Genomic DNA, 72,089 nt, shown 5'->3' on the forward strand with positions numbered 1-72,089 from the left:
TGTAGATGATCCAGTTGTATTTATTGAGAGAGTTGGGGAGTATGTTAACCCTCTGAGGTCTGAGCTGTTTCTGGGCCCTGGAGGTGTTCTGACATGCTCTGACATTTCTGGTTATTTCTGTTACTTGTGACATTTTCATGGCTAAAGTCTAATTACACTGTATTCAGCACAAACTCTGCTACAATAATATATCAGCAGCATGTACTTTATGTAAAAGTTTGTAGTTTTGAGATAATGACATTTATGCGTGGTTTGTGAAAAAAAAAAAAATTCTCACTGAAATAAGGTCATGAAAACCATACTGATTATTTTTTCACAAGACTTTTGACAATTGTATGAAGTAGCCTAGAATATTTGCTGCAAAACTATGTGAAAATCACCCTGACTGCTCATTCAGATAAGACAATATATTGATTTAAAAATTTTACGATGTGTTTTGTGTTAGAAAGCTTTATGCAGGAGCTCATTAATATGTAAGCTCTTCACACCTGAGAAAGACAAAGAACCTCCCCTAACGGCCCTATTAGGAGCTATCAGGCCCTATCATTCTGAGCTACCTTGCACAATACTGTAAATGAGGAGATTTAAAAAAGAATGGCTTTTAAATTGTTTGGATTTATTTACAACACAACATAATCCAAAGATACACAACAAATGCCAAAAAAGCACTTCAAAGACAGAGACCTTTGTGCCATTCCTAAAAACATTGTACATACCTTTCATTTCCAAGATTTTCACTTTACCGTGTTCACGTACAGAGACTCATGTGAATGTTGAAGTCCTCAGTGGCATCTGGGCCCTGAAAAAAAAAAGTGAACATACTGATATCAAGAGAAAGGCCTGCACGATTTTGGAAATAAAAATTAGATTTTTCTGCCGGATAAAATAATAATAACAATAAATAACCTATATAGCAGTATAAATCTTCCAAAAGATTTCAGAAACAACTAAGCTAGAGAAAAATATATTGATTATCATGTTACTTCAAATGTTTCCATCCGTTATGATGATATGAAATGAGATAATAATAAAAACATGAAGCCGTTTGGTGCGTTTTGCTTTCATCCAAAATATAATACAGTACATTCAAACGCGATCACTATCAAAATACATTCAAACGCGATCGCGCTCAAATATAAAACATTATGGTTACCATATACTAGGGGTGTAACGGTACGTGTATTCGTACCGAACCGTTTCGGTACAGGGCTTTCGGTTCGGTGCACGTGTGTACCGAATGACTGAATGCAATATTTTGTGTGGGAACATAGGTACATTTTCGTGTTTCCACACGAACATATTAAGTGGCGGAAGTCTCCGCGTTCAGCGCAAATCCCGCCCTGCAGCTGATTCTAATGTTTTTTCCTATTAGACATTCTCTGGTTCTCTTACGAGAGGTTCTCTCGTATTGCGTAGTTGCTTACGCTACGGGAAAGCCTTTCTTTCTCGAGATACTGAAGCCAAAAATTATCCTTAATTTTTATAATCTTGTCAACGCAGTGCGGCAGCCTGCAGACCTAGGGCAGGCTTACTAGCGTGCCCATTGGCTGCCCTGCGGCAACTGCAGCAGCCTACCGCTGAGCCCTTGGCGTGACGTCACGACCAATGAGCGCGCTTGGTGCGCTTAATGCGTCACAGCCCGCGAAAAAAGGGGTGTGGCCTAGCGTATATAAACAGGGCTCGGAGGCTGCTTCTCTGATTTCTGTCTTTTCAGCGAAGCTCTACGCATCGCTGCTCTCTGAGGAAGCCGCCGTCGAATCAAGCGACCAGCACGCCGAGGATCTCAGCCTGAGGACGCCGGCCGCCTTCGCCGCCTTCAGCTTTCCCTGCCTGCTTCGCTATCCGGCGAATATATCCTTTTACTGCTCTGTGTTGTATGTGTTGTGTGTTCGCCCCGCGACACACTTTGCATCTAAAAGAGCGCGAGGCGTTGTTGCAAATGCCTCGCTCATCCTGTGGCTCGTGCAGAGCCGCGCTCAGCGACGGAGACCGCCACGTGATCTGCGCTCTCTGCCTGGGTTTCGACCACGCAGCCCGCGCCCTTCACGGGCGGCTGCGAACAGTGTGAGGACTTGCCGATGTCGACCCTGCGGGCTCGACTCGCCATGTTTCACGATCCTCCACCTTCTCCGGCTGCCTCTTCCGGGCCGCTTAAGAAAAAACGCCGCTCTCAAAGGCCTCCCGAGCCGGTGGTTATGACTGAGCGCTCGCCGGAGCCCCTCCCGCGAGCCTCGCTCTCTCCTTCTCCCCCGCCCTTCACCGACGCGCAGCGGCCGGCCTCTGCCCGCACTGCCGTCGCCTCAGGGGATGAAGCAGACCAGCTGGTTACTCCCCCTCTGTCAAGCCGCGCAAACGGCGCCGCTCACAAGGGATGTCAGAACGGACGGTCACGGGCTATAGCTTCCTTTACGTTACAAGGAAGCTACCCCCCCCCCCCCGGATGACGCACGCCCTCTCCCCCTCTGTTCGAGCCGCGCAAGGCGCCGCTCACAAGGGATGTCAGAAGTAGACGGTCACGGGCTGGCTTCCTTTACGTTATAAGAAAGCTACCCCGCGTCTCGGTCGCGCGCGTCACTCTCCGGCCACCTCCGTTTCTCACACATTTCTCAGTCCCCTCCTAGCTCAGGCGACTAGAAATATCTATATTGCAGTAAACGAGCCTGTTGTTATACACGCACGCCTGCAAACAAACGATGTCACAGCACATAATGACATCTTCCCGCTCTCTCTCCCTTTGTTCGAGCCGCGCAACTGCGCCGTTCTCAAGGGATATCAGAGCGGACGTCACGAGCACCGGCGAAAGGAGGAAGAGAGAGTGTTTTCGTCCCGCTTAGGCCGGACTTCATCCAATCCTCGCATATTTCTCAGTCCCCTCTAAATTCAGGCGGCTGGAAATACTAATACTGCAGTAAACGAGCCTGTTTTAATACACGCGCGCCTGCAAACAAACGCTCGGTCATATGCTCGCACTGACTGGAAGCTCATGTGTGCCCCTGTGGCTCAGTGGCAGAACATTAGGCTTCCGCACCAGAGACCCGTGTTCGAATCCGGCTCTGGCAGCAGAAAAACTTTTTTCTGCTTGCTTCTCCGAGCTCGCGGCCAGCTTTCTTACATACAGAAAGCAAACCCGCATCTCACGGGATATATATTTCTCAGTCCCCTCTAAGCTCAGGCGGCTGGAAATACTAATACTGCAGTAAACGGGCCTGTTTTAATACACGCGCGCCTGCAAACAAACGCCGAAACGAAACACGACGCTCTGTATGCTCGCACTGACCGGAAGCTCATGTGTGCCCCTGTGGCTCAGTGGCAGAACATTAGGCTTCCGCACCAGAGACCCGTGTTCGAATCCGGCTCTGGCAGCAGAGAAACTTTTTTCTGCTTGCTTCTCCGAGCTCGCGGCCAGCTTTCTTACATACAGAAAGCAAACCCGCATCTCACGGGATACATATTTCTCAGTCCCCTCTAAGTTCAGGCGACTGGAAATACTAATGCTGCAGTAAACGGGCCTGTTTTAATACACGCGCGCCTGCAAACAAACGCCGAAACACGACGCTCGGTCATATGCTCGCACCAACTGGAAGCTCATGTGTGCCCCTGTGGCTCAGTGGCAGAATAGTACGCTTCTGCACTGGAGACCCGTGTTCGAATCCGGCTCTGGCGGCAGAAAAATATTTTTTCTGCTGGCTTCCCCGAGCTCGCGGCCAGCTTTCTTACATACAGAAAGCGAACCCGCATCTCACAGGATGGTGCTTGAGTATTTATGAGCGTCTAAACATATGAGCCATCAAAGCATTTGCTCTATAACGCCGATGGTGTTACAAGTGTAGAAAATGTGCCCACTCCCATGTGCTCACTGCTACACACAAAACACGGTCTCCCCGGTAACGCTCACAGAGCGCACTCTCATAAAGCGGACACATGCCCCTTGAGTACTAAGTGTAGTAAATGTGCCCACAACTCTGTGCTCACACCTAGCTGCTGCCCGCTCTATCACACAGTTACCCCGGGTTGCAGATCCTCTAAAGCTCACATACATTCCGGCTCTGGCCGAAGGTGTCATAAGTGTAGAAAATGTGCCCACTCCTATGTGCTCACTGCTTCACACAAACATGGTCCCCATGGTAACGCGCATAGAGCGCTCTCTCATAAAGCGGACACAAGCCGCTCGAGTACTAAGTGTAGTAAATGTGCCCACAACTTTGTGCTCACACCTACCCGCTGCTCGCTCTGCCATTCAGTTACCTCGGGTCGCACACCCTCTAAGCTCCCAAACACTGGCCGTGTCATAAGTGTAAACTCTGCGCCCGCTCACGTGCACGCGCTCTCACTTTTAGACATTACAATCCCCACGCCGCTTTCGCGCCAGGGGTGTTTGTCAGCAAATCGCGCTCCATCCTCTGGGACCGAGCTACCGAACGCTGTACAGCCGGCCAATACTGTTTACCAGCCCCCGTGTTCGAGCACCAGCGGCGCGCACGCCGCCCCATCCTCTCTGATACAGGTTCCCCAATCCCGCGCAGCGCGGCGATCTGAACCCAGAGACCATTCGACCCCTAGCTATGCATGCGGAAGCATGGGAAGCTATTCAGGGCGCGTCAGAATGGGTGCTGAGTACTATAAAACACGGCTATTCGCTTCAATTCGCTCGTCGCCCTCCGCGCTTTCTAGCACAGACGGAGACGAAAGTGAGTTCAGAAGCTGCGCACCTGCTTCATGCCGAAATAGCGAAGCTGCTGCGCAAAAGGGCTATAGAACAGGTTCATCCTTCTCTGAGCGAGTCGAGTTTCTACGCTACTTCCTCGTACCCAAGAAGGACGGAGCGTTAAGACCTATTTTAGATCTGAGACATCTGAACAAAGCCCTCATGAGACGGCCGTTCAAAATGATCACAACCAGAAAAATCCTCGCGCAGATTCGCCCAGGAGACTGGTTTATCTCTCTCAATCTAAAAGACGCATATTTTCAGATCCAGATAACTCCCCGTCACAGGCCATTCTTGAGATTCGCCTTCAACGGTCGAGTATATCAGTACACAATCCTGCCCTTCGGCCTGTCTTTGGCACCCCGTACATTACGAAATGCATGGACACGGCTCTCGCTCCCCTGAGAAAACAGGGAATGCGAATACTGAATTATCTGGACGATTGGCTTATTCTAGCGCTGTCAGAGACGGAACTTGTGTCTCACAGAACAGCGCTTCTCAGCCATCTGGAGGATCTGGGTCTCTCGGTCACTGGACCAAGAGCTCGCTATCGCCCCGTCAGTCAATTTCCTTCTTGGAATAGAACTGGACTCGGTGGCTATGACGGCCAGACTGTCGGAGCAGCGCGCGCGCCGCATCCGCCTCCTCGCCGCATCCCTCCAAATAGGCAGCCGGGTTCCGCTGAGGACATTCCAGCGTATCCTGGGGCATATTGCCTCAGCTGCAGCAGCGCTCCAGCTGGGCTTACTGCGCATGCGCCCGCTTCAACGCTGGCTGAAAGCGCGCGTGCCCCACCGAGCCTGGGCGGCCGGCGGCTTGCGAGTCAGAGTGAATCAGAGCTGCATTTCAGCCCTGCAGCCCTGGCTGGCAGCCGAATGGTATCACACAGGAGTGACGATGGGAGTGATTTCACACCGGAAAGTTGTCTCGACAGACGCTTCCAACCTAGGTTGGGGAGCGCTCTTCGAAGGCAGACCGGTCTATGGCCGCTGGTCAGACCAGGAGAATCTCCTACACATAAACTGTCTAGAGATGCTCGCGGTCGAGAAAGCGCTCAAACACTTCCTCCAATTCCTCCATGGTCACCATGTTCTAGTCCGCACGGACAATACATCGGTAGTGGCCTATGTGAATCGCCAGGGCGGTGTCAGATCAAAGACGCTCTGCACCCTGGCGGAACGCCTCCTAGTGTGGGCTCAGCACTCTCTGCGCTCGCTGAGAGCCGCGCATGTGCCTGGCCACCTGAACGAGGGCCCCGACAGACTGTCCAGGGACAACGTTCCCCCTGGGGAGTGGTCTCTACACCCCCAAACAGTCCAGTCACTGTGGCGCCGTTTCGGCAAAGCGAAAGTCGACCTTTTTGCGTCAAAGACAACGCTCATTGCCCAGAGTTCTTCTCGAAGAACGAGGACGCGCTGGCCCAGACCTGGCCCAGCGGCCCGCTGTATGCTTTTCCCCCAGTCTCTCTGCTGCCTCAGGTCATCAAGAGAATCAGGGAAGCGCGCCACACAGTGCTCCTCTTAGCCCCATACTGGGAGAACCAAGCTTGGTTCCCGGATCTAATACAGCTGGCAGACTCAGCCCCCTGGCCGATACCGGTGAAGAGAGACCTTCTCTCTCAAGCCCGCGGCTCGATATGGCATCCCCATCCAGAGCGCTGTCTCTGCATGCGTGGAGCCTCAACGATTACACGCTGATCTGCCAGACGGGGTCATGAACACGATCATACAATCTAGAGCCCCCTCTACGAGGCGGCTCTACATGTCGAAATGGTCAGTGTTTAACAGATGGTGCACTGCTAAGGGGCTCGATCCACAGACATGTGGGGTATCGCGAGTACTGTGTTTCCTTCAAGAGTTACTGGACGCGGGCAGGTCCCCCTCCACGCTCAAAGTCTATGTCACGGCCATTTCAGCGCTCTCTGTTTCAGAGCTGGGCCGCGCATTAGGAAGGAACGAGTTCATCATCCGCTTCCTTAGAGGAGCCAGGAGGATGAACCCCCCGCGACCCCCCTCGGTTCCTATGTGGGATCTTTCACTGGTCTTGGAGGCCCTGAAAGCGCATCCCTTCGAACCCTTGGAAACTGTGGATATGAAATACTTCACGCTAAAAACCGTTTTTCTGATAGCACTGTCTTCAGTCAAACGAGTGGTGGAACAGCTCTTTGTTTCGTTTGGCGGGCGCACCAAGGGTCTCGCCGCCTCGAAACACAGCCTGTCCAGATGGATAGTGGACGCTATTGCTGCTGCTTATGCGTCTAAAGACCTGCAGTGCCCATTGGGCATTCGAGCTCACTCCACCAGAGGCATGGCCTCGTCGTGGGCGTGGTCCAGCGGGATTCCCATTCATGACATTTGTGCAGCGGCAGGCTGGGCCTCCCCCTCCACATTTGTTAGGTTTTACAACCTGGATGTTCCCGCCTTGCAGGCGAAAGTGTTATCAGTCTAAGTCTCGCGTATGCCAGCCCACTATCTGTGCGCGGGCTACGTTGTGTGATTTAGCTCTACTGGTTGAGCTGCACTATGCAGGGAATTGTCAGTTCGGACCGGCCGTGCCGCTCCTAACCCCCTAGTGTGTGCTTATGTACGGCGCTAGCCCTCTTCGGGCCGCCCGGCTCTCTGCTATCACGTTCCCCGGGCTCTCCCTGGGACTCATTCAGTGGATGCTGGGCGCGCACGGCGTTGACAAGGGCGTTCCCGTAGCGTAAGCAACTACGCAATACGAGAGAACCTCTCGTAAGAGAACGTTTCGGTTACTCACGTAACCTCTGTTCTCTCTAGAAGAGGGAACGAGTATTGCGTAGCCCGCCGTGCTCGCACCACGAGCTCATTTCGCTTCATGCGACAGAAACCAGAGAAGCAGCCTCCGAGCCCTGTTTATATACGCTAGGCCACACCCCTTTTTTCGCGGGCTGTGACGCATTAAGCGCGCCAAGCGCGCTCATTGGTCGTGACGTCACGCCAAGGGCTCAGCGGTAGGCTGCTGCAGTTGCCGCAGGGCAGCCAATGGGCACGCTAGTAAGCCTGCCCTAGGTCTGCAGGCTGCCGCACTGCGTTGACAAGATTATAAAAATTAAGGATAATTTTTGGCTTCAGTATCTCGAGAAAGAAAGGCTTTCCCGTAGCGTAAGCAACTACGCAATACTCGTTCCCTCTTCTAGAGAGAACAGAGGTTACGTGAGTAACCGAAACGTTTTACCCGTCGTCACTGTAACAATGAAATAGACTGCATGGCGAAAAAAAGCTTTTCCGCTTCGTGTGCGCCGCCGCACTCTCCGTTCCGTGGGGCGTGTGTGTGTGTGTGTGTGTGTGTGTGTGTGTGTGTGTGTGTGTGTGTGTGTGTGTGTGTGTGTGTGTGTGTGTGTCGACGACCCGCTGCGCTCTCTGCTCAATGTTCGAGTCCGTTTGCGCTGCGCGTTCTGCTCTGTCGTTAACGGCCCAAACACTCCAATCATGTACCGATCACGCACTGGAAAAGCAAAGTCCGCTCAAATAAGGAGAAATTTCTCAGTAGTAACTTAGATTTGTGTTTGCTGAGCTGGTATAGTAATGGTGGCAACAATGGTAAAATGACCTGCTCTGATCACATGCTCTGGTAATAATAGCTTTGTACTATAGCTTTGGACTATAGCTTTGGACTATATTTTATTTTGATAATTATTAAAAAAGTGGAAAAAAAATCTTAAATTGATTATGTTGATTGATTATTGAAAAATAATAATACATTAATATATTTGTTTAATATTTTAATATAGGGCTATTTTCTGTTCCTGCACTGTAATCATAGTTATTTATTTATATTTTTCATTATATTTTATTTTGTGATATTGGTTTGAGACTGAGAGTATTTTATTTAGTGGAGAACTTTGCAGCAGTATTTTATTTCTTATTCTTTTTTTATTTTATATCTATTTTATTATATTTTATTAAAAAGTGTTTAAAAAAGTGTAAACAACTTGTTAAAAAAAGTTTATAGTAATAAACAACCTGCAGTTTAATGTTTGCATTTCTTTCCCTTACTGTACCGAAAATAAACCGAACCGTGACTTTAAAACCGAGGTACGTACCGAACCGTGATTTTTGTGTACCGTTACACCCCTACCATATACATATCTACGTTTGAGCAGATATCCACAAACACAGTAACAGTAAACACGGGTCTAAATATTATATTAATATTAAATATTATTATTAATATTCCCCATATATCTAGCAACAGTTCAACTGCAACGTGACATTTATGCAACAATAACAAACTAATATGTAAGAATTTCTTACCTTACATCTTTCTTGTCTTCAAATCGCGTTCTTCTTCTTCTGAGGTAGCCTAAATCCAATGTAAGCTCAGGCACGTCTTTCAAACTCGACGAAAAGTGAAGTGAAGTGTTTTGTTGTTGAGGTAATGAGCGAGACACGGTCCATGTGGAGATTTGCATGTGAATATCTTTTGCGCGAGTGGGCGTGGCCAAATTAACTGTAATGAGGAAGCGTTTGAGAAGCTGGAAATCTTGTTGGTTTTATACAAATTACTTAAACAGAGAATATTTGTTTTCGTTTTGAATCCGATCATTTAAAAGTACACACTTAAATGTTTATAAAGGTATATGGCTCATAAATGTGTGACAAGTATTCGCTGAGTTTTGTGTCAGTTTATATAGACGTGCTCAAGAAAAAAAAGTTCATCGCGACGGAGAGGCAGAACGCACACCCTGTTTATTTTCTTTATTTTACAAAAGCACAATGTTTTGGTTTGATTGTAAGTGGACACATACAAAAGGAGAAATATCACAGATTCTTTTTTTATATTTCTTTTTTCTGTATGACTATAAATGACTGAGTAATTTAAGTTTATAGTGCTACAATGTGGAGAAAATCCAGCAAAACGCGCCCGCGCGTTTGTCGACCTCAGAGGGTTAATCTTCGACCGTTACCTGATAAAGAACTGCTGGCATCACTGGCTGTGGTACTAAAAGGGACAGCAAAAGACTGGTGGAGGGCTGAAAAAAGAACATAGGTACATGTGTGGCAAGGTGGGTGACGTAGTTCAGTTTCATTGGCTCATTGGTACATGATTGTCACCCACCATAGCCTATTGGAGGTGGCACTGATGGTATTTTAAGGCTGGAGTTAGATCGCCTGGTGTGCGTCACGACTGGGACCGCCCATACTGAGCGCGCTGGTGTAGACGGTACGTGGTTTCTCTTGGTTTGTAGCTGTTTGGCTAATAGATGTGAGCATGTGGATTTTAAATGTAGACTTTCTCTTTTCTCAGTGCGTTTTATGCCTGGTTGGGTCATAGGCTGTCCACTGCATGTTAGGTATTTGCGCGATTCTTTTTACCTACTGTTATTTTGGCGTCGGGTGATTAATTATCTGTTTAACTCTTAGCCGTGAAATCAGTGAAAAGTCTTCCTCCATGTTAATTCATTATGAGCTGTGAGTGACCATACACCCCGTGTGGCACAAGGAATTGCGTGGGGTAAGTGTGATTTAATCTGCTTCCTCTTTTTCACAAGACCAGTATCTAATTAAGCATTCTTCCTTCTTAGTGCGCTAAGCTGTCTCTTCCATCGCGTTTCTTGAAGGCGGAAGTTTATATCCGTTGTTAAAGGAGGATGCGCTGCTATTTTTCCTTTCCTGCTGTTTTTGGGGCTGGTTTACATCTAGGGCATTATTAATGTCATCGTTCGTGCCCTGTTAAGTGTTTACGCTCAGGGAACTCTGATTCTGGGACCTGCTTCAGTGATCATTCGAACTGTTGCATTCATTTCATTTTGTGCGTTTATGTCGTTGTTTACTAGTATTTTGTTTTGTATATTTGCAATAGTTCAAGCTTGTTATTGTAATAGTGTTTCTTTATAAATGTTTTTGTTTACTTTGATGGAAATATTTCCACTGTATTATTGAACTTAATTTGTTTTGTTTGCTTTGGTGTATTCTAGGCACTGCTGGCTCGAGGCTGGGAGGCTAGCTAGCTAGTTTGGAGTACTACGGGTGGTGGTGCAGTTGTGTGGAGTGCAGTGCTGCTTGGATTCACCTCTCACTGTGTGTGCATGTGTGTGTGTGCGTGTTACACAAATCCACAGATAGGGTCTTCACTCCATCTAGCCTGCCCCAGCCACTGGAAAGCCTGTGTCTTTTATGTCTTTTGTTTATTTTTTTGTTGTGACTATTTTCCAATTGACATCTTTATTTTTGTCCAGTACACAGAGTATCTGATTGCGACAGTGCTTGGTGGTGACCAGACATTGATTATCATGGAACATTTTAACTATTTATGATGATTTGAATAAAGTCTTTTTGTACATTGTTCACACGCCTCTCTCGGATTATTTCAGCCTACGAACCTGTGTCCCTTATTTTGGTCATTTCCCCGTTTCTTTACGGGGTGGTGTAGTCGGATTGTATTTGTTCAAACGTACTTATAACGTTGATTCCCCCCCCCCCCTTCCTTCAGCATTGCCACACATGGAAAAGCTTTAAGGATAAGTTTTTGTTTGCATTTTTAAATGAGGATTTTAAAGAAGTGGCTGCACAGAGACTCATAAATGGGAGACAACAAAACAAAGAGAGTATTTGGGATTTTGCTTATCACTATAGAGCCCTTTGTATGAGAAACAAGCCAAAAATGACTGAAACAGAAGATTGTGAATGCAATTCTCAGAAACTGCAACCCAAGATTAGCCAGTTTGCTGAGAAGCTCTGCAACCACAGTCGATGAATTAGTTCGTTTAGGGACACAGACTGAGAAGTATTGGATGGGAGCTAAAAACCACTGGAGTTTAGTTAACAGTGAGGAGCAAAACAGGAAATTACCAGCAGCAATGTCAAAAAGACAAAACCAACTGATGCTGGTAGATCAACATAGTGCTAGCAAAGGGTACAGAGCTCTTCAACTACCTGTGACCATCAATCACACAAACATTGATGCTATAATTGATACCGGTAGCACTTTTTTGATTGTCCAGAAAAAAGATCTGGGAGGAACTGAGCAAGAAAGGAAGTGATCAGTTTTCTACAAGCAATCAGAACTTTATTTTAGCAAATGGACAATGTCAAAAAGCTATCGGAAAGGTGAGATGGATGTGTGAGATCAAAGAAGAAAAGTTTGAAGTGGATTTTTTTGTAATGGAAGATAAGGATTTAGCAGTATCAGTAATCCTGGGTCTTGACTTTTTGAAAAAATCTAAAATGGTTTTGGATTTTAACACTTTGCACTTTCATTTTCCTGAGGTAACACAAAAGAAATGTGTTACATTCCATTTTTCTTTCCATGATGAACCATCCACCAACCATTTTTACATGGCTATCCTGGATACAGAGGAAGATCCTGCCATAAGTGAAGAGGACCATCATCTCATTGTTGAAGCAGCAAAGCATGCTGAAACAACCCCTGAGATACAAGCACAGCTTAAAGACCTGATGTTAAAGTGGCCAACGGTATGTACACAAAGTCTAGGCCGAACCAGCATTATTCGACATCAGATCATCACAACTGACCAGCAACCAGTAAGAAAAAAAACATACAAAGTCTCTAGTTATAAGAATGATTTTATAGAAGGGCAAGTGAAAGAATTGCTTGAAAAGAAAATCATCAGCCTTCTACCTCTCCGTGGGCATCTCCAGTGGTAGTGGTGGACAAGAAGGATGGGAACAAGAGACTATGTGTAGATTACAGAGGGCTGAATGCGAAGACTCACCTGGATGCCTATGCTATGCCACAAATTGTTAATCACTGAATGGAGCCAAAGTTTTCAGTACTTTGGACCTTAAAATTGGGTATTGGCAAATGGAGATGGAACAGTCTAGTGTTCAGAAAACAGCGTTTTGCACATCTTCAGGATTATATGAATTTTTTATGTCTACCCTTCGGCCTTAAAAACTCCGCCGCATCTTTTCAAACAAATTCTGCCTGGTCTACATTGATGATATTGTGGTTTACTCTCCTTCTATTTCAACCCACATTCAACATCTCCAGAAAGTGTTTACTTGTCTTCAAAAGGCTGGTTTGTCTCTTAACTTGAAGAAATGCAATTTCATCAAGCCATCACTGATATTTCTACGGTCTCTGCAGATGGAGTTAAGACAGATCTGGAGAAAATATCGGCTGTCCAATCATTCCTGGTACCGGCATCAGTCAAAGAGTTCCAAAGATTTCTGGGTCTGTCAGGTTGGTACAATAGGTTTATTGAGAATTTTACTGAGAAAGCTGCTCCAGTTCATGCTCTAAATAAAAAAGGGGCAAAATGGATATGGTCTGAAGATTGCCAACGAGACTTTAAGACGATCAAACAAGATCTCATCAGTGCTCCGGTTCTATTCTCACCTGAAGTTAACCGTGCTTTTAAAGTTCAGATAGATGCCAGTGAGAATGGGTTGGGGGCCGTTTTAACTCAAGAAGAAGAAGGAAAAGAAAGAGTGGTGGCATATGCATCTCGGCTTTTGAGGGGAGCGGAGAGAGCATACTCTACATCAGAAAAAGAGTGTCTAGCAGTCATGTGGGCTGTAGAAAAATGGAGACATTACCTGGAGGGCAAACCTTTTGAGCTGGTAACCGATCATGCTGCATTGGTCTGGGCATTCCAACATCCAAAGCCATCCTCCAGGTTAATAAGGTGGACAATACGACTCCAGGGGTTTCATTTCATTGTAAGTTACCGTAAGGGACAGTGCAATGTGGTTCCTGATGCCCTGTCGAGACAGTACCACACGGAAACCAAGGCTCTTTTTTAAAAAACAGCGCAATAAAAGAATTCCCCTGACTACACTCTACCTGTTGATCTTGAGCAAATCAGCAAAGCTCAGAAAGATGACAAGGAGATCCAGAATTTGATATCCCAAAATCTGCAGAGAAAAAGTGACGATGCAATGCGAGTTCTCTTTGTTTGCAAAAATGGAGTCATTTTTAGGAGTGTCCCTGAAGGAAAGAAAGGACAAAAACTGCAAATAGTGATTCCAGCTGTTTTCAGAAAGACGTTTTTATCGTATGCTCATGACAATCCAATGAGTGGCCATTTAGGAAGTTTCAAGACACTAACGCTCAAAGAGTTTTCTTTGTAAAATACATCCTCAATAAAATATTCTAAACTTCTTGTGCTTAAAACATAATCAATTCTTATTAGAAAAAGTCCAAGGCACTCGAATTGGTGAAAAAATTTTTAAAAAGCCTTTATTTCTTCATGGCTATAACTTTTAAAATTGTTACGGTGAGAAAAAGTAGGCCTACACCTACGCGTTGCGGCTGCTAGCCTTCATCAGGGTGTGTAAAACAAACTTCATCTCAGTTCATTTAACAAGAGTTAATTAGTCGAATTAGAAACACCTGATCTTGACCTGATCAGCTTAAAGATAGGGCTACCTTTCAAAGAGTATGTTTTTCACAATACAATTGAATCAAATACACAAGTCAAATTACATACATGTCAGAATTTGTAATATAACTTCTCAACAAACGAGAAGAAAAAAAAAAAAAAAAAAAAAAAAAAACATCAAATTAACAAGATACAGAGTTAATACATTACAAAAATGGTACAAAATCTAGTTCTCCATTTAAACCCGGAAATGTAGTTGCTTTCAATGTATAAATCCAGAAAGATTCTCTCTGTAACAACCTTTTAGTTCGATCTCCTCCTCTTATTGATTTCGGGATATGTTCAATACCTATAATTTTTAATGTATTAGGACTACCATGATTCATATCTCTATAGTGCAGTGCCATGGGGTATAACGGATTACAGACTCTTATCGCATTTTTATGCTCTGATAGTCTGATCTTCAATTTTCTCGTAGTCATCCCTATATAAAAACACCCGCAAGGACACTCCAGCCGATACACCACGAAAGAGGTATTACAATTAATGAATGATCTTATTTTAAAATCAGAGCTAGAGATAACATCTCCAAACACTTCAGTCTTAACCATGTTTTCACAATGATTACAATTACCGCATTTGTAATTCCCTACACTTGAATTTAACCATGTATTTGATTTTTTTATAGGAAGATGGCTTCTCACTATTTTATCTTTAATTGTAGGTGCTTTTCGGAATGAAATCGAAGGAGACTCTGGCATGACTTCTCTTAAATAAGGATCACTCATCACTATTTCCCAATTACTTTTAATAATCTTCTTAATTCTGTTTGCCTCTGTGCTATATTGTGTCACAAAATAAACTGAATTATCTGAATCTTGTGATTTTTGTTTTCGTCGTAATAGCTCATCTCTACTCATATTTTTTACTTTATTATGTGCTTTATTAATCACCATATTTTTATACCCTCGTTCTTTGAATCTTTGAGTCATTTCCTCTGCCCTAATGTCAAAATCTTCTTCTCGATCGCATATTCTTTTCAACCTCTGGAACTGTCCTACTGGAATGTTTTCAGTCATCCATAAAGGATGGAAACTGTCTGCTCTTAGTATAGTATTTCTGTCGGTTTTTTTTCTAAAGATAGTAGTATGTAACTTCTCATCACTGTCTTTAAAAATCTTAACATCTAAAAAATTGATCTCAGTGTATGAATACTCTAAGCTCAGCTTCAAATTAGTATTGGTATTATTCAGATACGCATGAAAAGCTAACAAATCTGTCTCCGAGCCTCTCCATATCAATATAATATCATCTATGTATCTACCCCACCACTCAACATACTTCAGATAGGGATTTAAGTCCGAGAATACAAATCTCTTTTCCCAAAAACCCAAAAATAAATTTGCATAATTTGGGGCAAAGCACGCACCCATAGCTGTACCCTTAATTTGTTTATAGAATTCGTTTTGAAACAAAAAAATGTTATTGTTCAATGTCCATTCTGCTAACTGTGCAATAAAAAAAGCAGGTGTCCTTTCAACAGATGATCTCATATCTAAATAGTATGCTAAAGCTTCCAGTCCATCCTTATGGTCTATGTTTGTGTATAGTGATTCTACATCCATGGTCACCAATATAGTAGATTCAGTAATCTTCAATTCTTTAATGTTATTCAATACATGGGTGGTGTCTTGTATAAAAGAAGGGAGTTCACACACAATTGGTTTGATAAAACTATCAACGAATCTTGAAGCTGGCTCTGTGATGGATTCATTGCCGCTAATTATAGGTCTTCCTGGTGGGTTTTCGAGATTTTTATGTATTTTTGGGAGCATATAAAAAGTGGGAATCCTAGGGTTTTTACATAAGAGAAAATCAAACTCATTTTTAGAAATCCATCCCTCTTCTTCTGCATGTAGTAGAATGTCAGTCAGTTCGTTTTTAATTCCTTCTATTGGGTTAGATTTTAAGCGCTGATAATACTCACAATTCTGAAGTTGTCGCAAGGCTTCTTCTATGTATTGATGCCTACCCCATACCACAACTGCTCCTCCCTTGTCCGCTCTTTTGATAACAAGGTCCTCGTTGTTAGAAATCCAGTTCAGAGCTTCTCCTTCTTCTTTTGAAAGGTTGTATTGTTTTTGTTTATTCACAGCAAAGATCATGTCAATGTCATACGTTACTTTTTTGTAAAAGGAGTTCAATGTTGGATTGGATGTACATGGCATAAATGTGGACTTAGGTTTAAAAGTTGTCTTGTCGTAGGTACGAGTAGCTGGTTCAGATGAAAAATACCAAGCTTTAAGTTGAAGACTCCGATGAAACTTGAATAGATCCACTTTAGTCTGGAATTCTTTTGCTGTATTAATTGGGGCATAAGAAAGACCTTTTGACAACACAGAGATACAGCTTGCTGGTAGCGTGACATTTGAAATATTGATCACCTCATCTCCTTTGTTCGGCTCCTGGTGTATCTGCCTTGAACTAGAGCTCTTGGTCGATCTCTTTCTTCCTCGTCTCGTCTTCCGCTTTCTTGTCTTCTGAATCTCTGATTTGTTCTGGACTTGTTCTCTAAAAAATCTCTTCTGGGTGATGTCTCTAGTGCTGAACGGTCTTCATCGCTGCTTGGTAAATTGAAAGACACTGATCTCTTTCTGGGAGTTTTCACATTCCATTGTGACCATGTATAAACCTTATTCTCCTTGTAATCAGTTTCATCTCTTCCAAATTTAGCCAGCTTGTTTTGCTTCAGTTTTTTGGATAGTTGTTCTAATTCTTTGAGTTTCTCTTCAAATTGAAAAGGAGTTTCATGCCCTTCTGATGTAATCTCTTGTTTGATTTTAGAAATCTGCTTTTGCATTTCAATCTTCTGTTTTTTTGCCTCTTCAATTAATAATAATAAGACCGTTCAGCACTAGAGACATCACCCAGAAGAGATTTTTTAGAGAACAAGTCCAGAACAAATCAGAGATTCAGAAGACAAGAAAGCGGAAGACGAGACGAGGAAGAAAGAGATCGACCAAGAGCTCTAGTTCAAGGCAGATACACCAGGAGCCGAACAAAGGAGATGAGGTGATCAATATTTCAAATGTCACGCTACCAGCAAGCTGTATCTCTGTGTTGTCAAAAGGTCTTTCTTATGCCCCAATTAATACAGCAAAAGAATTCCAGACTAAAGTGGATCTATTCAAGTTTCATCGGAGTCTTCAACTTAAAGCTTGGTATTTTTCATCTGAACCAGCTACTCGTACCTACGACAAGACAACTTTTAAACCTAAGTCCACATTTATGCCATGTACATCCAATCCAACATTGAACTCCTTTTACAAAAAAGTAACGTATGACATTGACAAGATCTTTGCTGTGAATAAACAAAAACAATACAACCTTTCAAAAGAAGAAGGAGAAGCTCTGAACTGGATTTCTAACAACGAGGACCTTGTTATCAAAAGAGCGGACAAGGGAGGAGCAGTTGTGGTATGGGGTAGGCATCAATACATAGAAGAAGCCTTGCGACAACTTCAGAATTGTGAGTATTATCAGCGCTTAAAATCTAACCCAATAGAAGGAATTAAAAACGAACTGACTGACATTCTACTACACGCAGAAGAAGAGGGATGGATTTCTAAAAATGAGTTTGATTTTCTCTTATGTAAAAACCCTAGGATTCCCACTTTTTATATGCTCCCAAAAATACATAAAAATCTCGAAAACCCACCAGGAAGACCTATAATTAGCGGCAATGAATCCATCACAGAGCCAGCTTCAAGATTCGTTGATAGTTTTATCAAACCAATTGTGTGTGAACTCCCTTCTTTTATACAAGACACCACCCATGTATTGAATAACATTAAAGAATTGAAGATTACTGAATCTACTATATTGGTGACCATGGATGTAGAATCACTATACACAAACATAGACCATAAGGATGGACTGGAAGCTTTAGCATACTATTTAGATATGAGATCATCTGTTGAAAGGACACCTGCTTTTTTTATTGCACAGTTAGCAGAATGGACATTGAACAATAACATTTTTTTGTTTCAAAACGAATTCTATAAACAAATTAAGGGTACAGCTATGGGTGCGTGCTTTGCCCCAAATTATGCAAATTTATTTTTGGGTTTTTGGGAAAAGAGATTTGTATTCTCGGACTTAAATCCCTATCTGAAGTATGTTGAGTGGTGGGGTAGATACATAGATGATATTATATTGATATGGAGAGGCTCGGAGACAGATTTGTTAGCTTTTCATGCGTATCTGAATAATACCAATACTAATTTGAAGCTGAGCTTAGAGTATTCATACACTGAGATCAATTTTTTAGATGTTAAGATTTTTAAAGACAGTGATGAGAAGTTACATACTACTATCTTTAGAAAAAAAACCGACAGAAATACTATACTAAGAGCAGACAGTTTCCATCCTTTATGGATGACTGAAAACATTCCAGTAGGACAGTTCCAGAGGTTGAAAAGAATATGCGATCGAGAAGAAGATTTTGACATTAGGGCAGAGGAAATGACTCAAAGATTCAAAGAACGAGGGTATAAAAATATGGTGATTAATAAAGCACATAATAAAGTAAAAAATATGAGTAGAGATGAGCTATTACGACGAAAACAAAAATCACAAGATTCAGATAATTCAGTTTATTTTGTGACACAATATAGCACAGAGGCAAACAGAATTAAGAAGATTATTAAAAGTAATTGGGAAATAGTGATGAGTGATCCTTATTTAAGAGAAGTCATGCCAGAGTCTCCTTCGATTTCATTCCGAAAAGCACCTACAATTAAAGATAAAATAGTGAGAAGCCATCTTCCTATAAAAAAATCAAATACATGGTTAAATTCAAGTGTAGGGAATTACAAATGCGGTAATTGTAATCATTGTGAAAACATGGTTAAGACTGAAGTGTTTGGAGATGTTATCTCTAGCTCTGATTTTAAAATAAGATCATTCATTAATTGTAATACCTCTTTCGTGGTGTATCGGCTGGAGTGTCCTTGCGGGTGTTTTTATATAGGGATGACTACGAGAAAATTGAAGATCAGACTATCAGAGCATAAAAATGCGATAAGAGTCTGTAATCCGTTATACCCCATGGCACTGCACTATAGAGATATGAATCATGGTAGTCCTAATACATTAAAAATTATAGGTATTGAACATATCCCGAAATCAATAAGAGGAGGAGATCGAACTAAAAGGTTGTTACAGAGAGAATCTTTCTGGATTTATACATTGAAAGCAACTACATTTCCGGGTTTAAATGGAGAACTAGATTTTGTACCATTTTTGTAATGTATTAAAGCCACACCGCGGAACTTTTGCGGCGCTAGGGGCGCTAGACCTGTAACTTTCACGTCTAGCGCCCCTAGAGGCCACAAGCGGCGCAGCACTGTCGCAAAACTCTAGAAGACATCCACTTAATAAATTAATTGCACAGAAAGTAAACAGAAAATAATGTCTGATCTGGTAAGTAGCATAGACCAGAAGTGCACAACCCTGCTCCTGCCGATCGTCTGTCCTGCACAGTTCATCTCCAATCAAACACACATGTCTTTAATTTGCAAGCGATCCTGAAGACGTTAATTGGTTGCTTCAGGTGTGTTTGATTAGGGTTGGAGATAAACTGTGCAGGACAGTCGATCGGCGGGAGCATGTATTAGACGTTTTGTACCTAAAACTAAGTTGTTATTGTGCTTGTTTTGGAGTCATTTTATCTTTAGATCCGACTTTATCGTTTTATTGTGTGTTTATTTGTGTTTTTCCTGTAGTAACCTATAAATTTGAATCTAAAATCATATAAGCATCTAATAATACATACACATTTGTATCTAAAATCATATATGCCACTAATAATAATATACACATATATGAATGTGTAAAAGGACAAAGAAACTGAAGCCTACAAATAACGGCTGTAGGCTATGTTGTGACTTATCAGTTTTGTTACACGATTTCCCGACTTCGCAGTAAATATTACATTATATATCCACTTTTATGCCGATGTTCGTTTTATTTTCAGTCATTTTCTTCACCACTTGAAGAATCTTCAGAGTCCTCTCCCGAAACAGGGAGAGGACGAGGAGGACGCGGAGGGAGAGCCGGGGGAAGAGCCAGGGGGAGGGGGAGGGGGAGGGGGAGGGGGAGGGGGAGGGGGAGGGGGAGGGGGAGGGGAAGTGTGAGCTCTGGTGGCCGTGGACGAGGAAGGAGAAGCATCAGATCATCTACTCAGACAGCTGATTATGAAAGACTCGAGGATCTTCAACAGAGGAGGAGAGCTGACATGCAGGTATGTGTACACTATTTATCTATTATTTGTACTGTAATTTATTAGACTACTATGTTGACAAGTTTGTTTTATGCATCTTAGGCCAGACTACAATCACTTGAAGCAGACCAAAGAGATGCTCTGCTCCAATTAGTGCTAGACAGATTACCTGGACTGCTTTTTGATCTCCTTGCACTGCAGGACAATCCTCAAATACCTCCTGTAGCTGGACGCATGCATTGGTGTGTGTGTTCAAACTGTAGAGACATGCAGAAAAATGGAGCGCAACTGGAAGAAAACAAAACTAGAGGTATTTCGCATTTCATGGAAAGAGAGCTCAATTACTTACAGAGAGGCTTTAAAAGCTGCTAGATCTGCTTATTTTTCAACCCTATTAGAAGAAAATAAACATAATCCTAGGTATTTATTTGAAACGGTGGCTAAACTAACGAAAAATAAAGCTTCAAGCACCGAAGTTTCCAAGCAACACAGCAGTAATGACTTTATGAACTTCTTCACTTATAAGATTGATAATATCAGGGACAAAATTATAACTATGCAACCGTCTACTACAGTATCGCATCAGGCAGTGCATTGTAGTCTCCCTGAGGAAAAATTTGATTCATTCGTTGCTATAGGAGAGGAAGAATTTACTAAACTCATTAAATCATCTAAATCTACAACATGTATGTTAGACCCTATACCGACTAAGCTACTGAAAGAAATACTTCCAGAGGTCATATATCCTCTTCTTAATATCATTAATTCGTCTTTGTCTCTAGGATACGTACCAAAAAACTTTAAGCTGGCTTTGATTAAACCGCTTGTTAAAAAAACGCAACTTGATCCTTCAGAATTAGTCAATTACAGGCCGATCTCGAATCTACCTTTTCTGTCAAAGATATTAGAAAAGGCAGTATCCTCACAACTGTGTTCCTTTCTTGAAAGAAATGATATCTGCGAGGATTTCCAGTCCGGATTTAGACCGTACCATAGTACCGAAACAGCTCTCGTTAGAGTCACAAATGATTTGCTCTTATCATCCGATCGTGGTTGTATCTCTCTATTAGTGTTACTCGATCTTAGCGCTGCATTTGACACCATCGACCACAACGTTCTTTTAAATAGATTAGAACATTATGTTGGCATTACAGGAAATGCACTAGCATGGTTTAAATCATACTTATCTGACCGTTATCAGTTTGTAGCAGTAAATGATGAGATGTCTCATCGATCACAGGTTAAGTATGGCGTACCACAAGGCTCAGTACTAGGACCGCTGCTGTTCACTCTGTACATGCTACCCTTAGGAGATATCATTAGGAAACATGGAATTAGCTTTCACTGTTATGCTGACGATACTCAGCTCTATATTTCTTCAAAACCTAACGAAACTTATCAATTCACAAAATTAACGGAATGCATAGCGGATATAAAAAATTGGATGACTTGTAATTTCCTACTTCTAAATTCTGAAAAAACAGAGTTTCTAATTATTGGACAAAAAACTTCCTCACGTAATAATCTAGAATACTGTCTAACACTTGATGGCTGCTCTGTTAAGTCTTCGTCGTCGGTTAGGAACCTGGGTGTGCTCTTTGATACCAATCTTTCATTTGAAAGTCACGTGTCTAGTATCTGTAAAACTGCATTTTTCCATCTTAAAAATATATCTAAATTACGTCATATGCTCTCATTGACAAATGCGGAACAATTAGTTCATGCGTTCATGACCTCAAGGCTAGATTATTGTAATGCTCTACTGGGTGGTTGCCCTGCACGCTTAATAAACAAACTACAGCTGGTTCAAAACGCAGCAGCTCGAGTTCTTACCAGAACCAGGAAGTATGACCATATTAGCCCGGTTCTGTCAAAACTGCACTGGCTCCCTATTAAACATCGCATAAATTTTAAAATATTGCTGATTACTTACAAAGCACTGAATGGTTTAGCTCCGCAGTACTTGAGCGAGCTCTTAACGCATTATAGTCCGTCACGTCTATTACGATCTCAAAATTCCGGCCAGTTGATTATACCTAGAATATCAAAATCGACTGCTGGCGGTAGATCCTTTTCCTATTTAGCACCAAAACTCTGGAACAGTCTTCCTACCATTGTCCGGGAAGCAGACACACTCTGTCAGTTCAAAGCCAGATTAAAGACACATCTCTTTGACCTAGCTTTCACATAATACATTATAGACTTCTATAATTTAATGTTATGCTGCATAGATTAGGTCAGCCGGAACCGGGAACAGTTCCCAAAAATCCTGATGTACTCGTTACATCACGAGAAGAATGGCATCTACGCTAATTTTAGTGTCTGTGTTTATCCCAAGGTTTTTCCTGCAGCCTGCCGGATCCAGGCCGTATCCAGATCTGACGAAGGACCTTCACCTGGACCGATGACAACGCAGTGCTGAAGTGCCAACTAGTCTCTCCCTATGGAGGATCCCACTACCACTCTACAGATAAGGCGTTGTCGGGAAAATTCGTCTTGCGGTCCTACCCCAAAGCAACTAATAAAATAAAATTCCTTATCAAAATTTATAAGGAAAGACAAGTATTTTGTTTAGGCTTGGCTTGTAGGGAATTCCAAACCTGCGTATATTCTTACGCACATAACTATAGAACCCATTCTAAATGCGCATGTGACCGCCATCAGCGTTTCTCACAGGTTCGCGTTTAAAGTCTGTGTAGAGAGAATGGTGTCGTCTTAGCGGCCCCTAATTTAATAACAAATGATCATTGCGACGGAACCAAATCAATTAAAACTAACTTTAGATGGAAATAACTTAACTCTGCTGTAAAGCCGAAACAATCTCTGTTACCTTAAATTATACGCTTATCTCTGTAAAGCTGCTTTGAGACAATCTACATTGTTAAAAGCGCTATATAAATGAAGATGACTTGACTTGACTTGACATGCCTACAGATACTGAGAGACTCTGCTGTGGTCAGCCTCCAGACCACTGCATTAGTAAACTGCCACACATGGACTTCTACATCCTGGATGAGGGAGTTCTGCGTCTAGCTCGTGCTGCGTGGAATGACATCTTTGCAGTCGATGACGTCCAGGAACCAGGCGAAGAGCAGCGCTCTTACAGACATGCAGCTTACAGGAATTTCGTGCTCTGGCAACATGGGCGTTTAGGGGAGGGCAATAGAGTGGTCATAGCAAGCTGTGTTGTGTGGCGCATTCGGGACAAGTATCCAGACATTAATGGACAATACACAGGTTTTAGAGTGCGCCGGCTTCCATAACTTATTAATGTCAATAAAAGGATTACATATGAAAATACGTGTTATGTTTCGTCCTTTGGAAGTAAATTTTACAGTTATTTCTCAAACTACCCATTCACTTACAGTACATAAAAAAACTAATAATAATAAAATATAATGCACAGCGTAAAAGTTATCATAAATTTTATTCAAATCAAGAATGAACAAAAAATGTTACAAACCAAAACAACAACAAAAAAAAAAATCTGTTTTAGTCTTCCATTACTAGTGCCATTGCTCCCCGGGAAATGTGTCTTGCCACAAGTTCAGCAGTGGGTGGTGGTGTGTCTGCTGTGCCAACCAGCCCAAGACGCTCAGGGTCATCTTCTGAAAGAGTCCTTCTTCGAGGAAGGCCTGACCCACTCTCCAATCTTCTCCTAAGAATTGCCTTCTGAAGGTCGGGAATGTAGGCATAAGTCTTGGCCTCCTTTGTAACATGCACACTCCAGTTTTTCGACTTCTTGTTGTAGTACCTTCTGTAACTAAACACATGGAATACCACATAGTATTCCCTTTTCACCAATAAATGAAAAAGTGTATTCAGTAAAAATACATACATTTTTTCTCCTCTTCTGTTGCGTCTATGCTCGCGGCCATTGTGGTAGTTGTAATCAATTGCCGCAAGAAAAACCCTGGTCCTGTACACTTTATACTTGTAGGCAAAGCGCTTCCCATTATACATCAGAATATGGTTCTGAAAACTCTCCAAATCTGACGTTGTCCTGTAAAAATTAGATTGAAATTGTAAGTGTATTTACAGTAAATTGTATAATTTTACTGTAAATACAGTTAGTGTATTTACAGTAAATTTACTGTAAATACTGTAATTTAATAATTACAGTATTTACAGTAAAATGTATGGTATTTACAGTATCCAAAACAACAAAAAGATAAAGATAAAACGTAGTTATACCATGGTCTGGGTGAATACTAGATTCTGATTGGCTGCAGGGTGTCCATTAAAAAGTGATAATGTACACCTAGGAAAGGCGACCATGGTATAAGCGGGTTAATGCCCTTCGAGGTGTCCATTGTCAGGTATTAATGGACTTCAGCGGAGGCAACCGTCCGGTTCACGCCTCGCCGTCGTCCATTAAAACCAGATAATGGACCCCTCTTTGGGCATTAACCCTTACATAAACTACACAAACATACCTGAATGTGATGTACTTTTTCACATTTTTCAGCCAGCGTTTATTCAAAACAATGGCAGTTAAGGTCTGATGAGCAGCAGAACCTGCAAGCCAATAAAGTAATGATATAGTTATATCAACATGTAGTTGTACAAAATTAAATTATGTAAATGTGTGAAACAAAATGCTACGTTACCTTGCTGTATCCACAGCTTATCTTGACTGCTGTCATCCAATGGCTCATGCTCACAGAACCCTGTGGCCCATGCGTGTTCATTGCGTACATGATGTAGTACACCATGCCACAGCATCTGTAAAGTAAAAGCATTGATAGATTACAATTGACAATAGCACACACTTTGAGTATCTGTTATTCACATACCTTAAACTGCTCTACAGTTTTTGCATGCTGACAGCAATACCAGAAGTGGTTTACTATATCCTTGACCCAATGCATCAGCACAGAATGTTCCTTGCCTTTTGCTGCCTGATTACAAAATAATGAGAATGACGTTGTACAAATGGTCTATTCCTATTTGATATTAAATAATTCAACATATAACCGTGGTAATTGTGGCAAATTTTCTTACTTCGCGGAGCTTCCTTCCAAGATTTTTGGAAGCATGCCAAACATCCAGCGAATGGGTTAAACTCCAATCCTTGTATTTTCCACGTTCTGGATCTGAAGATATTATATTTCATAAGATAAATCATTTACGGATGAAAAGTGAGATTGAGTGTGGATTATACTTACCGAGCAAGGCAGATATTTGTATGTGAGCATCTGTCACTACTTCTTTGATCGGGATTTCGTTGAGAAGGCAGTCCATTGTACTTTCAAAACAGACTTTCTCCAAGATGACCGAATTCCTGCCAAATTTCCTTTTGTCCTCGCTCACAATGTGCACAATATCACGAGTCTCGAGCTCCATCATAGTGTATGTACAAAATTGTGCACAGTGGCCTACAAATAACATTGGGTGAGTAACAGTTTTTTCCACTCGTGAAGATTTGTCTTATAGCACAACATACCTGGGGAGTCCATTCTGCCATCACCTGATAAAAAGAAGAGAAATAAGATTACAACTGAATTATAGTAATGTAATCAGCTTCCCAACAATGCAACATTTATTGACATACAAACATTGAAAATGACACTTACCAAGTACAACAACTTCAGTTTTTTGTTGAAGCCTGTTCAACACCCTCTCTCTACTCTCTTTCCAAAACTCCTCTACAGGCTTTAGGCAGTATTCAGACTGTATGGCAAAAAATGTAGTCTCAGCCACCATTCCCATACACATAAACTTGAAGAGGAGATGGATTTTTCTGTAATTGTTGCCAGAAAGAAGAATGTTTGTTGACAGCATGAAATCGCCTCCTTGCATGCCAAATTTTAGGAGTGGCTGAGAATTCCAATGCCAAATTGTGTGTCCATGAGGGCAAACCTAAGAAAAGATTAACAGAGCAATTTGAAATTCAATACATTCTCTCCCAACCTTTACCAAAACCCCCACATCAGGTGTTTATGCAAAGTGAAACCTTTTACCAGGCTCTCCAGGTAGTTATTCTCAAAACAATGGTGCTGCACTTACACTTACCCATTCAAGAATGACACCAGTCCCTCTGGATTTCAATTGCACGTGAAAAGGAGGCCTTCCATTGCATAGCGTCCCCAAAATTGGATCTCTGAACTGACAAAACTGTACAGGTAACTGCATGTACCTTTAAAAGTAAAACAAGAAATGAGGGACTGGCGTAAGATAGTAGAAAAGCTATAGGTCATATAGATTCATATACCTTGCAAGAGAGAGCAAGTTGTCATTGTAGCAGATGCTCGCTTTCTTTCCTATGAGGTCATCTACAGTCTCAACCTTGTGTTCTACAGGAACGGGTTGGTCTTCCTCAGGAACTATGGGCACCTCCTCTACATCCAGCACAGCCTCATCTATGCGTATTTCAGGAAGCTTGTCAATCTCTGCCCTTGCAGTTCCAGTAGGTCTAATAAAATAACATTGATGAGTCAGTGTCATTAAACAGCTTTATATATTTTGTGACTAGTGCAAAATTACTATGATAATTAGTAATTTACTAACAGTACATACCGTAGATAGAGGAAAGGAACATATTCCTCATCAGAGTCATCTTCCCAGCAAACAGATTCCTCCATCTCAATCCTGCACAGAGAAAGTATATTGGAATTGAATTGCACACTTTATACATGCATAAAGAAAAATGGTAATTCACATACAATGGTGTAAAGCACTTACATACTATTCTGCAAATCATTAGCAGCCTCTAGCTCGTCATCGTGTTTTTCTGAAATTGCCAACGAGTGCATACTGCAAAAAATAATAATAATAAGAAGGGAAACATGAGTATATTCTTCTCCTAAAATGATTGGTTATTGGACTCACCTTGATTCAAGCACATCAACTTTTCCACTTTCTGTGATCAACTCCTCTACACCTGAAAGGACCATTTCTCTCCCCCTACCAAAAAATAAAAGAATGTTGTACTGTACGGTAATATCACTGAAGCTCTAATTTGTCTGTATAGTTCTGTTAGTTTTACATCTACAATGTAGGGACACTGGCAATCCGCTTATGTAGGTGAAAAGTATCATGTTATTAATATCATCATCATCATCATCATCAATGAGCCATGTGTAGAGTCTTATAAATATATATTTTTGAATTAATATTTTGACTTGTACCACAAACTGTCAACAGTTGAAACATAATGCAAACCTGTCATGATCCGAAGAGTCTGTAACACTCGATACTGGTGGTCCAGGAGGTTTTGCTGTGCCCTTTCCTTTACATGGTGTGGAAGTGGCTGGACCTCTGCGTTCGTAGCTAAACAAAACAAAAACAAGTCATTGTGTCAAAGCAATGCCAAGTGCACAGGCCAAAAATTAAAGTTTTGGCATTTCATTGAATCTGTAGTCTGTTCGCAAATGATCACTATAACTGTAACTTACCTTTTATACAATATAATGCTTGGCATCTTTACCTGTTAGCTTTGGGAACTAACTCAGATACTACTGCTAACAGATCAATTGCATACAAACTAAACAAACTAAACAAAGCCTGTTGATAATCGATAAGTTGCATCCTTGTTTCGTTTCTGAATTAGAGGAGAAAGTGTTTGCTAAATGCAAACCTTTCCCAATATTCAGAAAATCCTGTTAGCATTCGCTAATAGACTGTTAGCTTAATAGCTCTACACAGGCAAAAACAGCTGCTATAACGTTACCAATTACATGCAAAAAAAAAAAGCATGTTAGCTTCATCTGCCCATATTTAGCTTCTACTAAACAGCGAAAATAATGACAAAGACATATGGCTGTATAAGTTACTAGGAGCAAAGAGTTAACTTACCAGTCTAATAATAAAGTTGAGAGAAGAGAATCTGTTTTACATCCAGCTTCTTCTTTCAACCTGCGCCAACGAGCAAACTCCTTTCCAAGATCGACTCTTGTTTTCCCTCGAGCACGATCCTTCTCGCGTTTTCTCTTTTTTGCCTCCTCAGAAGCAGTTTTAAATTTTGTTTTTGCCTCAGCCATGACCGGGAGCTGAGCAGGCGGGAAAAATAGTACCAAAAGCCTTAGCAGAGCCTATGGTCACGTGACGGCCGTAAAGCGATACGTTCTCCAGGTCACATGACCTGGCCAACGACGGTCCGTCTCCTCCAAACTTACATAGGCGGTATTTCAAGAGGGCAGCCCCGCTAGGAGCATTACTAGTGTCAAACGCTGTATATTGGCCTGAGGAATCATTTAAAGTAACTTGTATGCGTCAACTCTTTAGGTCACAAAGTCTGCGGTGTGGCTTTAACTCTGTATCTTGTTAATTTGATGTTTTTTTTTTTTTTTTTTTTTTTTTTTCTTCTCGTTTGTTGAGAAGTTATATTACAAATTCTGACATGTATGTAATTTGACTTGTGTATTTGATTCAATTGTATTGTGAAAAACATACTCTTTGAAAGGTAGCCCTATCTTTAAGCTGATCAGGTCAAGATCAGGTGTTTCTAATTCGACTAATTAACTCTTGTTAAATGAACTGAGATGAAGTTTGTTTTACACACCCTGATGAAGGCTAGCAGCCGCAACGCGTAGGTGTAGGCCTACTTTTTCTCACCGTAACAATTTTAAAAGTTATAGCCATGAAGAAATAAAGGCTTTTTAAAAAATTTTTCACCAATTCGAGTGCCTTGGACTTTTTCTAATATCTTTAATCATCCCACACAACCAAAGAGCACCGAGACCTCATACCCCATGCAGCACTTCACGCATTTATTGTTTTGAAGATAATCAATTCTTATTTGACATAAGAAATTCCTAACTAGTTATTTTCTAGAAAATTCTCTTTTTTTCCATTTCTCTCTCTCCACACATAAATTAAGCTTTTTTCTTTCATCAGCATTCTTGAGCGTTCTTTTCTCCCCATATCTGTTTTAAAAACCATTCCATCTGCCATATCTCTTTTATTAAAACCTGTATTAAAATCTCCCACCATCATTACGGTCTCCTAATTTTCCATTAGGTCTCTTAAAGCACTAAAATAGTTCTTCTTTTCCTTTTCTTCATTAGGTGCATGTACATTAATCAAAATAAATTCTCTATCTTCATATCTTATTTCAACAGTAATACATTTTCCTTTTCCATCATCATATATTTCTTTAACCTCAATATCCTTCTCTTTTCTTACTAAAATAGCAACTCCTCTTCCAATTCTTCCATCCCCATTATTAAAATATATTTCTCCACCCCACCTCTTTTTTAAATCTTCCATAATTTCATCTTTCCAATTTGTTTCCTGTAATACAATAACATCTTCTTCACACAACTCTTTTACTCTTTCAAATTTTTCCCTATTCAGTAGACCTATTGCATTTAAAATCACCAAATTCAAAACCATAAATAAAATTACTAAGAGTTTAAAAGACATCATTTCACAATTCTTCTTCTTCTTCGATACATTTTACAACCTCAAATCTGTTCATACATTTGATTTTTTCTTTTCTTATAAATCTTTTGGCATTTCCTAGATTGGGTGTTACCTTCTGCGTTCTTCTTCTTGTCACTCCACACAATTCCTTGTCCTTTCTTTTGCCCTCTTGTCCATTTTCTTTTTCCCTGTCTTTTTTCAGTCTTTTACTCCTTTCATATCCCCTTCTGTTCCACTGTTCCGTTGTCTTTGTTGAGGTGTCCATTTGTGTCCGTCTCTCGTGTTCCATCTCCTCCTCCTCCTCACCTCCAATCTCCTGTTCATTGTCCTCTTCTGGCTCTTCTTCGATCTCCTCTCCTTCCACTTCTTCCTTCTGCTGTTCTTCTGACTCAGTTGATTCATTTGTTTAATAAGTTTCATTCTGCATCTGCCTCCCCTCCTCTTGTTCCTGTTGTGTCTCCTCTTCTTCTCCTCCTTCCATCCAACATTCACACTTATTTAAAACTTTAAAACAGTCTGGGCACTTGACAGCTTAGCTGTCCCTTGCGAAATGGCCCTGTTCCTCGCATGTGAAGCACGTAAAGTTCGGACAGTCTTTGATGATGTGCTCCGGACTCAAACACAGCCGACAGGTTTTAACCTGCCTGCTGTGAATAATCCTGAAGTACTGAGTTCCTTCCGCTGTCTCAAAATGTGCACTGTGTGGTAACAAGGCCACTTCTTTAGGGAATTTTACTTTGACAAAGCACGTTCCATCTTCGATGTCTGTACCCAGGTAGACTCTCCTTTTGATTTGTGAGATGGGGACTACTCCCCACCCCTCCAGCTTGTCCACAATAATGGTGTCATCTAGGTAGGCCGGCAGATGCATTAATGAAAACACAAATATGTTGTCCTTTAGTTTCTTGACTCCACACATCTTTCCTTTAATTTCTACTCTGCTTAATAGTTCATCACGTTTCTTCTGTAGCTAAAGTCACTTCATATTCTTTATTCTGTTTAGGTCGTACTGCCAATATTTGATCAAGTCCCACCTGTTCCGTTAAAACTTTGATAACATCCTCTGCTTTTCCGTCCGGCACCTCTGCTAAATCCATTGTTATAGTTGCCTCCTTTGTATAAATTTGCATCCTTTCTGTTCTGTCTTTATCTTTTCTTTCTCGTAATCCTTTTTCCACGCCAGGGCCTCCTATCCGACTTGATCCTCCTGCCATATCCATGTCTTTACCCAGTAATCCGTCCATTTTGTAGAAAAAAATAAAAATAAGAAAACTCCCCAGACAGCCTTGGCTGCTGGGAAGTGTTTAAACCAAAAAAGGACTCAAATAACAAACAAAAACTGTACTTAAAACAAAATAAAAAGAACAAAATGGTGAGCCTTCCTCACCCACTGCAACCAAACACTTCCTGACACCAGCAACTCTTTAGCGCTGTTGTAAAGTTTTTCTTTCTTCAAAGCAGAGACCAGGAGACAGTCGGGATCGTGTTCAACGGAAGTTATTCTTTATTGAGAACTCCTCTGTACGTGGCTGTAGAAACTTCCAACATGATCTAACTACAACATTATACATTGTAGCTATATACATTCCAAGGGGGAGGGATTACATAGAGGCGGGAACTCTGAATAAAGCATGCAAATGAAGTGGGAACACACCCTACTCTGAGTCCAATTGAATCAGCATAACTATTCACATGCTGATACTGGCCAGGAACTCCAATTCCAAAAGCCATCCCAGAGCCATTAAAGACAATAGGTGAAAGTCAATCAACCTAACGACTCAACGTCTGGGCTCCGAAAGGTGAGAATCAAGTGATCTGACTTATTTAAAACACAATAGAGAAAACAAGTCTGGCAGGAAAGGAGACTCTTTGCTGGAGACTCAATAATCATCTGAAATCAGTCTACTAAACTTTATCAGTTTATATACTATTGCAGTGGAAAAACTAAATTAAACTTTTAATAAAAATGTAATCCAACAGCGCCCTCAAAGTGGTATGGACGTAAGCGAAATCTGCTGCCAAAAAGGTTAGAACATTAGTGAAGTAAACTAAAAAGCTTACAGCACCTGGTATTCCCAGGCGGTCTCCCAGCCAAGTACTAACCAGGCCCGACCCTGCTTAGCTTCCAAGATCAGACGAGATTGGGCTTTCTTTCTTTCTTTTTTTATCAAAAAGTACAAAAATAATATTTACATAACAGAAATAATTCAGTTTCACATCATTACATCTTCAAACTTATAACATGTCTCAATCAAGCATCAAGCACATAAGCTTTAGAATCAATCCACATATACATCACTTAAAAAAACAATAATAAAAAAAAAACAGACAAACCACAAAGCCAGGGCAAAACAACAAAATTTTACCCAAATCATCATAAATCATATTTATCAAAATTTTATACATAACCCCTTTTTCCCTTCTATACAAACCAGCTCACTCCCTTCCACAAAAGCCTTTTCAAATCCCTCTTTAGGTAAATATTTCCACATCAAATACACATTTTTTCTTAAGATCGTCTTGAACAAAGCCGGGCAAATCGCCAGGGGCAGACGGGATTCCATCAGAATACTACAAAAAATATGTAGACATATTGGCGCCAATTTTAACCGAAGTCTAAGGTCATCAGCCGATAATGTAAGGAGGCTAATTCATCTAATGTGGCTAAATGCTTCAGAGAACACCCCGATCGCAGCTATATCCTTAGATGCTGAAAAAGCCTTCGACAGGGTGGAGTGGGGCTTTTTGACCGCAGCCCTGTTGCATTTTGGGTTTGGACATTCTTTTAGGACATGGATTAGCTTATTATATAAGAATCCTAGAGCGGCAGTGATGACAAATGGCCTGACTTCTCAGTTTTTTACGATCTCAAAATTAGCCTTAGTGAGGAAATTTTAACGTCATTTATGAATTCTCTTTGTGCTAAAATTAAATTCTTTGTGAATACGGCCCCAGGTCAAAATAGAGATTTGCTGCTTAAGGACATCTCACAAGGATGTAAAGAACAGAAATAAAGCTGAAGAGCTTAAGACCTTGTGCTGTAGGAGGTTGGCTAAAATCCTGTTCCGAATCAGCCATAGTCCCAGCCCCCTGGTCCATGCATATGGTGGCTACTGAATCTGAGGATGTGTGGAGAGATAGCATTGTGTCTCATAAAAGTTTAGTTAGGTGCAGTGAAAAGACATCTGCTGCTAAAGCACATTCTCACAAAAATCTCAAGGAGAACACAAAGCGAAGGCACCAAACGCACCTTCTACTCCTGTTGATGGGTTGGCTATTGTCTCAAAATGCAGAGTGATAGTAGCCTCCTCAGACTCATGGCTACTGTCTGTTGCCTGGTTTGTATTTGCTAGAAGAGTACAAATACAAAAAAATGTACAATATGCAATTAGGTCAAAATGTGAAAGCTAAGGCAAAATAAAACAACACCCACAAGCCTCAGATACTCAGAGAAGCACAGTTGCCCTTACTATTTCCAGTAATTACTCAACACCATCTACCCCTACATACATAACAATCTAAAAAAATTACACATATAAATGTTATAGTATACAAATATAATCTTACCTTCAACCATCATTTTAAAAATCTCATGTATGTTTTGCACACACGTCTGTGCATTCTTGCCCAACACCAGATCTTTAGGCAAGATCATTTTGGCCTTCTTGTGTGGATATTCCAGAAGGAGCAAAGGCCTCCAGCAGACTGAGTGCAGCTTCTCTATCTAAAGATGAAAGAAAAAAAAAAAAAAATTACAAGTACTTTGGTGTGGGTGTATATGGATCTTTGTCGGCTTATCAGAATATCACAAAGCTGGGACACAAATGCAGGTCAACACGAAATACTTATGGTCAAGGCAGACTTTTGGAACATTACAAGGAATAGTTGTTTTCAAGATCCCAGAAGATCCCAGAAGCCCTTTGCATGGCTGACTAAACAGGCTTGTTCGACTTGGCTGGCTGGCTAGGTGGGTGGGACTTTTTTCGTTGGGCAAAAGTGATATTGCTGAATTTGCATGGGCTTTTGCCCAACAAGTCTCACCCACTTAGCCAGCCAGCCAAGTCGAACAAGCCTTGCCAGATCTTCTGTGATCTTAAATGCAGCTAGTATATTGAAAAATCACAATGACAGAGCAGTGGACAAAGGAAACCCAAGGAAACCCAAGCACATGACAAAACTACAAGACAAGAACAAAAGACCAAAAGAGTAAGAGTATGCACATGCATGTGTCGTGTTCATCCTGCATAAACGTGTAAGTTAGCCTGGATGCCAGCCGAACTTAGCCAGGCCCACAAAATTTTTAGGTCGGGAAGTTCGGTCTGGACTCGATCCGTTGAGGAGCTATTATGCTCGAACAAAAATTGTTCGGACCAATCAAATTGTCAGGGCGGGCTTTATACGATGATGGACAGATGAGCAACGTAACGTAATCATACACGTCACCAATGAGCACTTAGGTTGAATTCGTTTACAACAAAGATGACTGCCGTTGGAGAATTATTATTTCACGAGTTCACACTTACAAATAAGTCAGATATAACTGAGCTGTTGCCTTTGGCTTGCTCAGTTGGGGATACTTAATTTAATTAATCAATCAACAATACTATTGATCAGCATTACCAAGCGTGGACGTTTTACAGAGACAGGCACTGATGTACTATTTTAATTTAATACTGTGAAGCTGCTTTGATACAATCTGTATTGTGAAAAGCGCTATATAAATAAAGTTGACTTGACTTGACTAGATAGAATAAATGCATATCTGACGTGCTGTCCGAGGAGAGGTTCCGGGCTCTGTATTCGGCCCGAACCCAAAGTACTCCCCCCGTATTCCAGGCTGTGGAAGAACAAGCCGAGAGTGAGTGGAGGGATGCTGGAAACTGTCAAGGAATGTTAGGTGAGTTGACTGAGTGAATAAATACATGCTTCCTCTCATGCTGATAGTGTAGACCGTAGACAGTCATTGTTTGATGAAAAGTTGATTGGATTGATTATTTGAACGTGCTCCTCTCGAACTTTGTTTATAAAACATTATGTGTAGATTCCGCCATTGCGACTGTTATAGATGATATCGACAGCGCATTCGTTTTAAAAGAGGAACAGAGAACCGCGATCAAGGCATTTGTAGATCGGAAACATGAATGAAAAACATACGTCACTTAATCATAATCAAAGCTCAATGGAGCAGTATCAGACTCACATTCTGACTAGAATCTGAGTATGACGACGTCAGGCTACGTGTAGGTAGCAATGTCGCTTCATATCAAGAACAGTGTTAGTCAAGTCAAGTCATCTTCATTTATATAGCTCTTTTAACAATGTAGATTGTCTCAAAGCAGCTTTACAGAGATAAGCGTATAATTTAAGGTAACAGAGATTGTTTCGGCTTTACAGCAGAGTTAAGTTATTTCCATCTAAAGTTAGTTTTAATTGATTTGGTTCCGTCGCAATGATCATTTGTTATTAAATTAGGGGCCGCTAAGACGACACCATTCTCTCTACACAGACTTTAAACGCGAACCTGTGAGAAACGCTGATGGCGTTCACATGCGCATTTAGAATGGGTTCTATAGTTATGTGCGTTTGTATATATGCAGGTTTGGAATTCCCTACAAGCCAAGCCTAAACAAAATACTTGTCTTTCCTTATAAATTTTGATAAGGAATTTTATTTTATTTGTTGCTTTGGGGTAGGACCGCGAGACGAATTTTCCCGACAACGCCTTATCTGTAGAGTGGTAGTGGGATCCTCCATAGGGAGAGACTAGTTGGCACTTCAGCACTGCGTTGTCATCGGTCCAGGTGAAGGTCCTTCGTCAGATCTGGATACGGCCTGGATCCGGCAGGCTGCGGGAAAAACCTTGGGATAAACACAGACACTAAAATTAGCGTAGATGCCATTCTTCTCATGATGTAACGAGTACATCAGGATTTTTGGGAAGTGTTCCCGGTTCCGGCTGACCTAATCTATGCAGCATAACATTAAATTATAGAAGTCTATAATGTATTATGTGAAAGCTAGGTCAAAGAGATGTGTCTTTAATCTGGCTTTGAAATGACAGAGTGTGTCTGCTTCCCGGACAATGGTAGGAAGACTGTTCCAGAGTTTTGGTGCTAAATAGGAAAAGGATCTACCGCCAGCAGTCGATTTTGATATTCTAGGTATAATCAACTGGCCGGAATTTTGAGATCGTAATAGGCGTGACGGACTATAATGCGTTAAGAGCTCGCTCAAGTACTGCGGAGCTAAACCATTCAGTGCTTTGTAAGTGATCAGCAATATTTTAAAATTTATGCGATGTTTAATAGGGAGCCAATGCAGTTTTGACAGAACTGGGCTAATATGGTCATACTTCCTGGTTCTGGTAAGAACTCGAGCTGCTGCGTTTTGAACCAGCTGTAGTTTGTTTATTAAGCGTGCAGGGCAACCACCCAGTAGAGCATTACAATAATCTAGCCTTGAGGTCATGAACGCATGAACTAATTGTTCCGCATTTGTCAATGAGAGCATATGGCGTAATTTAGATATATTTTTAAGATGGAAAAATGCAGTTTTACAGATACTGGACACGTGACTTTCAAATGAAAGATTGGTATCAAAGAGCACACCCAGGTTCCTAACCGACGACGAAGACTTAACAGAGCAGCCATCAAGTGTTAGACAGTATTCTAGATTATTACGTGAGGAAGTTTTTTGTCCAATAATTAGAAACTCTGTTTTTTCAGAATTTAGAAGTAGGAAATTACAAGTCATCCAATTTTTTATATCCGCTATGCATTCCGGTAATTTTGTGAATTGATAAGTTTCGTTAGGTTTTGAAGAAATATAGAGCTGAGTATCATCGGCATAACAGTGAAAGCTAATGCCATGTTTCCTAATGATATCTCCTAAGGGTAGCATGTACAGAGTGAACAGCAGCGGTCCTAGCACTGAGCCTTGTGGTACGCCATACTGAACTTGTGATCGATGAGACATCTCATAATTTACTGCTACAAATTGATAACGGTCAGATAAGTATGATTTAAACCATGCTAGTGCATTTCCCGTAATGCCAACATAATGTTCTAATCTAATTAAAAGAACGTTGTGGTCGATGGTGTCAAATGCAGCACTAAGATCGAGTAACACTAATAGCGAGATACAACCACGATCGGATGATAAGAGCAGATCATTTGTGACTCTAACGAGAGCTGTTTCGGTACTATGGTACGGTCTAAATCCTGACTGGAAATCCTCGCAGATATCATTTCTTTCAAGAAAGGAACACAGTTGTGAGGATACTGCCTTTTCTAATATCTTTGACAGAAAAGGTAGATTCGAGATCGGCCTGTAATTGACTAATTCTGAAGGATCAAGTTGCGCTTTTTTAACAAGCGGTTTAATCATAGCCAGCTTAAAGTTTTTTGGTACGTATCCTAGAGACAAAGACGAATTAATGATATTAAGAAGAGGATCTATGACCTCTGGAAGTATTTCTTTCAGTAGCTTAGTCGGTATAGGGTCTAACATACATGTTGTAGATTTAGATGATTTAATGAGTTTAGTAAATTCTTCCTCTCCTATAGCAACGAATGAATCAAATTTTTCCTCAGGGAGACTACAATGCACTGCCTGATGTGATACTGTAGTAGATGGTTGCATAGTTATAATTTTGTCCCTGATATTATCAATCTTATAAGTGAAGAAGTTCATAAAGTCATTACTGCTGTGTTGCTTGGAAACTTCGGTGCTTGAAGCTTTATTTTTCGTTAGTTTAGCCACCGTTTCAAATAAATACCTAGGATTATGTTTATTTTCTTCTAATAGGGTTGAAAAATAAGCAGATCTAGCAGCTTTTAAAGCCTCTCTGTAAGTAATTGAGCTCTCTTTCCATGAAATGCGAAATACCTCTAGTTTTGTTTTCTTCCAGTTGCGCTCCATTTTTCTGGCTGCTCTCTTAAGGGCCGAGTGTGCTCGTTGTACCACGGCGTTGGACTATTTTCTTTAATCTTCTTTAAGCGCAACGGAGCAACTGTGTCTAAAGTGCTGGAAAAGAGAGAGTTAAACGTTTCTGTTGTAATATCAAGTTCTTCTAAGCTATCTGAGATGCTGAGATGATGAAACTGATTAGGAAGATTATTAATAAAGCAATCTTTAGTAGCAGAAGTGATAGGTCTCACATATTTGAAACACGGAGTCGGCTTTGCAGCCTTGGCTAAATGCAAATTACACGAGACTAGATAATGATCTGAGATGTCATCGCTCTGCTGCAGAATTTCAACGGCATCCACATCTATTCCGTGTGATAATATTAGATCTAGAGTATGATTACGACGATGAGTAGGTCCTGACACGTGTTGTCTAACTCCAATTGAATTTACAATGTCTTTAAATGCCAATCCCAATGCATCTTTTTCATTATCGATGTGTATATTAAAATCACCAACAATTAGTACTTTATCTGCAGTCAATATTAATTCTGATAGAAAGTCCGCAAATTCTTTGATAAAGTCTGTATGGTGCCCTGGTGGCCTGTATACAGTAGCCAGCACAAATCTCAAACGTGATTTATCGTTTACACTATATATTTTTACATTAAGCACCAATGCTTCAAAAGAATTATATTTAAAACTTGTTTTCTTAGTGGTATTGAAACTATTACTATAAATTACAGCAACACCACCCCCTTTGCGTTTCAGACGAGGCTCATGTTTATAACGGTAATCTTGCGGGGTGGACTCATTTAAAGTAATGTAATCGCTTGGTTTTAGCCAGGTTTCTGTCAAACACAGCACATCTAGGTTATTATCTGAAATCATATCGTTAACAACGAGTGCTTTTGAAGTAAGCGATCGAATATTCAGCAACCCAAGCTTTAGCATTTGCTCATCTGTATTATAGCTGTTTTTTATTTGTTGAACATCAATTAAATTTTTTACCTTAGTTGGGTTTAAACGTTTTTTGGATTTCCAAATTCGGGGAACAGACACAGTCTCTATATGATGATAGCTAGGTGAAAGAGGCTCTATGTGATAGGATTTATCTGACCTTGGTGATGCGAGGCCGCTAGCAGATGTTGAAGATTTTATTATTTAGAAAATAAGTAATTTAACTGTTTTTTTGTACACTATTATTATTTCCTTGTCTGTGGGTGACTTTGGCTGACTTTGGAACCTGAGAGCACAAGGTGTTGTTACAGCAGAAAATTCTATTTCAGTAATGTCACATGGTACAAAACTATTTCTCAAAATACCTATAGAATGTATTACCATGTTTGGGACAAGGAGAGGGTATATACGTTTGCTGGGCAATCTTTCTGGAGGGTCTTTCTTCAGAGGGGCACTCGGCTTTGTTTTGTTAATAAAGTCTAATTTTTTCTGATGTCAAATATCTTTGAAGTCATTCCCCTGAAAAGAATTAAACCACAACACAGACAGTCGGTTAAGCCAGTCTGTCTGCTTCCTGACCTGAGCCCCAGATTGTCATGTTTGAGCTCTAAGACTATGAGCCATATTACTAGAGAGAAGAGCAGCACCATCCCAGGAGGGATGAATACCATCTAGTAGTATTACTTTTGGTGAAAACTAAATGCCATTTCGTAGGAGATGCAGTCTCACTCACTAACAAGGTCAGATGGTAGCACCATTAGATTTCAGTCTGATATCTAATGCACTTGTGTCTTATTGGCCAAGTTCAGTTCACATGTCAAATAGCTCACAAAATGTGATGTCAACAGAGCGCCATGTGCTTACATACTGGTGCTTGTTGTGCAAAGGGGAAAGTCAAATGTTCTTCATATGAAGAGCACTGTGAAACATCTTACAGTACTGCAGTGCAGGCTATGACCAAAGTGATCCTGAGAGTCTTTGGTCTGTTTGCAATGTTTTTCAATGACAGTAGAGTAGTTAAGATGCTGAAACTGTTGAATAAAAATAGCCCACATAAAGATGTTAATGCATTATCTTGTCTAAGAATCAGAAAGTCCCCCCAAGTACCCCAAAATAACTGGACTATGGTGACATAGAACAACAAAAGTTACTTACCAAAATGACGGCATCGTCCCATAAGTGTGAGGTCACCTGTTTTTTTTTTTAGTGTTGGCAACCCATGTCTTTTTTTTTTGCTCAAATTTTTCAATCTTTTTTTTTAGGCGCACATTTTTAGGCTGTGGGGCCTTGCAAATAGGGCACATTTTGAAGCCATTAAAGATTTTATTGTTGCACGCTGTGCAGGTCTTCTTGAGCCCTCCACTTTTTGACATGTTTTGATGCTGTAAACCAGACAGAAGGCATAATGTCTGTTACCATTGTAGAAAACTACAAATTCCTTTTTAAGACATTTTAACTAAAAGTTTTCATTTCTGCCCGTTGAGAAACCATTTCATCCTAACCAATAAACATGTGTTTTACTATCCACTTTTGAAACAGTAACGTTGAAACAGTAACGTTAGCCAAAGTTTGCATTATTGCAATTGCAGTGCGGGAATAAACAATAAAGGTGATGTAAATAAATAAGTAATGCAGGTTTGAGATACATACCGATCTGTAGAGGTGATCCTCGCAATGGCTGTAAAAAACGCGAAATTCTAGGATGCGCATACGGAAGTGTGGCGTGTCGCCGTCATGGCAACAGACTCTTCCGATTTAACATTCATTTATTATTAGTCTTTATCGTGTTTTGTTGTTTGTATATGCCTATCTGTCAATTCCGTAAACAGTATAAAAAAAAAAAAAAAAAAAAAAAAATAGTAAATTAGTCCAAATAGTATTTAAACTTAGCTGATGGATGGAGAGGTGGGGAGTTTGATTAATCAAGCCTGCCTCTAGTGATCCGGTTATCCGTGTGTCCACCACGGAATTTCACAATAAGCAAAGGGCTATACAAACTGATCAGGGGAGATAAGAGGTTTAAAGTTTAATTGGGCTACATTGCATCGCAAACACAGACAACTTGAATAGCCTACTTAAAGTGTCAAAATCAGCAATAGGCAATATCGTCCAGTGAAGGTGAAACAATCTGTGGCGACCACTGAATATTCCGTGGTACCGTCACGGAACAGGGCGACCCGAAGTTATCCTAGCGATCAAACGACGACAGAACAAGCCATATCAAGTTAAAATCACTTTAAGGGCCCTATTTTAACGATCTGAAACGCAAGTGTCAAAGCGCAAATAACTTTGTGGGCGGGTCTTGGCGCTGTTGCTATTTTCCCGGCGGGATAAATGACTCTTGCGCCAGGCGCAAATCTAAAATGGGTTGGTCTGAAGTAGCTTCATTATTCATAGGTGTGGTTTGGGCGTAACGTGAAATAAACCAATCAGAGCATCATCTCACAGGCGCGCTTTTTCTAAAGCGGATTCCTATTGTAACGGCGGATTTGCCAGGCGAGCGCCAGGAGCGGTTCTCAGCCGAGGAGACCACCGCTCTCGTCAGGGACGTTGGGGATGGAGAAACCCACCCAAATTAACTTCGGTTAAAAAGGCGTATGATAATTTGGGTAAATGTGTAAGCTAGATGTATGCTTTTATAATAAATTGTATATCTATCTATCTATCTATCTATCTGTCTGTCTGTCTGTCTGTCTATCATAATAATGTATGATTTGCAAAAATGAAAACTGCTGCTTCTGTGTAGATGAGAGAATCAAAGTGTATGCGCGTTGTGCACACGCTACATTGATTATGGCCAAGCATGCGCCCTTAAAATAGCATATGAATAACATGCACAACGCGCCACTGACTTTAAACTATTTTTTCCTGGTTAGTAGCGCAATTGTTTTCTAAACCTGCAAAATAGCATGAAGGAACGTTTGCGCTGGAACACGCCTCCTTTTTTGCGCTGAACCGCCCAGGGAGCGCAAGTTCATTCCCTAGTTTACCGACGTGCTTCTGTGGAGGGAAAAACGCGCTTTGCGCGGGTGCAAAATAGGAATGATACATGCGTCGGTGTACAAAGTCAATTGTGCTGGGTGCAAGATAGGGCCCTATAACTAAATATTTAAAGTGAAGTACTTTAAGAAAACTCAGAATATTTAAAGCCATATGTTTCAAAATTATAAAACGACGTCAACTGGGGGAGCGCAGGTGTTGGAACAGGGAATCCGTGTGTGGACCACGGATGCTGCCTGTCATTGACTTACATAGGGATCACTTCCGTGGGCACATAACAGAATTTTCGGCGATTCCGTGAAACTGCCACGGATTTTGAGTTAAGGGGCCGTGTTCATTTCACGGAATTCTGTGAGACCAGGTTGCAACACAGCATGATCACTTAAACCAACAAACTTATATTTCACATTTTTAACATATTTTAACATTTCTCTTTTCGTCAAACATAAATCTATATGACTCTGTTTCAAGCAAACCATCACCATTTGTCTTCTCGAAAAATTTTCTTTTATATGAATTCTCTTCACACATCAACTATATCATCATTCCGCACTCTGTTAAGAGCTTTCTTGACCCATCATATGGCATTAACATTGGCACTACTTGAAGCGTCCAGTCTCGTGCACCACACGTTGAAGTCCCCAACCACTATACATTTTCCTTTACATAGTGTCTTCATTTAATTAGACTTCTTTTCTGTCAACCTCTATATTCGGTGCATAAATGTTTATAAGCCTAAACAGTTCATTGCAAAACATAAATTCAAGTCCTAGCAATCTCCCGCTTCTGTCTTTATATATCTGTTTCACATTTTGCACTCTCTTTTTATCAGAATAGCCACTCCACAGGCTTTTACATTTCCGTGACTCATGTAAATTTCTCCCTCCCATCTCTTTTTTAAATTATCAATTATGTCCCCTGTCCAGTGCATCTCTTGTAAGCATAGCACATCAGCTTTTAAAAGTCTCTTTACCCTCTCGAACTTTTTTAGGTCTCTTAGCCCATTACTGTTCAGACACGCGATGTGCATAATACCCCACATAGTGATTATCACAGTTTTTAAGGGATTTATACTCATTCAAATTAAATCAAGCTCTTACTTTCTGTCTTATGCTCCTCCGCTCTTTTCTTCTTTCTTTTCTTCAGCATACTTTTCCCCTCACTCGTGTCCATGTCTTCCTCCACGTTTGTCACAGGATTCTCTGGCATTTCTTTCTCCTTTCCTCCCCCCTCGTCCTTCTTCATTCTTTTTTCCTCCCGTTGTTTTCCTCCCTTACTTTTGGCATTGTCACCTTCTTCGCCGTCATTTTTTACCATCTTCCCGTCTCCATCTTCAGACTCCAGGTCTCTAGGAACCATCTCTTTACCTGCTGTACTCTCTTTTTTCTTTCTCTCTCCCATCCGTTGCCCTGAGCCCACCTCCTCTTGGCTGCTCTCGTTCTCAATGTCTCCCCTTTTTGTCGCTCTCTCTTCCTTTCCCCAGGTGCTTTGACTCACCTCTCCTTCTGCAATTACATCTTCCTCTTCTTCGCTCTCCTCCACCTAGGACAGATCTGACAATTTTTCCTCTCTGTTCCCCTCTTCCATCACTGCCGGCGTTTTACACACGCATAGTCCTGGCCGCATTCCACACACGTCACAATTCGCCTCTTTGCACTCTCTTGCATAATGTCCTTGTTTGTCGCATCTAAAACACCTAAAGCTCTGGCAGTCCCTCACAACATGCCTCGGTTGTATACACAGACGGCAAACCTTCACTTGTCGGTCGTGTATAACCCTGAAGTGTTCCATCCCGCCGAGCGTCTCAAACTTTGTTGAGGAGGGCAGCGATTTGACGACGTTGTTGAATTTAACTTTTAAAAACCTTGTCCCATCCGCAATGTCAGTTCCCGGCCACATTCTCCTCTTGATTTTAGACGTCGCTGTTACTCCTCATTCCTTTAGTTTGTTCAATATTTCTTCATCTTAAATGTACATGGGGAATCCTAGGAAAGAAACGACCACCTCCATGCAATCCACTTCTTTCACCATTACACGACCATTGTTAATTCATACTCTTTTGGAGATTTATATCTGCAACCAATCACTCCTCCGCATTCTTCTTTCATGCTCTTCAATAGTTCCATCATTGTGATTCTGTCCTCCCCTTCCATCTCCACGAGCACCGTCAGCTCTTTGCCATAGCTGCGCTCGTCACCTCTCACGTTCCGCATGTTTCGACCTCTTCCCGTCTCCAGTTGTCCAGCCATTTATCCTTCTTTGCTGCTAGAAGTATTTATTTATTTTTTTTATTAAGAATTTCAATCAATACAATACAATAAAAATAAATACAATAAAAAATACAGTTTTTATTCTACAATCATCTCTACATCACATATCTTTCTTTCCATACATCATTTAAAAATCTCCTGCAGCTTCCACATTAAATCTTTTAAAACACAACAAACTTTTGGGGTAAAAACCTCATAAAAAGCATCCAACATATTTTCACTTTTAAAATACACATACAATCTTTCAATATATAATTCAGTTTTCCTTTTAAACACAATCCAAACATCCAACACGATTTTTTCCTTTTTAGCCACAGTTCTTCTCCCATACTGCACTTTTCATTAACATTACACACAGATTAATAAAACTTTTGTTTTGACACTTCTTTTCCCAACAAAACATCACCACTCTATTCCATTCCATTCCATTTTCATCCCACTCCTCAGTCACATCTTTAATTAAACATTTACATTTCTTTAAAAATTCCTCCAATTCTTTACAATATAAAAACAGATGTAAAATCCACTCTTCCTTTTCCTGGCACACTTTACACAAAGCATTTTGCTCAATTCCTATTTTATTTAAAACTGTCTCAATAAAAACACTTTATGTCTTATAAAATACTCCAAACATTCCAATTTTGTTTCCACACACCTCCCCTCATGTTTCTCCATATACACTCTTCTTTTAGATCTTTGAATTACTGCACCCAGTATCCATTTACAATCGGCTCTTTAAAAACACCATCTCTAAAAAAAACATAAAACATCTTCACTGTACAAGTTTTAAAACCATACAATTTTTCTCCCAACTTCATATACACTTCTTTTCCATTTTTCCCCTCTTCCATACTTCAATTCTTTTTATCCGGTCTTTGGGTATTGCCTGTTTGATTATCTCATATTAGTTTATTATCTGCTGTCTGCTAAAATCCTCCTTTGCCTCCTCCATTACATCTACAATATACTGCACTGGTAAGAATCCCTCTTTAAACTCATATAAAACATCTCTTACTCTTGTAATTCCCAGCTCCCACCATTTCTTAAAAAAGATCTCCTTTCCTTGATTTAAAATGCTGTTGTTGAAGAATAAAGACTGATTTCAAATGTTCTCTCTACCTTGTGGATTAAAATGTACATTAGTTAAAAATTTACCCCAGGCGCTCATCAGTTCCTTGTAAAAATCTGGCAACTCCTCTGTCATCCCTTTCTTTGCTCTCATCCACAGTATATTATCTCCTAGATTAAAATTCCCACATTTACTTAAAAAATATTCCATTGTTTTTTTCCATGTCACTTTGTTTTCTTCGTCTAAGTACTTTTGCATTATTTTCACTCTTAAACTATTCTTTCTTTGTTCAAAATCCATTAAACCCAATCCTCCATTCCCCATTGCACCTATTAAAGCGTTGTACGCAATTCTTGCAGGCTTCCCTTCCCTTAAAAAATAAAAAAAAAACATTTTTTCAGCCTTTTTTCTGCCCACAACGGCATATGACACATATAAAACATACCATAATTTTGAAACCATTAAAACATTCAGAATTAAAACCTTCCCTTTCAACGTTAAAGTTCATCCTCCTTTCGATACCCCCTAATAATTCTTCCCACATTATTTTTCCTACCTTCTTTTCATCCATTCCCATTAAAACACTCAAAATCTTTATTTCTTTTGTTTCCTTAAAAGCAAAATTGTTTGTTAAATCTGCCGCCCCTCCAAATTTCATATATACTGTTTTTTTCTGCATTTACTTTGGCTCCTGATCCCTTACAAAACATTTCTACTATTCTCATTGCTTTTTTTAACACTCTCTAGATCTTTTACCATCACTGTAGTATCATCTGCATATTGAAATATTATATTCTCTTCTCCCTCAAAACCTATTCCTTTTATTTCCTCTTCTTGTTTTATGGCGAGACCTAGTGGTTCAGAAACTAAAGAATATAAAAGAGCTGACAGTGGACATCATTGCCTTACCGATCTAGTAATTTTAAAACATTGTGTTAAAAACCCGTTACAATTCATTTTCGTTATCGCTCCTTTGTATAAAATTTTAATCCATTTAATAAAATTCTCTCCAATACCAAAACTCTTTAAAACACCAAATGAAAATTCTTGTTCCACTCTGTCAAACGCTTTTTCAAAATCTAAACTAATTATATATCCTTTTCTGTTCTTTTCATTTAAATACCTTATCATTTATTTTATGCCAATTGTTGTATCAGCGATATATTTTCCTTTAACACCATACACTTGATTTGTTTTAATAATACTCGGCATTATTTCTTTTAATCTGTTTGCTAAAATTTTTGTTAAAATCTGTAAGTCAGTGTTGAGCATTGTAATTGGTCTGTAATTCCTTAAATCTACCTTTTTTCCTTTTCTTTTATATATCAATTTCATTAAACCTAATCCCATTCTTTGATTAATCTCCCCTTTCCTAAAAATCTCTTCATATACTTCTTTTAAAATGTTGGTTAGAAGTTCTTTAAAAACTATATAAATTTCACTCCCCAAACCATCTATACCTGGACTTTTCTTTTTATTCAATTCACTTATTGCTCTTTGTATCTCTTCCTCTCTTATATCTTTATCACACTCCTTTTTGTCCACTTCTCCTACTCTAGTTTTTATTTGCTTCAGTAACTCCAGTTTTTCTTCTTCTTTTACCCCCTCTGCACTAAATAGGTTCTCATAATATGATTTTACTTCTTTTAATATTTCCTCATTTTGTTTCTACTATTACTCAATTTTTTCCTCTTATTTCGTTAATCATTTTCGCTTTCCCTTTTCTCTTTTGCAGATCAAAGAAAAACTTTGTGCTTCTCCCCTTCTACTGTGTACTTTGCTTTACTTCTTGATTTTGCCCCTTTGTATTTTTTCCTCTTCCATTTCTTTAAAAATTTCCTCCATTTATTTTATTTTTTGTATATCTTTTCCGTTCTTGTTTAATTCAGTTTGCAGTTTTTCTCTTAGCTCTTTTTCTTTACATTTTTTACTTTTCTGTATTAACCTACAGTACTTTATTGTAAACTTTTTTTTTACTAAATACTTCACATTTTCCCACCATATCCGTTTGTCATCGTTGTACATTTCGTTTTCTTTTTCTTTTCGTCCCTCCATCTTCCTCAATAATTTCCTTAACGCTTAAACATAATCTTCATTTTTTAAAACTTCTGTGTTTAAAACCCATACTCCCGGCCCTCTTTTCACTGTACTCCAGTCTATTTGCATAAAAATAGGGCTTATGGTCGCTTAGGCTTGTTTCTTCATATTTTATTTTCCCTATAAAACCTTCAATATTTCTTGTGCATAAAATAAAATCTATTCTTGTTTTACGCTTAAAATTCCCAACTAGCTGCCTCCTTGAGTATTCTTTTGTCTTTTCATTTCTTTCTCTCCATATATCAATCATATTGTTTTCTTCCATTAATAATTCCAAACAAATTCGAATGGATACTTTGACAATTTTCAATCTGGTTTCTGACCGCATCACAGCACAGAGACAGCGCTCATAAAGATAATAAACGATATTCGCTTAAATACTGATTCAGGCAAATTATCGGTGCTGGTACTACTCGACCTCAGTGCTGCATTTGACACTGTCGATCATAACATACTTCTGGACAGGCTGGAAAACTGGGTGGGGCTTTCTGGAATAGTCCTAAAATGGTTCAGGTCATACTTAGATGGGAGAGGTTATTATGTGAGTATAGGAGACCATAAGTCTGAGTGGACATCCATGACATGCGGAGTCCCTCAAGGCTCAATTCTTGCGCCACTCCTGTTCAACCTGTACATGCTCCCAATGAGCCAAATAATGAGAAAGAACCAAATTGCTTACCACAGCTATGCAGGCGACACACAGATCTACTTAGCCCTATCGCCTAATGATTACAGCCCCATTGACTCCCTGTGCCAATGCATTGATGAAGTCAACAGTTGGATGTGTCAAAACTTTCTTCAGTTAAACAAAGACAAAACTGAAGTCATTGCATTTGGAAACAAAGATGAAGTTCTCAAGGTGAACGCATACCTTCACTCTAGGGGTCAAACAACTAAAAATCAAGTCAGGAATCTTGGTGTGACACTAGAGTCAGACCTTAGTTTCAGTAGTCATGTCAAAGCAATAACTAAATCAGCATACTTTTGTCACAGGTCGGGGTGGAGCGCCAGCGGGCCGCCCACCCCTTCGCTTGCGTGCCGCCCCTGAGGAGCCGGCCGTGGACACAAAGAAATGGCGGACACAACATTCAAAATAAATATACTCTTTATTAAATAATAAAAACAATGTTAAAAGTCTCTTCAGTTCAGGTTATCTCTTTATGTATCTCTTCGCATTTCTCAGCACCTTCGGACAGAGAGAGGAATGGACATAATCCACAGCTTCCGCATTCTCTTCAGCGTTCTCTTCGCGTTTCTCAGCACCTTCGGACAGAGAGAGGAATGGACATAATCCACAGCTTCCGCATTCTCTTCAGCGTTCTCTTCGCGTTTCTCGGCACAGCATTAGCAGGCTCTTCACTGGACTCAGACAGAGGGAGGAATAGACACGTGTAACTCACAGCATTAGCAGGCTCTTCACTGGACTCAGACAGAGAGTGGAGAATACGTATAACTCACAGCATTAGCAGGCTCTTCACTAGCATTAGCAGGCCCTTCCAGCATTAGCAGGCTCTTCACTAGCCTCAGGCAGAGAGTGGAGAATACGTATAACTCACAGCATTAGCAGGCTCTTCACTAGCAGTAGCAGGCCCTTCCAGCATTAGCAGGCTCTTCCAGCATTAGCAGGCTCTTCATTGAACTCAGGCAGAGAGAGGAGAATATGTATAACTCACAGCATTAGCCGGCTCTGCACTGGACTCAGGCAGAGAGAGGAATGGATACGTATAACTCACAGCGTTAGCAGGTTCTTCGCTGGACCCAGACAGAGAGAGGAATGGATACGTGTAACTCACAGCGTTAGCAAGCTCTTCACTGGACTCAGACAGGGGGAGGAACAGACACGTGTAACTCACAGCGTTAGCAGGTTCTTCACTGGACTTAGAGTAGAGAGAGGAATGGACAGCTGTGACTGCGAGTGAAGAGCAAAAATAATTCCCACACTCACATTTCCACCACACACTGTAAGGTTTCACTCGTGCTCATTTCCACAATAAAACTGCAATTCGACAGACTCACGGTGCACCCGAAGCTTCCGCCCGCAATCCAGCCGAAGTTTTCTGTGTCTCTCTCTTGCTCTCTCTCTCGCGGCCTCCCTCCGCATCAGCGGCCACGGCCGCTCACGCGCTGCGTGCCTCACATCTCCTCATCTCGGGGAAGAACCACACCACAGTCTCTCTTCGCTGGCTTTTTATATCCTTCTCAATGCCCACATGGCTTCGTCATGGCTCTAGATTAATTCCCCACACCTGATGTCGATTTCCTCATCCCGGTTGGCAAGGCAACAGATACACATTTATACGGGGGGGGGGGGGGGGGGGTGTGTCTTTGTTATTGTACCGGAGGGGACACAATTGCGGCGAACTTTAGTTCCGCCCTCTCATTTGTCACACTGTGACACTTTCATCTGAAAAATTTTGCAAGAATTAGATGCTTTGTTTAGATCACTCAGATCACTAGGATCATATCAGCTAGAAATACCAAGGGTTCACTCTAAGCATGGCGAGTCCGCTTTTAGCTATTATGCCAGCCGCAGCTGTAACCAGCTTCCAGAGGAGATCAGACGTGCTCCTACTGTAGTCACTTTCAAATCCAGACTCAAAACACTTCTGTTTAGCTATGCATTTACTGAATGAGCACTGTGGACTGTACTGTATTTTATTTTATTTTTCTAAACTGTTTTAATTATTCTTATTTCTTTTTATTATTTTAATTTCTTCTATGTAAAGCACTTTGAATTGCCATTGTGTATGAAATGTGCTATATAAATAAACTTGCCTTGCCTTGCCTAATAACTTCAATTATTTTCTTCCTTTATCCGGTTTAAAAACCATTCCCTCCGCCATTTCTAATTTGCCAAAAAACAGTATTAAAATCACCCATCATAATAACTTCTTTGTATTTCTTTATAAGTTCTCTTAACACTTTAAAATATTCGCTTTTTCCAGTCTCTTCTGTTGGCGCATGAACATTGACTACAATCACTTTTTTTCCTTCAAACTCCATTTCAACTGCTATACATTTTTATCATTATAGATTGTTTTACACGTTACACCACTGTTTTCTTTTATTAAAAACACTACTCCTCTGCCCATTCTATCGTCACCATTGTTATATAATATTTCTCCATTCCACTTTTTTCTTATTTCGGTTATGTACCCTTCCCTCCAGTTAGTTTCTTTACCTTTAAACATTTCTTTCACTTTCTCAAATTTTCTTATGTCTAAAAGTCCTCTGGCATTAAAAGTAACAATTCTTAAAAGCATGAAACATATAAAAAAAATTATAAAACCCATCATTTTAGTTCATTCTCCTGCAAATCCTTTAACACCTCATACATATTACCAGTCTCAATTAAGTCCTCTTTAAGCGTTTTTTTTTTCTAGCAGTCTCTAAATTTGGCTTTACCTTGATTGGTCTTCTTTTATTTGACATCAGTTGTTTCTCTTCTTTTTCTTTTCCCCCTTCACTTTCCTTTACAGCCGCTTGATCTTTATTCCTTTGATTATTAAGTTCCACAGTGTCCATCAAGCTTTCAGTCAAATCCATTTGTGTCCCTCCATCTCTCTCTTGTTGTATCTTTATCTGTTCCTTAATACTTTGTTCATTCAAATCCACCGCAACCAAAGCACTTTCCAAACTTTCAGTCAAGTCCATCTGTGTCCATGTTTCCTCTTCTTGTTGTGATTGTTTCTCATGTCCATTACACTCTTCCTCTTGATCCTCAATATCCTCATTCCTTGTTGATTCATTGTTTTGTAATCCTCTTAATTCCTCATCTCGCTCTTCGTTGTCTTGTTCATGCATCTGCCCGTTTACCTGTTGCTCCTCCTCCTCACTCCCCATCCAACACTCACACTTGTTTAAAACCAATTTGAAATCCGGGCATGTTACTGCGTTGCAGTCTCTCGCGAAATGCCCCCTCTCCTCGCCCTTAAAACACTTAAAGTCCGGACAATTCTTTACCACATGGTCCGGGCTCATGCAAAGCCAACAGGTCTTCACCTGGTGGCTGTGCATCACCCGGAAATATTGTGGTCCCTCTGCCGTCTCTATTTTTCTGCTGTACGGGAGGGAGGCAACTTCCTTCGGGAATCGTGTTTTTACAAACCTTGTCCCGTCCTCAATACTGGTGCCCGGATACATTCTTCGTTTAATTTTAGAGATGGGGATTACTCCCCATCCCTCCAGTTTGTTTAAAATCTCCTCATCAGCAGTGTAAACGGGCAGATGCATGAAGGAGACAACGTACTCCCTGTTTTGCAGTCTTTTAACTTCACAGTCAATGCCATTTATTTTCCATCCATCCATTAAAAACCATTAAGGATCTGTCATCCTCATGTTTTTAACACGTTGACCTCATTTCATCCTCATGTTTTTAACCTCATGTTACCTCGTATTCCTTCATTCTTTTGGGTCTGACTGCTAAAATCTTTCCTTCTCCAATCTGTTCCGTCAACGCTTTAATGATGTCCACCGCCCTTGCGTCTTTCACATGTTCTACATCCACCGTTACAGTTGCTTCTTTTAAGTACACTGTCTTTCCACCGTCTTTCCTTACATCTTGATCGATTCCATTGTCGGTTTCCCAGTCCAGTGTCATTAGCCATGCAGGAATTTTATAGAGACATCAATTGTTATGGGATGTGGAGGAGATGAACCCAGAAGCAGACGAGGTGCAGACACTCAAGATTTATTAATACACAAAAACAGAAAACAAAACCCACGAGGGGGCAAAACAGGACTGAAGACAGGTAACTTTGACTAAGACTAGATAACAAATAAAGACTAAACTCTGACTTGACAATGACGGGAAACAAACTCACAATACAGAATTAACAGGTCTCTGACAAAGCACTCACAGTGTAGATCATGTAAGACAATGTACCGACACAGGACAGAAAACATGAGGGGATTAAATAGGGAGAAAACTAATCAGGAACACAGGTGATAATGGGTAAAGCAATAATGACTAAACAAGGGTAACAAGGGGGCGGGGTTACATGACGAGACAACGCAAGCACATGGCCAAACAAATGGCCATGTGCTTACACACAAAACATGGGTCTGTCATGATTCTGCCTCAAAACAAGAGAAATCTAGGACACGAAGGCAGAATCATGACATCAATAGTATTAAACTCACTATAGAGTTAGGATTAGGTGCTTTCTTCTGCATAATTTACTGTTCTTGATTTAAGTATATGTAATATGTATAACAAGGTCACTGCAAAATAAAGTTACCACAGTTTGACTCAAATTAATGATAATAAAATAAATTTGGTCGAAACTAAGATTATCCCATGTTCCAGTTTACTGTGAGAGGTGCTGTAGACTGAACAATTGGAAACAAAAAGAGTAAAAGTATTTTTTTATATATAAAATATGCCGTGTAAAACAATCATAACTATATAAAAGAAAAACATTTTCAAAAAAAGTCAATAACATCCTTGCAGCTGAAAGGGGAAAATGGACAGAAATAAGACCGGCAAATATACAAAAAGTGTTTAAAAAATGAGTGCTTTTCAAAAATGGTACATTTACAGTATTATTCATCCTTTAGCTCAATCTTTAATGCCAAAGTCAACAAAATGTTACAAAAAGCATTACATTAAATATACAGTTAAACAGCTTTGGACAAACATCTTATGCCATTATAACTTCTTAACTACTGAGCAATCAGAGCAAATATTCAAAGTCTTTTTAATTGGGAGCTTCATTTAAAGAGAGGACAAAGAAAAAAAAAAGAAAAAGAAAAAAAACCTAAAGAATGCTCCCATGAAAAGAAAGCACTTCAAGTCAAAGAATCTCAAGTCAAAGAACATTACTATTATTCCAGTTACAACGTTCCTCTAGCCGGTTCAGTGTCGTTTGTCGTACGTGTTCCTCCAACCACTCCATTGTCGTTTGCCATTAATCCGTCCATTTTACAAAAAAAAAAAAAAAAACTTCCAGTCAGCAAAATGCTGCTGTTAGGTGGTTTAAAAACTGACAAAAACAAAAAACAAAAAAAAACTAACTTAAAAAAAATTCACAAACAAACACAAGTAGAAAACCTCTTCCTCTCCCAACTACTGAACTACTGCCACATCACTTCCTGTGAGCTCTCTAGCGCCCTCAAAGTGGTATGGCCGTAAGCGAAATCTGCTGCCAAAAACTGGCTTTTTGAAGAAACTCAGAGACTATTTCAGGCTTTTTGAACAAACTCTTAGACTTTTTTTTTTTTTTTATATACCAAAAATGCTTACAGCATGTAGCGACAATGACTGACATGCGGTCATATGCTGTTCAAATTAGTAAATCCTTCGTTGTCTCCTTAGACAACAGTCTGTTCATGGTGCCTCTAAGTCTACCATGAACAGTCAAAATTGCATCTTTGCGGCTGCCCAGAGGGACGTTTGAGTCACAAAAGGAATCCTGTTTTTGGAGAATCCCCTCTAAAACCCCCATGCCTTTGAATCACGTGACAAGCCCCAAAGACATTCCAGAGCACACACACCCACATACACACACACACACACACACCAAGAGACCAACCTTGGTGTGTAACTCAGGTTAAGCAATATTTATTTCCAGGATATGTACAATTCCATTATGCATAGGTGATTAGCTTTGCTTTACAACAGAGGTGTGGTTTGCTAGAGTATAGGTTTGAATTCTAAATGTTCATTGAAAGAAGGTTCCTCAATAGTGGCTTGTAACCCGATCTCGACATCATAAACTTTTATGGCTCCAAAGCTGCTGCTCATCCAGTTCCTCGGAAAGCCCACATTCCATACACTTCCACACAGGCGATCCAAGAACCATGTTTTTGATATGTATGTTTATGTGTGTATAATTTCCCTGGCAGATTGATATTTTCTATGTTCTATCATAGAAATCAATTGACTCTTAAAATGCTCAGAATCCTACATTAGAAATGCATACCTGTATTCCCATATTCTGTACACCATGTCTGGTATCATTCTAATCGTAGTGATCTCACGGAATTACATATATGTATGAGATTACAATGAAATGCATTCTTACGGGTAGTATCTTGTCTGAAAGAGGAAATAAGAATTCTACCTCTCACATGACAAAGTCAAAGTAGGCGTCTTCCTCTTCAAAAAAGGAAATGTTCCTGCTTCAGATAACAAAATCTGATTGGCTGTTGTTACAAACAGGGCGTAAAACAGATGTCTGTTAAAAGGACGAGACCCCCACTCTTCTCTCTCTTCTCCGGTCGCTCTCATCTCTGATCCCACTTCCTCGCTTCTCCGGTCCCTCTCTCTCTTCTCCACGTGCAGCGCTGCTCCAGCTGGACAGGCCTTGCCTTGGCCTCTGGGACACATGGCCCGCGTCATGTAAAAGCCTGCCGTCCATTGCAACGAAGATTCTGCAGCCTCTCCCTTCCCGGGAGACGAATCTGAATTTTCTCGGTAATATTACATTCAGTAAGCCTTTCAAGCTTCCCGCGGCACCGGAAGACCCAGCAGAAACAGGACGCCACCCTCGCTTCCTGCCTCAGCCTCACCCGAAAGAGCACAGAATTCTTCAAGTATATTGAGCTGATAAAAGCTGTTTCCAGGGGTCTCGTGAACAAATGTTTCTGTATGTAATAAACTCTCTATTTCTTTCTTTCTTTTATTTCATTCTGATCATGCTATGTTTTATGTTTTGGTTCGGTTAAGTGTTTGTTTGTTTATTGTTTGCATTTTAACGTACGTTTATATTTGTAGCTCATATAATCTCTAGTCTTACATTTATTAAAATCCATGGAATACTTTTCACTGTCTCTGTATTTGAAAGCCCGCTTTTATAAAGTCAATGAAACAAAAGATCTAGCTACAAGCTCGATATTACAGACTACATTCAGTAGTTTTAATTAATAAACTCAGAAAGTTTGATGTTCGTGGCCAGAACATAAATTTTCTTGGAGTTTGTAAATAGATACCCCTTCTTAACTGTGATAATCTTAAATTTATTCGCGGGACGAATGATGGATGACCAGACCAGTTACAGAACCAGGTAATCTCGATAATTGATAAAATAAATGTACATGCGATTTCTGAATTATTATGACCATGAGTTATAATTATTAATATTTCCAAAATTCCCTATATCCTTGAGCTAATTTACATTTACCCAGAGTCGTATATGCTGCAAGCACCTGGTATTCCCAGGCGGTCTCCCATCCAAGTACTAACCAGGCCCGATCCTGCTTTAACTTTTTTTAACAAAATACAATTACATGTTTTTACATTAATACAGTCATACTATTATTATTCCTACTTCCACATACACACAAACAAACCAACAAAAACAGTAAAACAAAAAAACAAAAAATCCAAAACAATAAAAAAACCTTTAAAAGTAATTAGGCAGTGTTAGATCAAAACTTGTATATAGGATTTACAAAACTAATAAAAGGATTATCATCAACAATGCACTTATTAAAAATTCCCAGTTGTCCTGTCATATTAAAATACTCATAACAGGATCTTTATAGTATTTGTTAACTTATGCTTAAATAATACACATACAGACACATCTTTTTTCTCTTTTTTCATCAAGTTCCGTCTAGACCATATTACATGTCTTGCAACAGATAACCATAAATTAAACTTTGCGCATGAAGATCTCGTCCTTGAGGTCAGGATTCAACGCCTCCAGAAAGCGTGCAACCAGAGCCGTCTCGTTCCACCCGCAGGACGTGGAAAGGGTGCGGAACTCAATGGAAAAATCTGTAACAGTACGCCTTCCCTGGCGAAGGGATGAAAGAAGTCGTGAAGCTTCCTCCCCGTGGGCTGACCGGTCAAAGACACGGATCATCTCTTGTTTGAAGAGCGTGAAGTTGAAGACGCAATCACCTTCTGCCTCCCAGTTGGCCGCTCCCCACTCCCGAGCTCGTCCCGCGAGGAGGGAGATTACATGGCTCGGTCCCGAGCGTAAGTGGCAGGCTGTAACGAGAAAACTACCTCGCACTGGGTAAGAAAGGAGCGGCATTGAGTAGGCTCACCGGAATAGACAGGAGGATTGTTGACACGTGGTTCAGAAACCTCGCGGATCTCAGAGGTGGACGGCTCGTGACAAATCTGATGAACCCGATGAGAGAGATTAGCCATCTGGTTAGCAAGGGAGTCTACAGCCTGGCGAGCGGTGGATATCTCCTGCTCGTGTTTGCCCAACATGGCACCCTGAAGCTCGAATGCTGCTTGGAAGGGATTGCTGCTCGCTTGGTCCATAACTGGTCAGTTTATTCTGTTATGGTGTGAGAGATAGAGGACCAAAAAGCGAGATTCACAATAATTCAGTCTTTAATGGAAATGAGAGGCGAATCATTGAATCAATAAGGAACATAAATCTTCTCAGGATTCTCAGGTAACAGTCAAACAGAAAACTTCGCTCGTAGAAATAGAACATAAACTGCAGGTAGCAAATAACTTATTACTGGAGTTCTTGATGCGTAGCAACGCGTTATGCGAAGTTTAGGTCCCAGTGGAGACTGCAGAGAGAGGCGAAGCCCGCCGAGAGAGAGGGTACCGTAGACTGGATACCGGGTCTGGTCAGGAACTCAGCGTCTGAATTGGCAGGGCAGAGTTCAGTGAGCGTGTAAGAGAATGGATAAATATACCGGCTCGAGGAGAGGCTTCCACACGAATCACACAGGACAGGACACGATTCGACAAGAGAGGTAAGAGAAGTGCCATCTGCATTGATAGCTTGGAATAAACTGACAAAGAGACAGAGAAAGAGAGGGTACTAAATAGTAGGAAGCATCAGGGGAAAAGGAGAAGCAGGTGAGAGGATAGAGTGGAGATTAAGGTAAATGGGAACAGCTGAAACTGATGAGGCTAAAGTGATGGTGTAGTGAATGAGTGTGAAGTGTGGCCACAAGAGGGAGACATAGAAGGGAGGAACCCGGATCATGACACATAGTATGTTGCATATCTTAGTCAAATTAATCAAATTTTCAAACTTAGTAACATTTGATAATCCTCTAGCATTAACGGATACAATACAAAATTGACTCATCACCACAAAAAAAGAGAGAATAACCAAAAAACAACAAAAACACCCAAAAACCCTTTCCATCAGTCCAGGCCATTAATCAAACACTTCACTTTTGTTTAGTCTCTCTCCCCTCTTCCTCTCTTAAACCAGTCATTTCTGCCTTTTTTCCTTTTTTTCTTTAGATTCTCTTCTTATTCTTTGTTTTCCCATCACCTTCTCAATATTAATTTGTGCTGTTGTTTTCAATCTACTTCCCCCACTCAAAATGTTTTTCTTCGCACTTTCTATCCCACCAAAAGTTTTTTCCCTTGTGTCTCTTACCTCCTCTTGGTTTGTACTGTCCTTTACTCCATCATCATCTTCTTCTTCTTTGTTTTCCATCTCATTCTGTTCATCTTTATCATCAATTAGTTGTAGTCCCATCATCATTTTTGCTCTTTTTGTCTTTTTTCCTTCGTCCCGTTCATCTTTACTTACTCCTTCTTCGCTGCTCTGTATATCCTTTGTTATGACACATACTTGTTGTGGTACACTTGTTGTGCATAATGCCCCTGCTCCAGACATTCTCGGCATATAAAATGCGGACAATCCTTCTTTTCGTGTTCAACACTTGAACATATTCTGCAAGTTTTCACTTGGTGATCATGAATCACTCTAAAATACTTTACTCCTTCCTCTGTTTCAAACCTTGTGTTATATGGAAGGGACACCACGTCCTTTGGAAATTTTACTCTGATAAATCTTGTTCCATCCGCCACCGTTGTTCCAGGGTAAAACCTTCTTCTCAGAGGTAGTATCGATGTAACCCCCCATCTTGTTAGTTTTTGCAGTACTTCCTCATCACTTATATAATTTGGCAAATTTAGAAAAGAAACCATCCTTTCCGTTGCACATAGCTTCCTCATTTCACACATTTGTCCATTAATTAATATTCCATCCAATAAATGTTCACAGTCTGTTTCTTTCTCCAAAGTGAGTTCATATTCAAAATCAGTTTTTTTCCTTAGTCCATATAATTTGCCAATTCTGTCATCTACAGCTTTAATTATCATCATAACAGTTAGTTGTTCCGGATTTTTCACAATCATTGTCAGCGTTGTTTCTTTTTTGTACTCTCTCTGGTATCTCATTTTCCCTCTCAACTTATTTATCATTTCATCTTTTTGACTTTCCTCTTGTCTGTTTTCACCAGTTGAATAATCCTTTTCTTTACCTTGTACGTTCTGTTGTTGTTCAGCCCTTCCTTTCACCATTTCAGCTCCATTTCGCTTCTTTCTCGAGACCACAGTTGTCCATGTTTCTTCTTCTTGATTTTCATTATTTTCTTCAATCATCCTTTTGAATAAATTAGTCACTTCATCAACTTCATTGTCTTTTTTCTCAAGTTCCTTTACCAGTCCTGTTCCATTATTCATTATGTCCTTCCTTGTTTGTAGATCTCTCCAACAATATCAAAAACCAAAACCAAAAACTCAACCCCAAACAGTTAAAAAAAACTGCTTGGGGTTAAACCGTGAAAAATAATACCAAAAGTGAACTTTATAACTTGTAACAAGGCAAAAATAAAAAGAATTAAACATTAAAAAAAAATGGCGGAGAGCCTTCCTCTTCAACTGCAGCCAACTCACTTCCTGGAATGTACCAAGATCAGACGAGATTGGGCGTTCTCAAAGTGGTATGGCCGCAAGCGAAATCTGCTGCCAAAAACGGGCTATTTTAAAGGTTAGAATTCGTTCATCTTTACTTACTCTTTCTTCGCTGCTTTGTATATCCTTTGTTATGACACATACTTGTTGTGGTACACTTGTTGTGCATAATGCCCCTGCTCCAGACATTCTCGGCATATAAAATGCGGACAATCCTTCTTTTCGTGTTCAACACTTGAACATATTCTGCAAGTTTTCACTTGGTGATCATGAATCACTCTAAAATACTTTACTCCTTCCTCCGTTTCAAACCTTGTGTTATATGGAAGGGACACCACGTTGTAGGAGCCTGTGATTAATTTTGTTGATATGTTGTTAATGAATTTATATGTATTCATGTTAGTTTCTGTTTTCCTTTAAAATGTAATGAGGTGGGCTGTACCTATGATGTCAGAGTGTATTAGTTAGATGGTAGTCAGGTGAGGGTGTGGCCAACGGGGAAAAGGGACACAGTTTTGAGACCGTGCGAGAGATTTAATGGTCTCTGATTTCCTTTACCTGTTTGAAAGAGAAATAAATCAAGTTTATGGAACACGCGTCTACTGTATTTCCTCCACGGAAAGTTGGTCACTACACCACGTCCTTTGGAAATTTTACTCTGATAAATCTTGTTCCATCCGCCACCGTTGTTCCAGGGTAAAACCTTCTTCTCAGAGGTAGTATCGATGTAATCCCCCAGCTTGTTAGTTTTTGCAGTACTTCCTCATCACTTATATAATTTGGCAAATTTAGAAAAGAAACCATCCTTTCCATTGCACATAGCTTCCTCATTTCACACATTTGTCCATTAATTAATATTCCATCCAATAAATGTTTACAGTCTGTTTCTTTCTCCAAAGTGAGTTCATATTCAAAATCAGTTTTTTTCCTTAGTCCATATAATTAGCCAATTCAAGTTTTGTCATCTACAGCTTTAACCCCCTGAGGTCGACGGTATCGCCGGCGATACCAGCTCGCTTTTTTTTATCAGTGTAAAAGAAACTCATAAATACTCTGTTGACTTTGATTTTCCATAGGAGTTTCATACATCAATCGATTCTGTTAAATGTGTATTATTTTTGTGTATACTCACAATAAAAACAAAGTAATGTGCTTTTTGCCTTATAAAGAAAAATAACCGTGATGCGAGTTCTGCCTTCTCTCTGTCAGTGTTGTCCATTCTGAAACGCGTCCAAAAATGAACAATAACTCAGCGAATACTCAGTCAAACAGGCATACAGACACACAGGCATGAAGCTTGAATTATCTTCTTTTAAATGAAGTAATTTAAATAAAAAACAAATATTCTCATCTTGTGAAATCTGTATTAAAAGAGAGCGATTCCAGTCGAGCTCATTACAGCTCATTCAAATGTAATGTGACTCCGCCCACGGAGAGCGCACGCTATTCAAACGCAAATGTCTGAGGCAATCCGCGCAATCCTGTGAACGCCCCCATATCAGCTCGAGAAAACACAAGTTTATTCAGATCATTACTTGTTTACACCGTCTCGCAGCGCTGTGAGGAATAATAATAATGGAAAATGTACCTCAGAAGTGCGGGTATATCGAGGAGCGAGCTGAGGAATACAGTAGGCCAGTAAGTTTTTTTCCTTCTCACGTGAATCGGGTTTCTGTTTATGAATGAATGAACGGCAGAGATGCGTGCTGTTTACCACAGCTCGCAAAAAGACAGTTTAAATTTAAATCGCGTGTGTGAATGAATGATGATGTTTTAGCAAACTGTATTACTATACTGAGATGAGTAAAAATCGACTGAAATATGTTGAAATAAAATGTAGGCTATTTGTATAAGCAACGTATTAAACTGCAAATTAACAGTTATATGCCCTAATATTTCATAAAAACAACGTTACAGTCAGGCGAAATATGAAAGACAACATTTTGTTGACTAGATTTGAGTACAGTTTTTACTGTAAAATATATACTGCCACATCAAATAAGCTTTTGTTTAGCAATTTCTATATAGGTATATAAAATACTATTTTTGTCAAAAATAAAGTCATCAACTAAGATGTTAGCTGTTCCAATGCTGGCTATATTCAAACTAATGAATACATAGATAAAATGTAGGCCTATAATCTTTTTTTTTTTTTTTTTTACAAAGAAAGAGTACACTTGAAATATTGTTGAAATTGTAATTATTGTTGTAATTGTAACCTTTTTAATAAAATAGCAAAACATATTTACAAGATAGATGTAAGCAAAATCTTAAATGGTCAATATAAGTCTTCTTCTAAATATATATTTTGTCCTTGCATTGTGGCTCAGTCAGTGTCACACCTGAGTGAATGGCTCATTATGCAGAGTCATTTTGCAGAGTGGGTGGGACATTGTATTCTAAGGTGTAAACCACTCCTCATTCAAGCCCCCTTGCATATTGGCTTTCCAAGCAAAACCTGTTTTACATCAATTTAAATCAATGTATTGTTTTATGTGAACGATAAAGCAAGACTATTTTCACATAATTTTGAAGCCAGAACTCGAAGGAACAACATCCATTAGTCAAAAGTCTTATTGACACATATTTATGAGTTTTGTGGTCTTATTTCAGCAACTTTCATTTTTATTTTTTTCCAATAACCACGCATAAACATTATTCTCTTAAAAATTAAAAAATATACATGCATGGTGATCACATATTTTGGTAGCCCTGTTTGTGCTATATAGAGTGAGTTTACACCTTTGCCATTAACCTGTTAAGCTGCAACCCCACTTTTGAAAAATCCCCAGAAATGACATACCCAAACTGAAACAGATACAGTTCATGAACCCTTTGTACTAAAAGCACAAGTATGGTCTCATTTGAAAGCTGACACCTGGCAGTTTATTGTAAATGTAGAATTAATTATTGTCATGATGAGAAAAATTGTTATAAATAGCTTCAAAGTTTTGTAAAGTTATTAGAAATTAATTTTAATGAAACATCCTCATGAAAATAAAATTGAAGTTGGCACTGTAGGAATCTAGAAATGCACTACAGCTAAAGCCACGTCTAAACATTTTATGTTTAAAATCTGAAGATAATAAGTCCAAAACTCTGTATTTAGTTAAATGTTTTTCAAGACCATGTCAGTTGACTTTATTTTGATTTGAGGCTAAAATGCTGCTGATGTTTAGTCATCTTCTAAGTCATCCATTCAGTCTTATTGTCTCTATTGTTTTGTGGTGCAAACGAGCCCCATTCAGTCTCAGTCTCCCCCTGCACACATTCACACCTCTCCAGCCTGGTTATGGCTCTAAATATGCATTTCTTTTGTCTGCATTATAGTTACTAACGACTGGCTATTCACATGCTATTCATAGGGTTTCAGTCCCTAATTTCTTTTCTCAAAGTTCACCTCACATTTTAAATAAAGAATAAAGAACATTCTTGAATAAAGAAACTTTCAGTAAGCATTCAAAAAAACATAAAAGTATAACTTCTAGGTTGCAGGTGCACCTAGGGCTAGCTAGCATGTTAGCTTAGCACACCATCAATACACGACAATTTATGAGATTAAAACGTACTCGGTTACTAATGTAACCTCGGTTCTCTCTAGAAGAGGGAACGAGTATTGCGTAAGTAGCTTACGCATCGGGAAAGTCTTCTTTCTTCGAGATCTGAAGCCAAAAAATTATCCTTAATTTTGTATTCATTGTCAACGCAGTGCAGCAGCCGACAGACCTAGGCAGGCTATATAAGCGTGCTCATTGGCCGCTCGGCTGCAACTGCTTAAGCCTATCGGTGAGCGCTCTGAACGCGGCAACCAATGAGGGCGCTTTGCGCCCTCCAAACCCTTCTAACCGTCAGAATGGGCGTGGCCAGCGTGTATATATTCAGCGCTCACAGGCTAAAATTCTGGTTTTCGCAGTCTGAAGCGCAAAAGCTCGTGGCGCGACACGGCAGGTTACGCAATACTCGTTCCCTCTTCTAGAGAGAACCGAGGTTACATTAGTAACCGAGTACGTTCTCTTACGAGAGGTTCTCTCGTATTGCGTAAGTAGCTTACGCATCGGGAACCCTTTGTCAACGCCGTGTGAGCCGAGCATCCAGCCCATGAATCCCAGGGGAACCGGGGAAAACACTCTGCTGGGAAATGTGGCCGGTCGGAGAGACGGGCCAGCGCAGTACATGCACTTCATGCAGCATATGAAATAGAGCGGCGCGGCCGGTCTATAAACATAACAGTACAAACAGTAGGGCCGGCGGAGCGAGCCCATACAGTACATAAGCACTCATAAGGGTAGGAGAAAACGACATAGTCGGTCTCACATGAAGAGAAAAATTCCCGCGCGGCAGAGAATAATGCGGGCGGCCAGCAGCGCGGGCCAGCACCGATAACAGCGCGTAACGGGAAATAGGAAACAGAACGGATCAGCCGGTCTGAGTCAAACACTTCACCCTGAGTAGTTACCAGAATAGCGCCAGCATATGAACGTAGTCTGCACACGGGAGCTGGGCAGAGCATACATGTCACTTATACTGACAATATTTTTGCCTGTAGGGCAGGAACTTCCAGGTTATAAAACCTCACGAATGTTGACGGGGAGGCCCAGCCCGCCGCCATACAAATGTCGTGGATAGAAATTCCGCTGGACCAGGCCCACGACGAGGCCATGCCTCTAGTGGAATGGGCTCTGATGCCCAGAGGGCACTGCAGGGGTTTGGAGGCATAAGCTGCTGCTATCGCGTCCACTATCCACCTGGACAAGCTCTGCTTCGAGGCGGCAAGACCTTTGGTGCGTCCGCCGAAGGAAACAAAGAGCTGCTCTGAACGCCTGAAAGCGGCGGAGCGCGTGATGTAAACTCTCAGCGCCCGGACAGGGCATAGGAGGTTATCACTGTCCCCACTATCGGATGCTGGCAGAGCCGAGAGGGACATAACTTGTGCCCTAAACGGGGTTCCAATCGCTTTGGGGATGTAACCGTTCCTCGGTCTGAGAATGACTTTCGAGTCATTCGGCCCGAACTCGAGACATGCAGGGCTAACAGATAGCGCGTGCAAATCACCCACTCGTTTGACTGAAGACAGAGCTATCAGAAAAACGGTTTTAAGCGACAGATACTTTAGATCCGCGGATTCAAGCGGTTCAAAGGGAAAAGCCTTTAGGGCCGCCAGGACCAAGGACAGATCCCACGAGGGAACCGAGGGGGGCCGCGGGGGATTCATCCGTCTAGCTCCTCTGAGGAAGCGGATAATGAGCTCATTCCTTCCCATTGCCCGGCCGCGCGTCGTCTCAGCGAACGCTGTAATAGCAGCCACATATACTTTGAGCGTGGAAGGGGATCTGCCCTTTTCCAACAGCTCTTGTAAGAAGGAGAGCACCCGCGGGACCCCGCATGCGCGCGGATCCAGGTTTTGAGTAGCGCACCATTTAGAAAACACCGACCATTTAGACGCATAGAGCCGTCTCGTGGAGGGGGCTCTCGACTGTGTGATCGTGTTCACGACCCCTTCTGACAGGTCAACGGGTATCCGTTGATCACCCATGCATGCAGCGACCAGCGCTCTGGATGGGGATGCCAGATCGATCCAGCGGCTTGGGAGAGGAGATCCTTTCTCACCGGGATCGGCCACGGGGGTGAGTGCGACAGCCTCACTAGCTCTGGGTACCAAGTTTGGTTTTCCCATCGCGGGGCTATAAGCAGCACTGAGTGGTGCGTTTCTCTGATCCTCGAAATGACCTGTGGCAACAGGGAGATCGGAGGAAAAGCATACAGCGGGAGGCTGGGCCATGTCTGGGACAGCGCGTCCTCGCTCTTCGAATAAAACTTCGGGCATTGAGCATTGTCTTTCAACGCAAAAAGGTCGATTTCCGCTCTGCCGAATAGGCGCCAGAGAAACTGGACTGTCTGGGGGTGCAGAGACCATTCTCCTGGGGGAATGTTGTCCCTGGACAGTCTGTCTGGACCGACATTCAGGTGGCCCGGTACGTGCGCGGCTCTCAGCGAGCGCAGCGAGCGGTAAGCCCACACGAGAAGGCGTTCTGTCAGCCTGCACAGATTCCTGGATCTGACACCGCCCTGTCGGTTCACATAGGAAACCACGGACATGTTGTCCGAGCGGACTAGCACATGGTGATCCCGTATGAATGGGAGGAAGCGCCTGAGCGCGTTCTCGACCGCTATCATCTCCAAACAGTTTATGTGGAGGCATTTTTCCCGGTCTGACCATAGGCCAAAAGCCGGTTTGCCCTCGAACAGAGCGCCCCAGCCTGAGGTGGAAGCGTCCGTCGAGATAATTTTGCGGTGTGAGATAGCTCCCATTGTCACTCCCCGCTGGTACCAGTCGGCCGCTAACCAGGGCTTCAGAGCTGAAACGCAGCTCTGAGTCACTCTGATGTGAATACCGCCGGAAGCCCATGCTCTGTGAGGCACTCGGGCATTCAGCCAGCATTGTAGCGGGCGCATTCGTAAAAGACCCAGCCGAAGCACTGCTGCGGCTGAGGCCATAGAACCCAGTAGCCTCTGAAATGTTTTGAGAGGTACGGTGCTGCCCGGCCGGAGGGACGCGGCCAGGCGTCGAATGCAGCGCGCGCGCTGTGTCGACAGGTGGGCCGTGTACTGATATACCTGACCGTCGAAGGCGAATCTCAAGAATGGCCTGTGACGGGGTATTATCAGGATCTGAAAAGCACGCATCTTTTAGATCGAGAGATATAAACCAGTCCCTCGAGCGAATTTGCGCGAGAATTTGTCTGGTTGTGAGCATTTTGAACGGTCTTCTCATAAGAGCCTCGTTCAAACGTCTCAGATCCAAAATTGGTCTGAGAGCTCCGTCCTTCTTGGGAACGAGGAAATAACGGCTGTAAAAGCCCGACTCGCTCATGGAAGGGGAAACCGGTTCCATAGCCCTTTTGCACAGAAGTGTAGCTATTTCTGCTCGAAGTAGATGTGCTACTTCCCCATTCACTCTGGTCTTGATACACGCTTGAAAGCGCGGAGGGCGGCGAGCGAACTGCAGAGTATAGCCCTGTTTTACTGTGCTTAGCACCCGTTCTGATGTGCCTGGAATAGTTTCCCACGCTTTTGCGTGTGCAGCCAGGGGCAGAATGGCCTCCGGGCTCCGATCGCCGCGCATCGCGGGCTCGAGAGCTCGAAACGGAGGGGCGGGCGCGGCGCGCGCGCTCTTGGTGCTTAGATACGGCAGATCGCACGCAGCGATAGCTGGCAGTTTTACACACAGTGTCCCGGTGGCTTTAGACGGGGAACATAAAGTGTGAGGCGCGACGCGCGATGGCGGCGTCGGGGGCGAAAATGTTCGTTAGTATGTGTGAGCGCTCGAGGGCGGGCACAGGAGTTACATTCAGGGGCGGGCGCGGCGCGCACGCTCTTGGTGGTTAGATACGGCGGATCGCACGTAGCGATAGCTGGCCGTCTTACACACAGTGTCCCGGTGGCTTTGGACGGGGAACATACAGTGTGAGGCGCGAAAATGTAGTTAGTATGTGTGAGCGTTCGAGGGCGGGCACAGGACTCACATTTAAAACATGACCGGTCGTGCGAGGCCGTGTGACAGAGCGGGCAGTGAGTAGGTGTGGGCACGGAGAAGTGGACACGTGACCTACTTTTAACACTAAAGCGGCTTTTGCCTGCTTCATGAGAGTGGGCTCTGTGAGAGACACGGGATGTATAGTGCTTGTGTACAGGGGTGAGCACAGAACGTGGGCACATTCACTGTACTAGAAACACATACGGCGTCAGCCGTGCAACCAGACATTATGCTCTTTTGACATTTTTCTGGGTTGCCGTGAGAACGGTGGATGCGCGCAGGCGAGCGGGTAGATACCGGCTCGTTGACTGCGGGGTAAACAGCTGCAGTAGCCGTGGCAACGGGGACTGACAGAGCGTTAAGCTTCGACGGTGGTCCAGCCGCAGGGCTGCGGGATTTAACCGTATTTTCTTCTCTCGTGTTTAGACGCTCATAAATACTCGAGCACCCTGAGAAGGTGTGGTGCGAGGGGCGGGTTCGCTTTCTGTAAGTAAGAAAGACTGGCCGCGAGCTCGGAGAAGCAGCAGCATAAATTTTATTTTCCCCGAGATCTGGGATCGAACGCGGGTATCTCGCATAAAAGCGTATGATTCTGCCACTGAGCCACAGGGGAAACACATAGGCTTTCAGTTAGCGCGAGCATATAAAAAGCGACCTCATGTGTCGCGTCGGCGTTCGTTTGCAGGCGAGCGTGTGTTTAAAACAGGCTCGTTTACTGCAATAGTAATATTTCCAGTCGCCTGAACTTAAGAGGGGACTGAGAAATGTGTGAGGATTGGCGGTTGTCCAGCCGTAGCGAGACTAACACACTCTCTTCTCTTCTCGCCGGTGAGTGAGGCGCGCACGCTGAACGCTGCTCGTGACCGTCCGCTTTGTCATCCCTTGAACGGCGCAATCTGCGCGGCCCAACGAGGGAGAGAGCGGGCTTGTTTTCTGTATGTAAGAAAAACTGGCCGCGAGCTCGGAGAAGCGAACAGCATAAACTTTAACTGCCGCGAGAGCGACGGTCTCTAGCTTGACAGTCTAGGATTCCGCCACTGAGCCACAGGGGAGAATACATTAGTATCATGTCTTGTGACGGCGTTTGCTTGCAGGCGAGCGTGTATTTATAACAGGCTCGTATACTGCAATAGTAACAATTCCAGTCGCCTGAACTTAAGAGGGGACTGAGAAATGTGTGAGAATGGAGGTTATAGTCCAGGCCATGGCGGGACGAAAACACTCTGTTCCCCTTTCACCAGTGACGCGCGAGGACGGAGTAGCTTTCTTGTAACGTAAAGAGAGCTCTGGCCGTCCGCTCCTGCCATCCCTTGTGAGCGGCGCAGTTTGCGCGGCTCGAACAGAGGGAGAGGAAACTCGCTCCGAGGCCGTCCGCTCCTGCCATCCCTCGTGAGCGGCGTATTGCACGGCTCGAACAGAGGGAGAGGAAACTCTCTCCGAGACCGTCCGCTTCTGCCATCCCTCGTGAGCGGCTCAGTTTGCGCAGCTCGAACAGAGGGAGAGGAAACTCGCTCCGAGACCGTCCGCTTCTGCCATCCCTTGTGAGCGGCGTATTGCACGGCTCGAACAGAGGGAGAGTACGGGTATCTATCACATTCGCCTCATCTCCTGACGCGGCGGCGGCGCGGGCAGAGCCGGCGGTTGAGCGGCCGGGAGGGAGAGGGCGAGAGAGAGCTCGAGGGAGAGGTTCCGGCGAGCTCCTCAGTCACAACAGTCTCCGGTGGTCGCTGCGAGCGGCGCTTCTTATTGCGCGGCCCGGCAGGGACAGGCGGAGCGACAGCTTGGTCGAAAGCTTCAAGTCGAGCCCGCAGGGTCGACATTGAAAACTCTTCGCACTCGGAGAGTGCGGTGGCGGCGTGCCCGCGGCCCAGGCGGAGAGCGCAGAGAGGTGGCGGTCTCCGTAGCTGAGCGGGGCGCGGCACGAGCAGGCACGGATGGCTGAAGGCGGCGAAGACGGCCGGCTTCCTCAGGCGCTGTCCTAAGCTTGCTGGTCGCTGGTTTCAACGGCGGCGGCTCTCAAGATCCAGCGATGCGAAGAGCGTCGCTGAAGACAAGAAAATCAGAATTTTAGCCTGTGAGCGCTGAATATATACACGCTGGCCACGCCCATTCTGACGGTTAGAAGGGTTTGGAGGCCGCGTTCAGAGCGCTCACCGATAGGCTTAAGCAGTTGCAGCCGAGCAGCCAATGAGCACGCTTATATAGCCTGCCTAGGTCTGTCGGCTGCTGCACTGCGTTGACAATGAATACAAAATTAAGGATAATTTTTTGGCTTCAGATCTCGAAGAAAGAAGACTTTCCCGATGCGTAAGCTACTTACGCAATACGAGAGAACCTCTCGTAAGAGAACCATGTTTGTGCTCCAAACTTACTTTAAAACGCAAGTGGAGTATTTTAAATAATCTTCTGTGATCTAATTTGGCTTCAGATAAAAAAAAATCAGACAGAAAATATACTATTGTATACTGTTCTGCACAATGATAGTCTATATAGATTAGCATTACATTATAAATATAATCTATTATTATGAAAATACCTGGCATGTCTTGAAAAACACAGGTAACTCAAATATCATTGCAATCATGTTTATTATCTTCAAAACATCTGTATCTGCATTTTACAGCGCGAACTCTGTAGCTTTGTGTGTATCAGTGACGTCCTGGAATGTCACATGATCATGGCTCTTCTTCATGTTCTATATATGGACTATTATTGTGCATAATAGCGCCCTCAGGCTATTGGTATGAATTGAAAACACAGTATCAGAGTATGCAAGCGCTCATAATGATTACATCGACGCATTTGGGTATAAATTCAATAAATATTATTCCTGTCTATAGAAATATGATGTGAATCTATGAGAATATATCAATATTTCTCCAAATCTGCACATTTTTGAGCTAAAGCCCTGAGGGACGTTGTTTTGTGTATCGCTGTCATGACGACAGCACGGGAGTTTTTTATGAATGAAAGCGGCTGACGCGCATAATTCATATCAAAGGTATCGACTCATTTTTTCATTTCATAACTCCTGACACAAATTAAGAAATAACTGTCGCTATAAGTTTCTCAGAATACAATAGTGGTCAAATACTGAAACTTGAGTCTTATATCTTTTTAATGATGTATAGTTTGTCGAAGTATAACATTAAATCTGATAGTAACTTTGAGCAATATATAAAAAAAAAACGCTTCAGTGCGCCGACGCACTGGTGAGGCTTAACAGGTTAACATGTTTATAAATAACTGAAAAAAACACAAATGTCAGAGCATGTCAGAACACCTCCAGGGCCCAGAAAACCGCTCAGACTCCAGAGGGTTAATTATCATCATAACATGTTCCTTAATTTTTCTTGTAGTTCTATTATCGTATTTTTCTTATAAGGGCCGGCCTCGCATCGATACAGCCAGAACTTCAAAACCTGAGCTGCGTGAATGCTTCGCTGAGGCCATCGACAAGGCCCTGAAAGACTGCCCCACAGACTGCGCCACAGCTCGCTGGGACTTCATCCGCGACGATATATACCAAGCCGCTTCAGACACCTTCGGGAGGAGAGCCAGGAAAAACGAGGACTGGTTTGAGGCTGGGATTGAAGAGATGGAGCTTGCCATAGCCGCCAAGGGTGCTGCGCTTCTGGAGTACAAGAGGAAGCCATCCAAGAAGACACTGGCCGCCTACAGAGAAGCCCGCAATAACGCCAAGAGGGACGCCCGCAGGTGCGCCAATGATTAATGGCTGAAGCTTTGCAGCGACATCCAGACCTCTGCGGACTGCGGAAACACCCGCGTCATGTACGAGGGGATGAAAAAAAGCATTTGGACCAAGTGTCTCCAAGATCGCACCCCTCAAGTCCACCTCCGGCAACATCATCAAGGACCATGGCGAGCAGATGGAGAGATGGGTTGAGCACTATGGGGAGCTGTACTCCAGGGAGAACGTCGTCACCGACACAGCCATGGAGAACACCACCCTACTACCCACCATGGAAGAACTCAACTCCCCACCCACCATCGAGGAGCTCAGCAAGGCCATTGACTCGCTGTCCTGTGGGAAAGCACCAGGCAGCGACGGAATCCCACCAGAGGTTGTGAAGGCAGCAAAAGAGAGCTCCCTCCTCGGACATCTCCATGAGCTTTTGCTCCAGTGCTGGAAAGAGGGAACAATACCCCAAGACATGCGGGATGCGAAGATCGTCACGCTCTACAAGAACAAGGGCGACCGTTGTGATTGCAACAACTATCGCGGGATCTCTCTCCTCAGCATTGTGGGAAAAGCCTTCGCCAGGGTAGTCCTCAACCACCTGCAGGCGATTGCTGACTGCGTGTATCCTGAGTCGCAGTGTGGGTTCCGGGCCAAGCGCTCAACCATCGACATGGTGTTCTCCCTCAGGCAGCTGCAGGAAAAGTGCCTCGAACAGCAACGTCCCTTGTTCCTCGCCTTCATTGACCTGACCAAGGCGTTTGACTTAGTCAGTCGGTCTGGCCTCTTCGCCCTCCTCCACAAGATTGGATGCCCCCCCAAGCTTCTGAAGTTGGTCGGGTCGTTCCACGACAACATGTCTGGCACAGTACAGTACGACGGATCAGCATCGGACCCCTTCCCAATCAAGAGCGGCGTGAAACAAGGGTGTGTCCTGGCTAGTGTTGCTTTCGTCAACGAAAATTATGACGAAATATTGTCGTCAACGAACCGTTATCACCTGACGAAAACGAGACGAGACTAGACGTAAATGCATGGTCATGTGACGATGACTAAAATACATGTATAATGCAATATCGTTGACGAATAAAAACGAGACTAAATGTGGTTTAAAAAAATAAAAACTATGCTAAAATGTCTCTTCATTTTCGTTGACCAAAACGAGACGAGACGAAATGTTATAACGTCACGACGAATGAGAGAGTTGTGCGTGAACCCATCTTTGTCGGCTTTAAATTCTGGATTGCGATCTGGTCACCCGATTATCAGCGAATTTAACAATATATTACTCCATTAGTTATTCTATTAAAATGTCTCATTGATGTATTTGACACATTCATAATCATTACTTTTGCCGGTTCTTTGTGACAGCTGTATGTTATTGGCAGCGTCTCTGGTTACATGAACACGTCACCGCATCAGCGCCAGAACATGGAGATTTTATTTTAGAGAATAATCGCACAACCTATTCGATATCCTATAATTAAATAAACTAATCGAATATCCAAAAATCGTGACTCATCCCTGCATGGAATCTCTTGTTTCTTTTCCCAAATCTTCACTCACGTCACGTCTCACCCATTTTCTAAAGGTATTATAAACGTTTCTTGGTTCGCTTTTAATTAGGCCTATTATATTCGTATTCTTTACTGTGGTAAAGTAGAAAAACGCTGTAGGACAGATGGCCTACATTTGTACTTGCATGTCAAATTCTTTTTAACACAGTTTTTGCTTGTTATATAGACATAGGGCGCGTCAAGTTTAGTTGTAAAGCGCGTTTCACACGCGCGGGTGATTTTTAGTTTCACTTTCTCTGGCAGCGCAATCTCAAACATAGCCTAAATATTTCGCCCTTGTGGAGGATAAAATTCGCTCTTCAAACCAATTTACATCAAGTAGAAAACACAAAGATATCATAAAGAGATCGATGGAGATCGATATCTTCGTGTTTTCCTGCGTCCCACATCCCTCTCAAAGCGCCCAACCACCGCCGGTTTGTGTAGAAATATAAAACGAGTTTTTTTAAAAATACCGCGGTGGTAAAAAAAAACCTGCCACCGTCACAGCCCTAAATATAGGCCTACTAAATAGCCTATAATAAGATAGCCTTGTTTGAAATTCTATATTGACTGGGTTAAATAGAATCACATTACTAAAAAGAGACTAAAATACAATTTTCATTGACTAAAACTAGACTAAAATGTCATCAGTTTTCGTCGACTAAAACTAGACTAAAATGTCATCAGTTAT

General features: G+C 41.7%; 1 protein-coding gene across 1 annotated transcript; it reads right to left on the reverse strand.

Annotated features, from left to right (window-relative positions):
• Positions 1-23,790: 23,790 nt before the first annotated feature.
• Positions 23,791-51,110, reverse strand: LOC308702226 (uncharacterized protein; the record flags this gene model as incomplete). Its single annotated transcript, XM_081384892.1, has 23 exons — positions 23,791-24,061; positions 24,137-24,301; positions 24,735-24,816; positions 24,909-25,023; positions 25,095-25,199; positions 25,303-25,394; positions 25,467-25,676; positions 25,745-25,768; positions 25,875-26,160; positions 26,314-26,437; positions 26,513-26,713; positions 26,818-26,889; positions 26,983-27,054; positions 27,130-27,204; positions 27,463-27,570; positions 28,096-28,289; positions 29,777-30,048; positions 32,697-32,783; positions 32,915-33,013; positions 33,232-33,388; positions 33,706-33,767; positions 42,632-43,073; positions 50,373-51,110. The coding sequence occupies 23 exons, from the start codon at positions 51,108-51,110 to the stop codon at positions 23,791-23,793; spliced, it is 4,053 nt and encodes a 1,350-aa protein (XP_081241018.1).
• Between the last annotated feature and the right edge of the window lie 20,979 nt (positions 51,111-72,089).

This window comes from Scardinius erythrophthalmus (assembly GCF_964197995.2).
Source record: "Scardinius erythrophthalmus genome assembly, chromosome: 14".
Classification (NCBI taxonomy): domain Eukaryota; kingdom Metazoa; phylum Chordata; class Actinopteri; order Cypriniformes; family Leuciscidae; genus Scardinius; species Scardinius erythrophthalmus.